General features: G+C 42.5%; 1 protein-coding gene across 1 annotated transcript; it reads left to right on the forward strand.

Moving 5' to 3' along the window:
* The first annotated feature begins 6,271 nt into the window (after positions 1-6,271).
* On the forward strand, positions 6,272-44,025 carry LOC135561536 (carboxypeptidase E-like). The gene is made up of 5 exons (XM_065003232.1): positions 6,272-6,326; positions 15,679-15,818; positions 16,494-16,593; positions 17,208-17,326; positions 43,449-44,025. The coding sequence occupies exons 2-5, from the start codon at positions 15,681-15,683 to the stop codon at positions 43,545-43,547; spliced, it is 456 nt and encodes a 151-aa protein (XP_064859304.1). The 5' UTR covers positions 6,272-6,326; positions 15,679-15,680; the 3' UTR covers positions 43,548-44,025.
* Positions 44,026-72,089: the final 28,064 nt, after the last annotated feature.

The following is a 72,089-nucleotide window of genomic DNA, read 5'->3' on the forward strand; positions in this document are numbered from 1 at the left end:
TGATCCTGTCTGTCTGTGTCTGTTGTCAGCTGGCTCAGAGACCTAGTCAGTGATCTGTTGTCTCCAGCTGGGTGTCTGTGTCTGTTGTCTCAGCTGACTCCAGACCTATTCAGTGATCCTGTCTGTCTGTGTCTATTTGTCTCCAGCCAGCTGGCTCCAGAGACCTAGTCAGTCATCCTGTCTGTCTGTGTCTGTTGTCTCCAGCTGGCTCCAGAGACCTAGTCAGTGATCCTGTCTGTGTGTGTTGTCTCCAGCTGGCTCCAGAGACCAAGTCAGTGATCCTGTCTGTCTGTGTCTGTTGTCTCCAGCTGGCTCCAGAGACCTAGTCAGTGATCCTGTCTGTCTGTGTCTGTGTTGTCTCAGCTGGCTCCAGAGACCTAGTCAGTGATCCTGTCTGTCTGTGTCTGTTGTCTCCAGCTGGCTCCAGAGACCTAGTCAGTGATCCTGTCTGTCTGTATTTGTCTCCAGCTGGCTCAGAGTGACCTAGTCAGTGATCTGTTGTCTCCAGCTGGCTCCTGTGTCTGTTGTCTCCAGCTGGCTCCAGAGACCTAGTCAGTGATCCTGTCTGTCTGTGTCTGTTGTCTCCAGCTGGCTCCAGAGACCTAGTCAGTGATCCTGTCTGTCTGTGTCTGTTGTCTCCAGCTGGCTCCAGAGACCTAGTCAGTGATCCTGTCTGTCTGTGTCTGTTGTCTCCAGCTGGCTCCAGAGACCTAGTCAGTGATCCTGTCTGTCTGTGTCTGATCGGGTCTTGTCTCCAGCTGGCTCCAGAGACCTAGTCAGTGATCCCTGTCTGTCTGTGTCTGTTGTCTCCAGCTGGCTCCAGAGACCTATTCAGTGATCCTGTCTGTCTGTCTCCAGCTGGCTCCAGAGACCAAGTCAGTGATCTCCAGCTGGCTCCAGAGACCTAGTCAGTGATCCTGTCTGTGTCTGTTGTCTCCAGCTGGCTCCAGAGACCTAGTCAGTGATCCTGTCTGTCTGTGTCTGTTGTCTCCAGCTGGCTCAGAGACCTACAGTGATCCTGTCAGTGTCTCCAGCTGGCTCCAGAGACCTAGTGATCTGTCTGTGTCTGTTGTCTCCAGCTGGCTCCAGAGACCTAGTCAGTGATCCTGTCTGTCTGTGTCTGTTGTCTCCAGCTGGCTCCAGAGACCTAGTCAGTGATCCTGTCTGTCTGTGTCTGTGTTGTCTCCAGCTGACCAAGCTCCATCCTGTCTGTGTCTGTTGTCTCCAGCCCAGAGACCTCAGTGATCCTGTCTGTCTGTGTTGTCTCCAGCTGGCTCCAGAGACCTAGTCAGTGATCCTGTCTGTGTCTGTGTCTGTTGTCTCCAGCTGGCTCCAGAGACCTAGTCAGTGATCCTGTCTGTGTCTGTTGTCTCCAGCTGGCTCCAGAGACCTAGTCAGTGATCCTGTCTGTCTGTGTCTGTTGTCTCCAGCTGGCTCCAGAGACCTAGTCAGTGATCCTGTCTGTGTCTGTGTTGTCTCCAGCTGGCTCCAGAGACCTAGTCAGTGATCCTGTCTGTCTGTGTCTGTTGTCTCCAGCTGGCTCCAGAGACCTAGTCAGTGATCCTGTCTGTGTCTATTTGTCTCCAGTGGCTCTAGTCAGTGATCCTGTCTGTCTGTGTCTGTTGTCTCCAGCTGGCTCCAGAGACCTAGTCAGTGATCCTGTCTGTCTGTGTCTGTTGTCTCCAGCTGGCTCCAGAGACCTAGTCAGTGATCCTGTCTGTCTGTGTCTGTGTTGTCTCCAGCTGGCTCCAGAGACCTAGTCAGTGATCCTGTCTGTCTGTGTCTGTTGTCTCCAGCTGGCTCAGGAACCAGTCAGTGACCTAGTCAGTGATCCTGTCTGTGTCTGTTGTTCAGAGACCTAGTCAGTGATCCTGTCTGTGTCTGTCTGTTGTCTCCAGCTGGCTCCAGAGACCTAGTCAGTGATCCTGTCTGTCTGTCTGTTGTCTCCAGCTGGCTCCAGAGACCTAGTCAGTGATCTGTCTGTCTGTGTCTGACCTAGTTGTCTCCAGCTGGCTCCAGAGACCTAGTCAGTGATCCTGTCTGTCTGTGTCTGTCTCCAGCTGGCTCCAGAGACCTAGTCAGCATCCTGTCTGTCTGTGTCTGTTGTCTCCAGCTGGCTCCAGAGACCTAGTCAGTGATCCTGTCTGTGTCTGTTGTCTCCAGCTGGCTCCAGAGACCTAGTCAGTGATCCTGTCTGTCTGTGTCTGTTGTCTCCAGCTGGCTCCAGAGACCTAGTCAGTGATCCTGTCTGTCTGTGTTGTCTCCAGCTCTGTGTCTGTTGTCTGTGTCTGTATTCCAGCTGGCTCCAGAGACCTAGTCAGTGATCCTGTCTGTGTCTGTGTCTGTTGTCTCCAGCTGGCTCCAGAGACCTATTCAGTGATCCTGTCTGTCTGTGTCTGTTGTCTCCAGCTGGCTCAGAGTGACCTAGTCAGTGATCCTGTCTGTCTGTGTCTGTGTTGTCTCCAGCTGGCTCCAGAGACCTAGTCAGTGATCCTGTCTGTGTCTGTTGTCTCCAGCTGGCTCCAGAGACCTAGTCAGTGATCCTGTCTGTCTGTGTCTGTTGTCTCCAGCTGGCTCCAGAGACCTAGTCAGTGATCCTGTCTGTCTGTGTCTGTTGTCTCCAGCTGGCTCCAGAGACCTAGTCAGTGATCCTGTCTGTGTCTATTTGTCTCCAGCTGGCTCCAGAGACCTAGTCAGTGATCAGCTGTCAGTGATCCTGTCTGTGTTGTCTCCAGCTGGCTCCAGAGACCTAGTCAGTGATCCTGTCTGTGTCTGTGTCTGTTGTCTCCAGCTGGCTCCAGAGACCTAGTCAGTGATCCTGTCTGTCTGTGTCTGTTGTCTCCAGCTGGCTCCAGAGACCTAGTCAGTGATCCTATCTGTCTGTGTCTGTTGTCTCCAGCTGGCTCCAGAGACCTCAGTGATCAGTGATCCTGTCTCCAGTCAGAGTGTCTGTCTGTGTCTCCAGCTGGCTCCAGAGACCTAGTCAGTGATCAGCTGGCTCTGTCTGTCTGTGTTGTCTCCAGCTGGCTCCAGAGACCTAGTCAGTGATCCTGTCTGTCTGTGTCTGTTGTCTCCAGCTGGCTCCAGAGACCTAGTCAGTGATCCTGTCTGTCTGTGTCTGTTGTCTCCAGCTGGCTCAGAGACCTAGTCAGTGATCCTGTCTGTCTGTGTCTGTTGTCTCCAGCTGGCTCCAGAGACCTAGTCAGTGATCCTATCTGTCTGTGTCTGTTGTCTCCAGCTGGCTCCAGTGACCTAGTCAGTGATCCTGTCTGTCTGTGTCTGTGTTGTCTCCAGCTGGCTCCAGAGACCTAGTCAGTGATCCTGTCTGTCTGTGTCTGTTGTCTCCAGCTGGCTCCAGAGACCTAGTCAGTGATCCTGTCTGTCTGTGTCTGTTGTCTCCAGCTGGCTCCAGAGACCTAGTCAGTGATCCTGTCTGTCTGTGTCTGTTGTCTCCAGCTGGCTCCAGAGACCTAGTCAGTGATCCTCTCTGTGTCTGTTGTCTCCAGCTGGCTCTAGTCAGTGATCCTGTCTGTCTCTGTTGTCTCCAGCTGGCTCCAGAGACCTAGTCAGTGATCCTGTCTGTCTGTGTCTGTTGTCTCCAGCTGGCTCCAGAGACCTAGTCAGTGATCCTGTCTGTCTGTGTCTGTTGTCTCCAGCTGGCTCCAGAGACCTAGTCAGTGATCCTGTCTGTCTGTGTCTGTTGTCTCCAGCTGGCTCCAGAGACCTAGTCAGTGATCCTATCTGTCTGTGTCTGTTGTCTCCAGCTGGCTCCAGAGACCTAGTCAGTGATCCTGTCTGTCTGTGTCTGTGTTGTCTCCAGCTGGCTCCAGAGACCTAGTCAGTGATCTATCTGTCTGTGTCTGTTGTCTCCAGCTGGCTCCAGAGACCTAGTCAGTGATCCTGTCTGTCTGTGTCTGTTGTCTCCAGCTGGCTCCAGAGACCTAGTCAGTGATCCTGTCTGTGTCTGTTGTCTCCAGCTGGCTCCAGAGACCTAGTCAGTGATCCTGTCTGTCTGTGTCTGTTGTCTCCAGCTGGCTCCAGAGACCTAGTCAGTGATCCTATCTGTCTGTGTCTGTTGTCTCCAGCTGGCTCCAGAGACCTAGTCAGTGATCCTATCTGTCTGTGTCTGTTGTCTCCAGCTGGCTCCAGAGACCTAGTCAGTGATCCTGTCTGTCTGTGTCTGTGTTGTCTCCAGCTGGCTCCAGAGACCTAGTCAGTGATCCTGTCTGTGTCTGTTGTCTCCAGCTGGCTCCAGAGACCTAGTCAGTGATTCTGTCTGTGTCTGTTGTCTCCAGCTGGCTCCAGAGACCTAGTCAGTGATCCTGTCTGTGTCTGTTGTCTCCAGCTAGCTCCAGAGACCAAGGCAGTGATCCCCGATGGATAATGGAGATTCCATTCGTCCTCTCAGCTAATCTACATGGAGGAGATGTGGTGGCCAACTACCCCTACGATGAGACACGAAGTGGTAAACACACACACACACACCTACACACACACCACGCTACACACACACCACGCTACACACACACCACGCTACACACACACCACCCTACACACACCACGCTACACACACACCACGCTACACACACACCACGCTACACACACACACCACGCTACACACATAAACCACTGGTAACTAGACATCTCCTACAGTATAGAGTAGAGCATCATGGGTAATTTAAACCACTGTGAACTAGACATCTCCTACAGTGTAGAGTAGAGCATCATGGGTAATTTAAATCACTGTGAACCAGACATCTCCTACAGTGTAGACTAGAGCATCATGGGTAATTTAAACCACTGTGAACTAGACATCTCCTACAGTGTAGAGTAGAGCATCATGGGTAATTTAAACCACTGGACAACCAGACATCTCCTACAGTGTAGAGTAGAGCATCATGGGTAATTTAAACCACTGTGAACTAGACATCTCCTACAGTGTAGAGTAGAGCATCATGGGTAATTTAAACCACTGTGAACCAGACATCTCCTACAGTGTAGAGTAGAGCATCATGGGTAATTTAAACCACTGTGAACCAGATATCTCCTACAGTGTAGAGTAGAGCATCATGGGTAATTTAAACCACTGTGAACCAGACATGAAGCTGAGTAAATGACACAAAAATTAAACTTAAGAATGGGAAGCATAGAAATAAAACACATATAACAGATCTACCTCTACTTAGACTTCATTTCAATGAGAATTTCAGATCTATAACTCATATTTCTATGTGAATTTGGTCAGGTTAAGCCCAAAAAAGTTACATAATGCCACTGCTAATAAGTGCAAATAAGTTATCCCCCCCATTCCCTCTTTTCTCCCCTCTCCCCCCATTCCCTCTTTTCTTCCCCCCCATTCCCTCCTCTCTCTCTCCCCCTCATTCCCTCTTTTCTCCCTCTCTCCCCCCCCCCCCTCATTCCCTCTTTTCCCTCCCTCTTTTCTCCCTCTCCCCCCCTCATTCCCTCTTTTCCCTCCCTCCCCCTCATTCCCTCTTTTCTCCCTCCCTCCCATCCTCCCTCCCTCTCCCACCCCCCCCCTCTTTTCTCCCTCTTTTCTCTCCCTCCCTCCCATCCTCCCCTCCCTCTCCCACCCCCCCCATTCCCTCTTTTCTCCCTCCCCTCCCTCCCTCCCTCCCCCATCCTCTCTTCCCATCCTCCCTCCCCCCTCCCTCCCTCCCATCCTCCCTCCCTCCCTCCCTCCCTCCCTCCCTCCCTCCCTCCCTCCCTCCCACCTCCCTCCCTCCCTCCCTCCCTCTCCCATCCTCCCTCCCTCCTCCCCTCCCTCTCCCATCCTCCCTCCCTCCCTCCCTCTCCCTCTCCCTCCCTCCCATCCTCCCTCCCCCATCCTCCCTCCTCCCTCTCCCATCCTCCCTCCCTCTCCCATCCTCCCATCCTCCCTCCCTCCTCCCCTCCCTCTCCCATCCTCCCTCCCTCCCTCCCTCTCCCATCCTCCCCTCCCTCTCCCATCCTCCCTCCCCTCCCATCCTCCCTCCCTGCCTCCCTCCCCTCCCTCCCTCCCTCCCTCCCTCCCCTCCCTCTCCCATCCCTCCCCCTCCCTCCCACCTCCCTCTCTTCCCTCCCCCATCCTCTCTTCCCTCCCTCCCACCTCCCTCCCTCTCCCATCCTCTCTCCCTCCCTCCCTCCAGGTTCGACCCATGAGTACAGCGCCAGTCCTGATGACGTCACCTTTAAGTCTCTGGCGAAGTCCTACTCCCAGTTTAATCCTGTGATGTCAGACCCCAACGGGTCCGTGCAGGAAGAACCACGATGATACCAGCTTCACCGACGGCATCACAACGGAGGGGCCTGGTACAGCGTACCCGGAGGTAACACACAGACACTAGCTTCACCTACGGAGGGGCCTGGTACAGCGTACCCGGAGGTAACACACAGACACTAGCTTCACCTACAGAGGGGCCTGGTACAGCGTACCCGGAGGTAAACACACAGACACCAGCTTCACCTACAGAGGGGCCTGGTACAGCGTACCCGGAGGTAACACACAGACACTAGCTTCACCTACAGAGGGGCCTGGTACAGCGTACCCAGAGGTAACACACAGACACTAGCTTCACCTACAGAGGCCTGGTACAGCGTACCCAGACAACACACAGACACTAGCTTCACCTACGGAGGGGCCTGGTACAGCTACCCGGAGGTAACACACAGACACTAGCTTCACCTACAGGGCCTGGTACAGCGTACCGGAGGTAACACACAGACACTAGCTTCACCTACAGAGGGGCCTGGTACAGCGTACCCGGAGGTAACACACAGACACTAGCTTCACCTACAGAGGGGCCTGGTACAGCGTACCCAGAGGTAACACACAGACACTAGCTTCACCTACAGAGGGGCCTGGTACAGCGCACCCAGAGGTAACACACAGACACTAGCTTCACCTACAGAGGGGCCTGGGTACAGCAGGTAACCCTGAGAGGAAAGGTAACCTACTGAGACTACTACAACTACCGGAGGTAACCTGCTGATGCAACCCAGGTAACCTACAGACTACTACACTACACAAGGTAACCTAGGGGTAACCTACCTGTAACCTACTGACAGCGACTACCACACTACACAGGTAACACTACACAGCAGTGTCTGTGTGTTAGGTAACCACAGCAGTCTCAGTAGGTTACCTGTGTAGTCTCAGTACTACCAGTCTCTACAGAGGTAGCCAGTGGTACAGCTGTTACCTGTGTAGTCTCAGTAGGTTACCTGTGTAGGTAGTAGTCTCAGTAGGTTACCTGTGTAGTGTAGTAGTCTCAGAGGTTACCTGTGTAGTGTAGCAGTAGGTTACCTGTGTAGTGTAGTAGTCAGACAGTAGGGGCCTGGTACAGTGCGTAGGTTACCTGTGTAGTGTAGTAGGTAGGTTACCACACAGACACCTGTGTAGTGTAGTAGCTTCACCTACCAGAGGGGCCTGTGTAGTGTAGTAGTCTCAGGTTACCTGTCTGTGTTAGTGTAGTAGTCTCCAGTAGGTTACCTGTGTAGTGTAGTAGTCTCAGTAGGTTACACAGTCTCAGTAGGTTACCTGTGTAGTGTAGTCTCAGTAGGTTACCTGTGTAGTCTCAGTAGGTTACCTGTGTAGTGTAGCAGTCTCAGTAGGTTACCTGTGTAGTGTAGTAGTCTCAGTAGGTTACCTGTGTAGTGTAGTAGTCTCAGTAGGTTACCTGTGTAGTGTAGTAGTCTCAGTAGGTTACCTGTGTAGTCTCAGTAGGTTACCTGTGTAGTGTAGTAGTCTCAGTAGGTTACCTGTGTAGTCTCAGTAGGTTACCTGTGTAGTGTAGCAGTCTCAGTAGGTTACCTGTGTAGTGTAGTAGTCTCAGTAGGTTACCTGTGTAGTCTCAGTAGGTTACCTGTGTAGTGTAGTAGTCTCAGTAGGTTACCTGTGTAGTGTAGTAGTCTCAGTAGGTTACCTGTGTAGTGTAGTGGTCTCAGTAGGTTACCTGTGTAGTGTAGTAGTGTCAGTAGGTTACCTGTGTAGTGTAGTAGTCTCAGTAGGTTACCTGTGTAGTGTAGTAGTCTCAGTAGGTTACCTGTGTAGTGTAGTAGTCTCAGTAGGTTACCTGTGTAGTCTCAGTAGGTTACCTGTGTAGTGTAGTAGTCTCAGTAGGTTACCTGTGTAGTCTCAGTAGGTTACCTGTGTAGTGTAGTAGTCTCAGTAGGTTACCTGTGTAGTGTAGTAGTCTCAGTAGGTTACCTGTAGTCTCAGTGTTACCTGTGTAGTGTAGTAGTCTCAGTAGGTTACCTGTGTAGTCTCAGTAGGTTACCTGTGTAGTGTAGCAGTCTCAGTAGGTTACCTGTGTAGTCCAGTAGGTTACCTGTGTAGTGTAGTAGTCTCAGTAGGTTACCCGTGCACAGTAGTCTCAGTGCAGGTTCACCTGCAGTGTTAGTCCAGTAGGTTACCCGTGTAGTGTAGTAGTCTCAGTAGGTTACCTGTAGTCTCAGCAGGTTACCTGTGCAGTGTAGTAGTCCAGCAGGTTACCTGTGCAGTGTAGTAGTCTCAGTAGGTTACCTGTGCAGTGTAGCAGTCTCAGCAGGTTACCTGTGTAGTGTAGTAGTCTCAGTAGGTTACCTGTGTAGTCTCAGTAGGTTACCTGTGTAGTGTAGCAGTCTCAGTAGGTTACCTGTGTAGTGTAGTAGTCTCAGTAGGTTACCTGTGTAGTGTAGTAGTCTCAGTAGGTTACCTGTGTAGTGTAGTAGTCTCAGTAGGTTACTGTGCAGTGTAGTAGTCCAGTGTAGTAGTCTCAGTAGTCCTCAGTAGGTTACCTGTGTAGTGTAGTAGTCTCAGTAGGTTACCTGTGTAGTGTAGTAGTCAGGTTCAGTCTCAGTAGGTTACCTGTGTAGTGTAGTAGTCCCAGTAGGTTACCTGTGTAGTGTAGTAGTCTCAGTAGGTTACCTGTGTAGTGTAGTAGTCTCAGTAGGTTACCGGTGTGTGTAGCAGTCTCAGTAGGTTACCTGTGTAGTGTAGTAGTCTCAGTAGGTTACCTGTGTAGTCTCAGTAGGTTACCTGTGTAGTTAGCAGTCTCAGTAGGTTACCTGTGTAGTGTAGTAGTCTCAGTAGGTTACCTGTGTAGTGTAGTAGTCTCAGTAGGTTACCTGTGTAGTGTAGTAGCAGTAGGTTACCTGTGTAGTCTCAGTAGGTTACCTGTGTAGTGTAGTAGTCTCAGTAGGTTACCTGTGTAGTCTCAGGTTACCTGTGTAGTGTAGCAGTCTCAGTAGGTTACCTGTGTAGTGTAGTAGTCTCAGTAGGTTACCTGTTAGTCTCAGTAGGTTACCTGTGTAGTGTAGTAGTCTCAGTAGGTTACCTGTGTAGTGTAGTAGTCTCAGTACCCAGTGTAGTGGTCCTGCAGGTTACCTGTGTAGTGTAGTAGTGTCAGTAGGTTACCTGTGTAGTGTAGTAGTCTCAGTAGGTTACTGTGTAGTGTAGCAGTCTGTAGGTACCCAGTGTAGCAGTCTCAGTAGGTTACCTGTGCAGTCTCAGTAGCAGTTACCTGTGTAGTGTAGTAGTCTCAGTAGGTTACCTGTGTAGTCTCAGTAGGTTACCTGTGCAGTGTAGTAGTCTCAGTAGGTTACCTGTGTAGTAGTCTCAGTAGTTACCTGTGTAGTCTCAGTAGGTTACCTGTGTAGTGTAGTAGTCTCAGTAGGTTACCTGTGTAGTCTCAGTAGGTTACCTGTGTAGTGTAGTAGTCTCAGTCTCAGTAGGTTACCTGTGTAGTGTAGTAGTCTCAGTAGGTTACCAAAAGTGTAGTAGTGTAGGTGTAGTCTCAGTAGGTTACCTGTGTGGTGTAGTAGTCTCAGTAGGTTACCTGTGTAGTCTCAGTAGGTTACCTGTGTAGTGTAGTAGTCTCAGTAGGTTACCTGTGTAGTGTAGTGTCTCAGTGTTACCTGTGTAGTGTAGTCTCAGTGCAGGTTACCTGTGTAGTGTAGTAGTAGGTTACCTGTGTAGTCTCAGTAGGTTACCTGTGTAGTTAGCAGTCTCAGTAGGTTACCTGTGTAGTGTAGTAGTCTCAGTAGGTTACCTGTGTAGTGTAGTAGTCTCAGTAGGTTACCTGTGTAGTGTAGTAGTCTCAGTAGGTTACCTGTGTAGTGTAGTAGTCTCCCAGTAGGTTACCTGTGTAGTGTTACCAGGTTACCTGTGTAGTGTAGTAGTCTCAGTAGGTTACCCAGTGTAGTAGTCTCAGTAGGTTACCTGTGTAGTGTAGTAGTCTCAGTAGGTTACCTGTGTAGTGTCAGTAGGTTACCTGTGTAGTGTAGTAGTCTCAGTAGGTTACCTGTGTAGTGTAGTAGTCTCAGTAGGTTACCTGTGTAGTGTAGTAGTCTCAGTAGGTTACCTGTGTAGTGTAGCAGTCTCAGTAGGTTACCTGTGTAGTGTAGTAGTCTCAGTAGGTTACCTGTGTAGTCTCAGTAGGTTACCTGTGTAGTGTAGCAGTCTCAGTAGGTTACCTGTGTAGTGTAGCAGTCTCAGTAGGTTACCTGTGTAGTGTAGTAGTCTCAGTAGGTTACCTGTGTAGTCTCAGTAGGTTACCTGTGTAGTGTAGTAGTCTCAGTAGGTTACCTGTGTAGTGTAGTAGTCTCAGTAGGTTACCTGTGTAGTCTCAGTAGGTTACCTGTGTAGTGTAGCAGTCTCAGTAGGTTACCTGTAGTAGTCTCAGTAGGTTACCTGTGTAGTGTAGTAGTCTCAGTAGGTTACCTGTGTAGTGTAGTAGTGTGTAGGTTACCTGTGTCTCTCAGTAGGTTACATGTGTAGTGTAGTAGTCTCAGTAGGTTACCTGTGTAGTCTCAGTAGGTTACCTGTGTAGGCAGTCTCAGTAGGTTACCTGTGTAGTGTAGTAGTCTCAGTAGGTTACCTGTGTAGTGTAGTAGTCTCAGTAGGTTACCTGTGTAGTGTAGTAGTCTCAGTAGGTAGGTTACCTGTGTAGTGTAGTAGTCTCAGTAGGTTCAGTTACCTGTGTAGTGCTTCAGCAGTCTCAGTAGGTTACCTGTGTAGTGTAGTAGTCTCAGTAGGTTACCTGTGTAGTCTCAGTAGGTTACCTGTGTAGTGTAGTAGTCTCAGTAGGTTACCTGTGTAGTGTAGTAGTCTCAGTAGGTTACCTGTGTAGTGTAGTGGTCTCAGTAGGTTACCTGTGTAGTGTAGTAGTGTCAGTAGGTTACCAGTAGGTTACCTAGTAGTCTCAGTAGGTTACCTGTGTAGTGTAGTAGTCTCAGTAGGTTACCTGTGTAGTCTCAGTAGGTTACCTGTGTAGTGTAGTAGTCTCAGTAGGTTACCTGTGTAGTCTCAGTAGGTTACCTGTGTAGTGTAGTAGTCTCAGTAGGTTACCTGTGTAGTGTAGTAGTCTCAGTAGGTTACCTGTGTAGTCTCAGTAGGTTACCTGTGTAGTGTAGTAGTCTCAGTAGGTTACCTGTGTAGTCTCAGTAGGTTACCTGTGTAGTGTAGTAGTCTCAGTAGGTTACCTGTGTAGTCTCAGTAGGTTACCTGTGTAGTGTAGTAGTCTCAGTAGGTTACCTGTGTAGTGTAGTAGTCCAGTGTTAGTAGTAGTAGTCTCAGTAGGTTACCTGTGTAGTGTAGTAGTCTCAGTAGGTTACCTGTGTAGTCTCAGTAGGTTACCTGTGTAGTGTAGTAGTCTCAGTAGGTTACCTGTGTAGTGTAGTAGTCTCAGTAGGTTACCTGTGTAGTGTAGCAGTCTCAGTAGGTTACCTGTGTAGTGTAGTAGTCTCAGTAGGTTACCTGTGTAGTCTCAGTAGGTTACCTGTGTAGTGTAGCAGTCTCAGTAGGTTACCTGTGTAGTGTAGTAGTCTCAGTAGGTTACCTGTGTAGTGTAGTAGTCTCAGTAGGTTACCTGTGTAGTGTAGTAGTCTCAGTAGGTTACCTGTGTAGTGTAGTAGTCTCAGTAGGTTACCCAGTGTAGTAGTCTCAGTAGGTTACCTGTGTAGTGTAGTAGTCTCAGTAGGTTACCTGTGTAGTGTAGTAGTCTCAGTAGGTTACCTGTGTAGTGTAGTAGTCTCAGTAGGTTACCTGTGTAGTGTCAGTAGGTTACCTGTGTAGTGTAGTAGTCTCAGTAGGTTACCTGTGTAGTGTAGTAGTCTCAGTAGGTTACCTGTGTAGTGTAGTAGTCTCAGTAGGTTACCTGTGTAGTGTAGCAGTCTCAGTAGGTTACCTGTAGTAGTCTCAGTAGGTTACCTGTGTAGTGTAGTAGTCTCTGTGTAGTTAGCAGTCTCAGTAGGTTACCTGTGTAGTGTAGTAGTCTCAGTAGGTTACCTGTGTAGTGTAGTAGTCTCAGTAGGTTACCTGTGTAGTGTAGTAGTCTCAGTAGGTTACCTGTGTAGTGTAGTAGTCTCAGTAGGTTACCTGTGTAGTGTAGTAGTCTCAGTAGGTTACCTGTGTAGTAGTCTCAGTAGGTTACCTGTGTAGTGTAGTAGTCTCAGTAGGTTACCTGTGTAGTGTAGTAGTCTCAGTAGGTTACCTGTGTAGTCTCAGTAGGTTACCTGTGTAGTGTAGTAGTCTCAGTAGGTTACCTGTGTAGTCAGTAGGTTAGTCCTGTGTTAGTGTAGTAGTCTCAGTAGGTTACCAGTGTAGTAGTCTCAGTAGGTTACCTGTGTAGTGTAGTAGTCTCAGTAGGTTACCTGTGTAGTGTAGTAGTCTCAGTAGGTTACCTGTGTAGTGTAGTAGTCTCAGTAGGTTACCTGTGTAGTCTCAGTAGGTTACCTGTGTAGTGTAGTAGTCTCAGTAGGTTACCTGTGTAGTGTCAGTAGGTTACCTGTGTAGTGTAGCAGTCTCCGTAGGTTACCTGTGTAGTGTAGCAGTCTCAGTAGGTTACCTGTGTAGTCTCAGTAGGTTACCTGTGTAGTCTCAGTAGGTTACCTGTGTAGTGTAGTAGGTTACCTGTGTAGTGTAGCAGTCTCAGTAGGTTACCTGTGTAGTCTCAGTAGGTTACCTGTGTAGTGTAGTAGTCTCAGTAGGTTACCTGTGTAGTGTCAGTAGGTTACCTGTGTAGTGTAGCAGTCTCCGTAGGTTACCTGTGTAGTGTAGCAGTCTCAGTAGGTTACCTGTGTAGTCTCAGTAGGTTACCTGTGTAGTCTCAGTAGGTTACCTGTGTAGTGTAGTAGGTTACCTGTGTAGTCTCAGTAGTTACCTGTGTAGTGTTACCTGTGTTAGTGTAGTAGTCTCAGTAGGTTACCTGTGTAGTGTAGTAGTCTCAGTAGGTTACCTGTGTAGTGTAGTAGTCTCAGTAGGTTACCTGTGTAGTCTCAGTAGGTTACCTGTGTAGTGTAGTAGTCTCAGTAGGTTACCTGTGTAGTGTAGTAGTCTCAGTAGGTTACCTGTGTAGTGTAGTAGTCTCAGTAGGTTACCTGTGTAGTGTAGTAGTCTCAGTAGGTTACCTGTGTAGTGTAGTAGTCTCCGTAGGTTACCTGTGTAGTGTCAGTAGGTTACCTGTGTAGTCTCAGTAGGTTACCTGTGTAGTGTAGTAGTCTCAGTAGGTTACCTGTGTAGTGTAGTAGTCTCAGTAGGTTACCTGTGTAGTGTAGTAGTCTCAGTAGGTTACATGTGTAGTGTAGTAGTCTCAGTAGGTTACCTGTGTAGTCTCAGTATGTTACCTGTGTAGTGTAGTAGTCTCAGTAGGTTACCTGTGTAGTGTAGTAGTCTCAGTAGGTTACCTGTGTAGTCTCAGTAGGTTACCTGTGTAGTGTAGTAGTCTCAGTAGGTTACCTGTGTAGTGTCAGTAGGTTACCTGTGTAGTGTAGTAGTCTCAGTAGGTTACCTGTGTAGTGTAGTAGTCTCAGTAGGTTACCTGTGTAGTATCAGTAGGTTACCTGTGTAGTGTAGTAGTCTCAGTAGGTTACCTGTGTAGTGTAGTAGTCTCAGTAGGTTACCTGTGTAGTGTAGTAGTCTCAGTAGGTTACCTGTGTAGTGTAGTAGTCTCAGTAGGTTACCTGTGTAGTGTAGTAGTCTCCGTAGGTTACCTGTGTAGTGTCAGTAGGTTACCTGTGTAGTCTCAGTAGGTTACCTGTGTAGTGTAGTAGTCTCAGTAGGTTACCTGTGTAGTCTCAGTAGGTTACCTGTGTAGTGTAGTAGTCTCAGTAGGTTACCTGTGTAGTGTAGTAGTCTCAGTAGGTTACCTGTGTAGTCTCAGTAGGTTACCTGTGTAGTGTAGTAGTCTCAGTAGGTTACCTGTGTAGTAGTCTCAGTAGGTTACCTGTGTAGTGTAGTAGTCTCAGTAGGTTACCTGTGTAGTGTAGTAGTCTCAGTAGGTTACCTGTGTAGTCTCAGTAGGTTACCTGTGTAGTGTAGTAGTCTCAGTAGGTTACCTGTGTAGTGTAGTAGTCTCAGTAGGTTACCTGTGTAGTCTCAGTAGGTTACCTGTGTAGTGTAGTAGTCTCAGTAGGTTACCTGTGTAGTGTCAGTAGGTTACCTGTGTAGTGTAGTAGTCTCAGTAGGTTACCTGTGTAGTGTAGTAGTCTCAGTAGGTTACCTGTGTAGTATCAGTAGGTTACCTGTGTAGTGTAGTAGTCTCAGTAGGTTACCTGTGTAGTGTAGTAGTCTCAGTAGGTTACCTGTGTAGTGTAGTAGTCTCAGTAGGTTACCTGTGTAGTGTAGTAGTCTCAGTAGGTTACCTGTGTAGTGTAGTAGTCTCCGTAGGTTACCTGTGTAGTGTCAGTAGGTTACCTGTGTAGTCTCAGTAGGTTACCTGTGTAGTGTAGTAGTCTCAGTAGGTTACCTGTGTAGTCTCAGTAGGTTACCTGTGTAGTGTAGTAGTCTCAGTAGGTTACCTGTGTAGTGTAGTAGTCTCAGTAGGTTACCTGTGTAGTAGTCTCAGTAGGTTACCTGTGTAGTCTCAGTAGGTTACCTGTGTAGTCTCCGTAGGTTACCTGTGTAGTGTAGTAGTCTCAGTAGGTTACCTGTGTAGTCTCAGTAGGTTACCTGTGTAGTGTAGTAGTCTCAGTAGGTTACCTGTGTAGTGTAGTAGTCTCAGTAGGTTACCTTTGTAGTCTCAGTAGGTTACCTGTGTAGTGTAGTAGTCTCAGTTGGCTGCAGTACTTAATGCAGCTGGTGGCCACACCATATTATATTGACCTCCCTCCTTTGTTCAGGGACACTTTATTCCATTTCTGTTAGTCACATGTCTGTGGAACTTGTTCAGTTTATGAATCTTGTTGTATACTAATATTTACACATGTTAAGTTTGCTGAATTTATCCCCTCCCTCCCTCCCTCCCTCCCTCCCCTCCCTCCCTCCCTCCCTCCCTCCCTCCCCCCCCTCTCTCTTTCTCCCTCCCTCCCTCCCTCCCTCCCTCCCTCCCTCCCTCCCTCCTCCCTCCCTCCCTCCCTCCCTCCCTCCCTCCCCTCCTCCCTCCCTCCCTCCCCTCCCTCTCTTTCTCCCTCCCTCCCTCCCCTCCCTCCCTCCCTCTCTCTCCTCCTCCTCCCTCCCTCCTCTCTCCCTCCCTCTCTCTTTCTCTTTCTTCTCCCTCCCTCCCTCCCTCCCTCCCTCTCTCTCTCTCTCTCTCCCTCCCTCTCTCTCTCTCCCTCTCCCTCCTCCCTCCCTCCCTCCCCTCCCTCCCTCCCTCCCTCCTCCCTCCCCCCCTCTCTCTCTCTCCCTCCTCCCTCCCTCCCTCCCTCCCCTCCCTCCCTCCCTCCCCTCTCTGCCTCCCTCCCTCCCTCCCTCCCTCCCTCCAGGCATGCAGGATTTTAACTACCTGAGCAGTAACTGTTTTGAGATAACTCTGGAGCTGAGCTGTGACAAGTTTCCTGCTGAAGACACACTGAAGACTTATTGGGAGGAGAACCGCAACTCACTGGTCAACTACATAGAACAGGTACACCTACACACACACACACACACACACACACACACACACACACACACACACACACACACCGCAACTCATTGGTCAACTACATAGAACAGGTACACCTACACACACACACACACACACACACACACACCGCAACTCACTGGTCAACTACATAGAACAGGTACACCACACACACACACACACACACACACACACACACACACACACACACACACACACACACACAGAGACACAGACACACACACACACACACCGCAACTCACTGGTCAACTACATAGAACAGGTACACCTACACACGCACACACACACACACACACACACACACACACACACACACACACACCGCAACTCACTGGTCAACTACATAGAACAGACACACACACACACACACACCGCAACTCACTGGTCAACTACATAGAACAGACACACACACACACACACACACACACACACACACACACACACACACACACACACACACCGCAACTCATTGGTCAACTACATAGAACAGGTACACAGACACACACACACAGACACACACACACACACACACACACACACACACACACACACACACACACACACACAGACACACACACACACGTCATAATTGACATAAATATGTCTTATTTTACCAAAACATAAATTGTGTGTGTGTGTGTGGTGTGTGTGTAGGTGCATCGTGGTGTGAAGGGCTTTGTGCGTGACCTTCAGGGTGGAGCCATCTTTAACGCCTCCATCTCAGTGGAGGGCATCGACCATGACATCACTACAGGTACAACCAATCCCAGCCCTCCTCTCAGCCAACACTAATGGTGATGAGTTGATTGGAGAAAACATGCTGATTATATCATATTGATAATTGGTTATTGATTATTATGATATTGATTAAGTTTATTGATTATTATGATATTGATTAGAGTTGATTGATTATTATTAGAGTTTATTGATTATTATCATATTGATTAGAGTTTATTGATTATTATGATATTGATTAGAGTTGATTGATTATTATCATATTGATTAGAGTTTATTGATTATTATGATATTGATTAGAGTTGATTGATTATTATCATATTGATTAGAGTTTATTGATTATTATGATATTGATTAGAGATTTTATTTGATATTGATTAGAGTTGATTGATTATTATCATATTGATTAGAGTTTATTGATTATTATGATATTGATTAGAGTTGATTGATTATTATCATATTGATTAGAGTTTATTGATTATTATTATATTGATACATTGTTATTATAGTTAAGGACTGTGATAATGTTATTGATAATTGAGTATTGATTATTAATGTGTATTGATTACTAATGTACTTTCTTATTGTAGCTAAGTACAGTGATATTGATTATTGATTGTGTATTGATAACAGCTAAGGACGGAGACTACTGGCGTCTCCTGGCAGCAGGGAACTACAAGGTCTCTGCCTATGCTCCAGGTTACTTGACTGTCATCAAGAAGGTGGCTGTCCCCTACAGTCCTGCTATTAGGGTAAGAACCATGAAACCATGACAACAACAACCCATAATAACATGACAACCATAATACCATGACAACAGTATGTTCAGTAGTAGTTACCATGACAACAGTATGTTCAGTGGTAGTTAACATGACAACAGTATGTTCAGTAGTAGTTACCATGACAACAGCTAGGTTTATTATTAGTTCACATGACAACAATATGCTCAGTAGTAGTTACCATGACAACAGTATGTTCAGTAGTAGTTAACATGACAACAGTATGCTCAGTAGTAGTTACCATGACAACAGTATGTTCAGTAGTAGTTACCATGACAACAGTATGTTCAGTAGTAGTTAACATGACAACAGTATGTTCAGTAGTAGTTACAGCATGTTCAGTAGTAGATACCATGACAACAGAATGTTCAGTAGTAGTTACCATGACAACAGTATGTTCAGTAGTAGTTACCATGACAACAGTATGTTCAGTAGTAGTTAACATGACAACAGTATGTTCAGTAGTAGTTAACATGACAACAGCATGTTCAGTAGTAGATACCATGACAACAGAATGTTCAGTAGTAGTTAACATGACAACAGTATGTTCAGTAGTAGTTACCATGACAACAGATTGTTAGTAGTAGTTAACATGACAACAGTATGTTCAGTAGTAGTTACCATGACAACAGTATGTTCAGTAGTAGTTAACATGACAACAGTATGTTCAGTAGTAGTTAACATACAGTATGTTCAGTAGTAGACAACAGTATGTTCAGTAGTAGTTACCATGACAGCAGTATGTTCAGTAGTACATGACAACAGTATGTTCAGTAGTAGTTAACATGACAACAGTATGTTCAGTAGTAGTTACCATGACAACAGTATGTTCAGTAGTAGTTACCATGACAACAGTATGTTCAGTAGTAGTTACCATGACAACAGTATGTTCAGTAGTAGTTAACATGACAACAGTATGTTCAGTAGTAGTTAACATGACAACAGTATGTTCAGTAGTAGTTACCATGACAACAGTATGTTCAGTAGTAGTTAACATGACAACAGTATGTTCAGTAGTAGTTACCATGACAACAGTATGTTCAGTAGTAGATACCATGACAACAGTATGTTCAGTAGTAGTTACCATGACAACAGTATGTTCAGTAGTAGTTAACATGACAACAGTATGTTCAGTAGTAGTTACCATGACAACAGTATGTTCAGTAGTAGTTAACATGACAACAGTATGTTCAGTAGTAGTTACCATGACAACTGTATGTTCAGTAGTAGTTACCATGACAACAGTATGTTCAGTAGTAGTTACCATGACAACAGTAGTTCAGTAGTAGTTACCATGACAACAGTATGTTCAGTAGTAGTTAACATGACAACAGTATGTTCAGTATGTTAACATGACAACAGTATGTTCAGTAGTAGTTACCATGACAACAGTATGTTCAGTAGTAGATACCATGACAACAGTATGTTCAGTAGTAGTTAACATGACAACAGTATGTTCAGTAGTAGTTAACATGACAACAGTATGTTCAGTAGTAGTTACCATGACAACAGTATGTTCAGTAGTATTTAACATGACAACAGTATGTTCAGTAGTAGTTAACATGACAACAGTATGTTCAGTAGTAGTTAACATGACAACAGTATGTTCAGTAGTAGTTACCATGACAACAGTATTGTTCAGTAGTAGTTAACATGACAACAGTATGTTCAGTAGTAGTTAACATGACAACAGTATGTTCAGTAGTAGTTACCATGACAACATAATGTTCAGTAGTAGTTAACATGACAACAGTATGTTCAGTAGTAGTTACCATGACAACAGTATGTTCAATAGTAGTTACCATGACAGCAGTATGTTCAGTAGTAGTTAACATGACAACAGTATGTTCAGTAGTAGTTACCATGACAACAGTATGTTCAGTGGTAGTTACCATGACAACAGCATGTTCAATAGGAGTTACCATGATAACAGTATGTTCAGTAGTAGATACCATGACAACAGTATGTTCAGTAGTAGTTAACATGACAACAGTATGTTCAGTAGTAGTTAACATGACAACAGTATGTTCAGTACTATTTACCATGACAACAGAATGTTCAGTAGTAGTTAACATGACAACAGTATGTTCAGTAGTAGTTAACATGACAACAGTATGTTCAGTAGTAGTTAACATGACAACAGTATGTTCAGTAGTAGTTACCATGACAACAGTATGTTCAGTAGTAGTTAACATGACAACAGTATGTTCAGTAGTAGTTAACATGACAACAGTATGTTCAGTAGTAGTTATCATGACAACAGTATGTTCAATAGTAGTTACCATGACAACAGTATGTTCAGTAGTAGTTAACATGACAACAGTATGTTCAGTAGTATTTACCATGACAACAGTATGTTCAGTAGTAGATACCATGACAACAGTATGTTCAGTAGTAGATACCATGACAACAGTATGTTCAGTAGTAGTTAACATGACAACAGTATGTTCAGTAGTAGTTACCATGACAACAGTATGTTCAGTAGTAGTTACCATGACAACAGTATGTTCAGTAGTAGTTAACATGACAACAATATGCTCAGTAGTAGTTACCATGACAACATAATGTTCAGTAGTAGTTAACATGACAACAGTATGCTCAGTAGTAGTTACCATGACAACAGTATGTTCAGTAGTAGTTACCATGACAACAGTATGTTCAGTAGTAGTTAACATGACAACAGTATGTTCAGTAGTAGTTACCTTGACAACAGAATGTTCAGTAGTATTTACCATGACAACAGTATGTTCAGTAGTAGTTACCATGACAACAGTAAGTTCAGTAGTAGTTACCATGACAACAGTATGTTCAGTAGTAGTTAACATGACAACAGTATGTTCAGTAGTAGTTAACATGACAACAGTATGTTCAGTAGTAGTTACCATGACAACAGTATGTTCAGTAGTAGATACCATGACAACAGTATGTTCAGTAGTAGTTAACATGACAACAGTATGTTCAGTAGTTAACATGACAACAGTATGTTCAGTAGTAGTTACCATGACAACAGTATGTTCAGTAGTAGTTACCATGACAACAGTATGTTCAGTAGTAGTTAACATGACAACAGTATGTTCAGTAGTAGTTAACATGACAACAGTATGTTCAGTAGTAGTTACCATGACAACAGTATGTTCAGTAGTAGTTAACATGACAACAGTATGTTCAGTAGTAGTTTACCAGTATGACAACAACATAATGTTCAGTAGTAGTTAACATGACAACAGTATGTTCAGTAGTAGTTACCATGACAACAGTATGTTCAGTAGTAGTTACCATGACAACAGTATGTTCAGTAGTAGTTAACATGACAACAGTATGTTCAGTAGTAGTTACCATGACAACAGTATGTTCAGTAGTAGTTACCATGACAACAGTATGTTCAATAGTAGTTACCATGATAACAGTATGTTCAGTAGTAGATACCATGACAACAGTATGTTCAGTAGTAGTTAACATGACAACAGTATGTTCAGTAGTAGTTATCATGACAACAGTATGTTCAATAGTAGTTACCATGTCAACAGTATGTTCAGTAGTAGTTAACATGACAACAGTATGTTCAGTAGTATTTACCATGACAACAGTATGTTCAGTAGTAGATACCATGACAACAGTATGTTCAGTAGTAGATACCATGACAACAGTATGTTCAATAGTAGTTAACATGACAACAGTATGTTCAGTAGTAGTTAACATGACAACAGTATGTTCAGTAGTAGTTACCATGACAACAGTATGTTCAGTAGTAGTTAACATGACAACTGTATGTTCAGTAGTAGTTAACATGACAACAGTATGTTCAGTAGTAGTTACCATGACAACAGTATGTTCAGTAGTAGTTAACATGACAACAGTATGTTCAGTAGTAGTTACCATGACAACAGTATGTTCAGTAGTAGTTACCATGACAACAGTATGTTCAGTAGTAGTTACCATGACAACAGTATGTTCAGTAGTAGTTAACATGACAACAGTATGTTCAGTAGTAGTTAACATGACAACAGTATGTTCAGTAGTAGTACCATGACAACAGTATGTTCAGTAGTATTTAACATGACAACAGTATGTTCAGTAGTAGTTAACATGACAACAGTATGTTCAGTAGTAGTTAACATGACAACAGTAGTGTTCAGTAGTAGTTAACATGACAACAGTATGTTCAGTAGTAGTTAACATGACAACAGTATGTTCAGTAGTAGTTACCATGACAACAGTAATGTTCAGTAGTAGTTAACATGACAACAGTATGTTCAGTAGTAGTTACCATGACAACAGTATGTTCAATAGTAGTTACCATGACAACAGTATGTTCAGTAGTAGTTAACATGACAACAGTATGTTCAGTAGTAGTTACCATGACAACAGTATGTTCAGTAGTAGTTACCATGACAACATGTATGTTCATGTTAGTAGTAGATACCATGACAACAGTATGTTCAGTAGTAGTTAACATGACAACAGTATGTTCAGTAGTAGTTAACATGACAACAGTATGTTCAGTACTATTTACCATGACAACAGAATGTTCAGTAGTAGTTAACATGACAACAGTATGTTCAGTAGTAGTTAACATGACAACAGTATGTTCAGTAGTAGTTAACATGACAACAGTATGTTCAGTAGTAGTTACCATGACAACAGTATGTTCAGTAGTAGTTAACATGACAACAGTATGTTCAGTAGTAGTTAACATGACAACAGTATGTTCAGTAGTAGTTATCATGACAACAGTATGTTCAATAGTAGTTACCATGACAACAGTATGTTCAGTAGTAGTTAACATGACAACAGTATGTTCAGTAGTATTTACCATGACAACAGTATGTTCAGTAGTAGATACCATGACAACAGTATGTTCAGTAGTAGATACCATGACAACAGTATGTTCAGTAGTAGTTAACATGACAACAGTATGTTCAGTAGTAGTTACCATGACAACAGTATGTTCAGTAGTAGTTACCATGACAACAGTATGTTCAGTAGTAGTTAACATGACAACTGTATGTTCAGTAGTAGTTAACATGACAACAGTATGTTCAGTAGTAGTTACCATGACAACAGTATGTTCAGTAGTAGTTACCATGACAACAGTATGTTCAGTAGTAGTTACCATGACAACATAATGTTCAGTAGTAGTTACCATGACAACAGTATGTTCAATAGTAGTTACCATGACAAGAGTATGTTCAGTAGTAGTTAACATGACAACAGTATGTTCAGTAGTATTTACCATGACAACAGTATGTTCAGTAGTAGATACCATGACAACAGTATGTTCAGTAGTAGTTAACATGACAACAGTATGTTCAGTAGTAGTTAACATGACAACAGTATGTTCAGTAGTAGTTACCATGACAACAGTATGTTCAGTAGTAGATACCATGACAACAGTATGTTCAGTAGTAGTTAACATGACAACAGTATGTTCAGTAGTAGTTAACATGACAACAGTATGTTCAGTAGTAGTTACCATGACAACAGTATGTTCAGTAGTATTTAACATGACAACAGTATGTTCAGTAGTAGTTAACATGACAACAGTATGTTCAGTAGTTAACATGACAACAGTATGTTCAGTAGTAGTTACCATGACAACATATGTTCAGTAGTAGTTAACATGACAACAGTATGTTCAGTAGTAGTTAACATGACAACAGTATGTTCAGTAGTAGTTACCATGACAACAGTATGTTCAGTAGTAGTTAACATGACAACAGTATGTTCAGTAGTAGTTACCATGACAGCAGTATGTTCAGTAGTAGTTAACATGACAACAGTATGTTCAGTAGTAGTTACCATGACAACAGTATGTTCAGTAGTAGTTACCATGACAACAGTATGTTCAGTGGTAGTTACCATGACAACAGCATGTTCAATAGGAGTTACCATGATAACAGTATGTTCAGTAGTAGATACCATGACAACAGTATGTTCAGTAGTAGTTAACATGACAACAGTATGTTCAGTAGTAGTTAACATGACAACAGTATGTTCAGTACTATTTACCATGACAACAGAATGTTCAGTAGTAGTTAACATGACAACAGTATGTTCAGTAGTAGTTAACATGACAACAGTGCATGTTCAGTAGTAGTTAACATGACAACAGCATGTCAGTAGTAGTTACCATGACAACAGTATGTTCAGTAGTAGTTAACATGACAACAGTATGTTCAGTAGTAGTTAACATGACAACAGTATGTTCAGTAGTAGTTACCATGACAACAGTATGTTCAATAGTAGTTACCATGACAACAGTATGTTCAGTAGTAGTTAACATGACAACAGTATGTTCAGTAGTATTTACCATGACAACAGTATGTTCAGTAGTAGATACCATGACAACAGTATGTTCAGTAGTAGATAACATGACAACAGTATGTTCAGTAGTAGTTAACATGACAACAGTATGTTCAGTAGTAGTTACCATGACAACAGTATGTTCAGTAGTAGTTACCATGACAACAGTATGTTCAGTAGTAGTTAACATGACAACAATATGTATGTTCAGTAGTAGTTACATGACAACAGTATGTTCAGTAGTAGTTACCATGACAACAGTATGTTCAGTAGTAGTTACCATGACAACAGTATGTTCAGTAGTAGTTAACATGACAACAGTATGTTCAGTAGTAGTTAACATGACAACAGAATGTTCAGTAGTATTTACCATGACAACAGTATGTTCAGTAGTAGTTACCATGACAACAGTATAGTTCATGTAGTAGTTAACATGACAACAGTATGTTCAGTAGTAGTTAACATGACAACAGTATGTTCAGTAGTAGTTACCATGACAACAGTATGTTCAGTAGTAGATACCATGACAACAGTATGTTCAGTAGTAGTTAACATGACAACAGTATGTTCAGTAGTAGTTAACATGACAACAGTATGTTCAGTAGTAGTTACCATGACAACAGTATGTTCAGTAGTATTTACCATGACAACAGTATGTTCAGTAGTAGTTAACATGACAACAGTATGTTCAGTAGTAGTTAACATGACAACAGTATGTTCAGTAGTAGTTACCATGACAACAGATGTTCAGTAGTAGTTAACATGACAACAGTATGTTCAGTAGTAGTTAACATGACAACAGCATGTTCAGTAGTAGTTACCATGACAACATAATGTTCAGTAGTAGTTAACATGACAACAGTATGTTCAGTAGTAGTTACCATGACAACAGTATGTTCAATAGTAGTTACCATGACAGCAGTATGTTCAGTAGTAGTTAACATGACAACAGTATGTTCAGTAGTAGTTACCATGACAACAGTATGTTCAGTAGTAGTTACCATGACAACAGTATGTTCAATAGTAGTTACCATGATAACAGTATGTTCAGTAGTAGATACCATGACAACAGTATGTTCAGTAGTAGTTAACATGACAACAGTATGTTCAGTAGTAGTTGACAACAGTATGTTCAATAGAGTTACCATGTCAACAGTATGTTCAGTAGTAGTTAACATGACAACAGTATGTTCAGTAGTATTTACCATGACAACAGTATGTTCAGTAGTAGATACCATGACAACAGTATGTTCAGTAGTAGATACCATGACAACAGTATGTTCAGCAGTAGTTAACATGACAACAGTATGTTCAGTAGTAGTTACCATGACAACAGTATGTTCAGTAGTAGTTACCATGACAACAGTATGTTCAGTAGTAGTTAACATGACAACTGTATGTTCAGTAGTAGTTAACATGACAACAGTATGTTCAGTAGTAGTTACCATGACAACAGTATGTTCAGTAGTAGTTAACATGACAACAGTATGTTCAGTAGTAGTTACCATGACAACAGTATGTTCAGTAGTAGATACCATGACAACAGTATGTTCAGTAGTAGTTAACATGACAACAGTATGTTCAGTAGTAGTTAACATGACAACAGTATGTTCAGTAGTAGTTACCATGACAACAGTATGTTCAGTAGTATTTAACATGACAACAGTATGTTCAGTAGTAGTTAACATGACAACAGTATGTTCAGTAGTAGTTAACATGACAACAGTATGTTCAGTAGTAGTTACCATGACAACATACAGTAGTTAACATGACAACAGCATGTCCAGTAGTAGTTACCATGACAACAGTATGTTCAGTAGTAGTTAACATGACAACAGTATGTTCAGTAGTAGTTAACATGACAACAGTATGTTCAGTAGTAGTTACCATGACAACAGCATGTTCAATAGTAGTTACCATGACAGCAGTATGTTCAGTAGTAGTTAACATGACAACAGTATGTTCAGTAGTAGTTACCATGACAACAGTATGTTCAGTGGTAGTTACCATGACAACAGCATGTTCAATAGAGTTACCATGATTATGTTCAGTAGAGATACCATGACAACAGTATGTTCAGTAGTAGTTAACATGACAACAGTATGTTCAGTAGTAGTTAACATGACAACAGTATGTTCAGTAGTAGTTACCATGACAACAGAATGTTCAGTAGTAGTTAACATGACAACAGTATGTTCAGTAGTAGTTAACATGACAACAGTATGTTCAGTAGTAGTTAACATGACAACAGTATGTTCAGTAGTAGTTAACATGACAACAGTATGTTCAGTAGTAGTTATCATGACAACAGTATGTTCAATAGTAGTTACCATGACAACAGTATGTTCAGTAGTAGTTAACATGACAACAGTATGTTCAGTAGTATTTACCATGACAACAGTATGTTCAGTAGTAGATACCATGACAACAGTATGTTCAGTAGTAGATACCATGACAACAGTATGTTCAGTAGTAGTTAACATGACAACAGTATGTTCAGTAGTAGTTACCATGACAACAGTATGTTCAGTAGTAGTTACCATGACAACAGTATGTTCAGTAGTAGTTAACATGACAACAGTATGTTCAGTAGTAGTTACCATGACAACAGTACAGTATAGTTACCATGACAACAGTATGTTCAGTAGTAGTTACCATGACAACAGTATGTTCAGTAGTAGTTACCATGACAACATAATGTTCAGTAGTAGTTACCATGACAACAGTATGTTCAATAGTAGTTACCATGACAACAGTATGTTCAGTAGTAGTTAACATGACAACAGTATGTTCAGTAGTATTTACCATGACAACAGTATGTTCAGTAGTAGATACCATGACAACAGTATGTTCAGTAGTAGATACCATGACAACAGTATGCAGTAGTTACCATGACAACAGTATGTTCAGTAGTAGTTACCATAACAACAGTATGTTCAGTAGTAGTTAACATGACAACAGTATGTTCAGTAGTAGTTAACATGACAACAGTATGTTCAGTAGTAGTTAACATGACAACAGTATGTTCAGTAGTAGTTACCATGACAACAGTATGTTCAGTAGTAGTTACCATGACAACAGTATGTTCAGTGGTAGTTACCATGACAACAGTATGTTCAGTAGTAGCTACCATGACAACAGTATGTTCAGTAGTAGTTACCATGACAACAGTATGTTCAGTAGTAGTTACCATGACAACAGTATGTTCAGTAGTAGTTAACATGACAACAGTATGTTCAGTAGTAGTTAACATGACAACAGATTGTTCAGTAGTAGTTAACATGACAACAGTATGTTCAGTAGTAGTTAACATGACAACAGTATGTTCAGTAGTAGTTACCATGACAACATAATGTTCAGTAGTAGTTAACATGACAACAGTATGTTCAGTAGTAGTTACCATGACAACAGTATGTTCAATAGTAGTTACCATGACAACAGTATGTTCAATAGTAGTTACCATGACAACAGTATGTTCAGTAGTAGTTAACATGACAACAGTATGTTCAGTAGTAGATACCATGACAACAGTATGTTCAGTAGTAGTTACCATGACAACAGTATGTTCAGTAGTAGTTACCATAACAACAGTATGTTCAGTAGTAGTTAACATGACAACAGTATGTTCAGTAGTAGTTAACATGACAACAGTATGTTCAGTAGTAGTTACCATGACAACAGTATGTTCAGTAGTAGTTACCATGACAACAGATTGTTCAGTAGTAGTTAACATGACAACAGTATGTTCAGTAGTAGTTAACATAGCATGTTCAGTAGTAGTTACCATGACAACATAATGTTCAGTAGTAGTTAACATGACAACAGTATGTTCAGTAGTAGTTACCATGACAACAGTATGTTCAATTAGTACCATGACAGCAGTATGTTCAGTAGTAGTTAACATGACAACAGTATGTTCAGTAGTAGTTACCATGACAACAGTATGTTCAGTAGTAGTTACCATGACAACAGTATGTTCAATATGTTAACAGTATGTTCAGTAGTAGATACCATGACAACAGTATGTTCAGTAGTAGTTAACATGACAACAGTATGTTCAGTAGTAGTTATCATGACAACAGTATGTTCAATAGTAGTTACCATGTCAACAGTATGTTCAGTAGTAGTTAACATGACAACAGTATGTTCAGTAGTATTTACCATGACAACAGTATGTTCAGTAGTAGATACCATGACAACAGTATGTTCAGTAGTAGATACCATGACAACAGTATGTTCAGCAGTAGTTAACATGACAACAGTATGTTCAGTAGTAGTTACCATGACAACAGTATGTTCAGTAGTAGTTACCATGACAACAGTATGTTCAGTAGTAGTTAACATGACAACTGTATGTTCAGTAGTAGTTAACATGACAACAGTATGTTCAGTAGTAGTTACCATGACAACAGTATGTTCAGTAGTAGTTACCATGACAACAGTATGTTCAGTAGTAGTTAACATGACAACAGTATGTTCAGTAGTAGTTAACATGACAACAGTATGTTCAGTAGTAGTTACCATGACAACAGTATGTTCAGTAGTAGATACCATGACAACAGTATGTTCAGTAGTAGTTAACATGACAACAGTATGTTCAGTAGTAGTTAACATGACAACAGTATGTTCAGTAGTAGTTACCATGACAACAGTATGTTCAGTAGTATTTAACATGACAACAGTATGTTCAGTAGTAGTTAACATGACAACAGTATGTTCAGTAGTAGTTAACATGACAACAGTATGTTCAGTAGTAGTTACCATGACAACATATTGTTCAGTAGTAGTTAACATGACAACAGTATGTTCAGTAGTAGTTAACATGACAACAGTATGTTCAGTAGTAGTTACCATGACAACATAATGTTCAGTAGTAGTTAACATGACAACAGTATGTTCAGTAGTAGTTACCATGACAACAGTATGTTCAATAGTAGTTACCATGACAGCAGTATGTTCAGTAGTAGTTAACATGACAACAGTATGTTCAGTAGTAGTTACCATGACAACAGTATGTTCAGTGGTAGTTACCATGACAACAGCATGTTCAATAGGAGTTACCATGATAACAGTATGTTCAGTAGTAGATACCATGACAACAGTATGTTCAGTAGTAGTTAACATGACAACAGTATGTTCAGTAGTAGTTAACATGACAACAGTATGTTCAGTACTATTTACCATGACAACAGAATGTTCAGTAGTAGTTAACATGACAACAGTATGTTCAGTAGTAGTTAACATGACAACAGTATGTTCAGTAGTAGTTAACATGACAACAGTATGTTCAGTAGTAGTTACCATGACAACAGTATGTTCAGTAGTAGTTAACATGACAACAGTATGTTCAGTAGTAGTTAACATGACAACAGTATGTTCAGTAGTAGTTATCATGACAACAGTATGTTCAATAGTAGTTACCATGACAACAGTATGTTCAGTAGTAGTTAACATGACAACAGTATGTTCAGTAGTATTTACCATGACAACAGTATGTTCAGTAGTAGATACCATGACAACAGTATGTTCAGTAGTAGATACCATGACAACAGTATGTTCAGTAGTAGTTAACATGACAACAGTATGTTCAGTAGTAGTTACCATGACAACAGTATGTTCAGTAGTAGTTACCATGACAACAGTATGTTCAGTAGTAGTTAACATGACAACAATATGCTCAGTAGTAGTTACCATGACAACAGTATGTTCAGTAGTAGTTAACATGACAACAGTATGCTCAGTAGTAGTTACCATGACAACAGTATGTTCAGTAGTAGTTACCATGACAACAGTATGTTCAGTAGTAGTTAACATGACAACAGTATGTTCAGTAGTAGTTACCTTGACAACAGAATGTTCAGTAGTATTTACCATGACAACAGTATGTTCAGTAGTAGTTACCATGACAACAGTAAGTTCAGTAGTAGTTACCATGACAACAGTATGTTCAGTAGTAGTTAACATGACAACAGTATGTTCAGTAGTAGTTAACATGACAACAGTATGTTCAGTAGTAGTTACCATGACAACAGTATGTTCAGTAGTAGATACCATGACAACAGTATGTTCAGTAGTAGTTAACATGACAACAGTATGTTCAGTAGTAGTTAACATGACAACAGTATGTTCAGTAGTAGTTACCATGACAACAGTATGTTCAGTAGTATTTAACATGACAACAGTATGTTCAGTAGTAGTTAACATGACAACAGTATGTTCAGTAGTAGTTAACATGACAACAGTATGTTCAGTAGTAGTTACCATGACAACAGATTGTTCAGTAGTAGTTAACATGACAACAGTATGTTCAGTAGTAGTTAACATGACAACAGCATGTTCAGTAGTAGTTACCATGACAACATAATGTTCAGTAGTAGTTAACATGACAACAGTATGTTCAGTAGTAGTTACCATGACAACAGTATGTTCAATAGTAGTTACCATGACAGCAGTATGTTCAGTAGTAGTTAACATGACAACAGTATGTTCAGTAGTAGTTAACATGACAACAGTATGTTCAGTAGTAGTTATCATGACAACAGTATGTTCAATAGTAGTTACCATGTCAACAGTATGTTCAGTAGTAGTTAACATGACAACAGTATGTTCAGTAGTATTTACCATGACAACAGTATGTTCAGTAGTAGATACCATGACAACAGTATGTTCAGTAGTAGATACCATGACAACAGTATGTTCAATAGTAGTTACCATGATAACAGTATGTTCAGTAGTAGATACCATGACAACAGTATGTTCAGTAGTAGTTAACATGACAACAGTATGTTCAGTAGTAGTTATCATGACAACAGTATGTTCAATAGTAGTTACCATGTCAACAGTATGTTCAGTAGTAGTTAACATGACAACAGTATGTTCAGTAGTATTTACCATGACAACAGTATGTTCAGTAGTAGATACCATGACAACAGTATGTTCAGTAGTAGATACCATGACAACAGTATGTTCAGCAGTAGTTAACATGACAACAGTATGTTCAGTAGTAGTTACCATGACAACAGTATGTTCAGTAGTAGTTACCATGACAACAGTATGTTCAGTAGTAGTTAACATGACAACTGTATGTTCAGTAGTAGTTAACATGACAACAGTATGTTCAGTAGTAGTTACCATGACAACAGTATGTTCAGTAGTAGTTACCATGACAACAGTATGTTCAGTAGTAGTTAACATGACAACAGTATGTTCAGTAGTAGTTACATGACAACAGTATGTTCAGTAGTAGTTACCATGACAACAGTATGTTCAGTAGTAGATACCATGACAACAGTATGTTCAGTAGTAGTTAACATGACAAACAGCATGTTCAGTAGTAGTTAACATGACAACAGTATGTTCAGTAGTAGTTACCATGACAACAGCATGTTCAGTAGCATTTAACATGACAACAGTATGTTCAGTAGTAGTTAACATGACAACAGTATGTTCAGTAGTAGTTAACATGACAACAGTATGTTCAGTAGTAGTTACCATGACAACATATTGTTCAGTAGTAGTTAACATGACAACAGCATGTTCAGTCAGTTAACATGACAACAGTATGTCCAGTAGTAGTTACCATGACAACATAATGTTCAGTAGTAGTTAACATGACAACAGTATGTTCAGTAGTAGTTACCATGACAACAGTATGTTCAATAGTAGTTACCATGACAGCAGTATGTTCAGTAGTAGTTAACATGACAACAGTATGTTCAGTAGTAGTTACCATGACAACAGTATGTTCAGTGGTAGTTACCATGACAACAGCATGTTCAATAGGAGTTACCATGATAACAGTATGTTCAGTAGTAGATACCATGACAACAGTATGTTCAGTAGTAGTTAACATGACAACAGTATGTTCAGTAGTAGGTAACATGACAACAGTATGTTCAGTACTATTTACCATGACAACAGAATGTTCAGTAGTAGTTAACATGACAACAGTATGTTCAGTAGTAGTTAACATGACAACAGTATGTTCAGTAGTAGTTAACATGACAACAGTATGTTCAGTAGTAGTTACCATGACAACAGTATGTTCAGTAGTAGTTAACATGACACCAGTATGTTCAGTAGTAGTTAACATGACAACAGTATGTTCAGTAGTAGTTATCATGACAACAGTATGTTCAATAGTAGTTACCATGACAACAGTATGTTCAGTAGTATTTACCATGACAACAGTATGTTCAGTAGTAGATACCATGACAACAGTATGTTCAGTAGTAGATACCATGACAACAGTATGTTCAGTAGTAGTTAACATGACAACAGTATGTTCAGTAGTAGTTACCATGACAACAGTATGTTCAGTAGTAGTTACCATGACAACAGTATGTTCAGTAGTAGTTAACATGACAACTGTATGTTCAGTAGTAGTTAACATGACAACAGTATGTTCAGTAGTAGTTACCATGACAACAGTATGTTCAGTAGTAGTTACCATGACAACAGTATGTTCAGTAGTAGTTACCATGACAACATAATGTTCAGTAGTAGTTACCATGACAACAGCATGTTCAATAGTAGTTACCATGACAAGAGTATGTTCAGTAGTAGTTAACATGACAACAGTATGTTCAGTAGTATTTACCATGACAACAGTATGTCCAGTAGTAGATACCATGACAACAGTATGTTCAGTAGTAGATACCATGACAACAGTATGTTCAGTAGTAGTTACCATGACAACAGTATGTTCAGTAGTAGTTACCATAACAACAGTATGTTCAGTAGTAGTTAACATGACAACAGTATGTTCAGTAGTAGTTAACATGACAACAGTATGTCCAGTAGTAGTTACCATGACAACAGTATGTTCAGTAGTAGTTACCATGACAACAGTATGTTCAGTAGTACTTACCATGACAACAGTATGTTCAGTGGTAGTTACCATGACAACAGTATGTTCAGTAGTAGCCACCATGACAACAGTATGTTCAGTAGTAGTTACCATGACAACAGTATGTTCAGTAGTAGTTACCATGACAACAGCATGTTCAGTAGTAGTTAACATGACAACAGTATGTTCAGTAGTAGTTAACATGACAACAGATTGTTCAGCAGTGTTAACATGACAACAGTATGTTCAGTAGTAGTTAACATGACAACAGTATGTTCAGTAGTAGTTACCATGACAACATAATGTTCAGTAGTAGTTAACATGACAACAGTATGTTCAGTAGTAGTTACCATGACAACAGTATGTTCAATAGTAGTTACCATGACAACAGTATGTTCAATAGTAGTTATCATGACAACAGTATGTTCAGTAGTAGTTAACATGACAACAGTATGTTCAGTAGTAGATACCATGACAACAGTATGTTCAGTAGTAGTTACCATGACAACAGTATGTTCAGTAGTAGTTACCATAACAACAGTATGTTCAGTAGTAGTTAACATGACAACAGTATGTTCAGTAGTAGTTAACATGACAACAGTATGTTCAGTAGTAGTTACCATGACAACAGTATGTTCAGTAGTAGTTACCATGACAACAGATTGTTCAGTAGTAGTTAACATGACAACAGTATGTTCAGTAGTAGTTAACATGACAACAGCATGTTCAGTAGTAGTTACCATGACAACATAATGTTCAGTAGTAGTTAACATGACAACAGTATGTTCAGTAGTAGTTACCATGACAACAGTATGTTCAATAGTAGTTACCATGACAGCAGTATGTTCAGTAGTAGTTAACATGACAACAGTATGTTCACATAGTTACCATGACAACAGTATGTTCAGTAGTAGTTACCATGACAACAGTATGTTCAGTGGCAGTTACCATGACAACAGCATGTTCAATAGGAGTTACCATGATAACAGTATGTTCAGTAGTAGATACCATGACAACAGTATGTTCAGTAGTAGTTAACATGACAACAGTATGTTCAGTAGTAGTTAACATGACAACAGTATGTTCAGTACTATTTACCATGACAACAGAATGTTCAGTAGTAGTTAACATGACAACAGTATGTTCAGTAGTAGTTAACATGACAACAGTATGTTCAGTAGTAGTTAACATGACAACAGTATGTTCAGTAGTAGTTACCATGACAACAGTATGTTCAGTAGTAGTTAACATGACACCAGTATGTTCAGTAGTAGTAACATGACAACAGTATGTTCAGTAGTAGTTATCATGACAACAGTATGTTCAATAGTAGTTACCATGACAACAGTATGTTCAGTAGTAGTTAACATGACAACAGTATGTTCAGTAGTATTTACCATGACAACAGTATGTTCAGTAGTAGATACCATGACAACAGTATGTTCAGTAGTAGATACCATGACAACAGTATGTTCAGTAGTAGTTAACATGACAACAGTATGTTCAGTAGTAGTTACCATGACAACAGTATGTTCAGTAGTAGTTACCATGACAACAGTATGTTCAGTAGTAGTTAACATGACAACTGTATGTTCAGTAGTAGTTAACATGACAACAGTATGTTCAGTAGTAGTTACCATGACAACAGTATGTTCAGTAGTAGTTACCATGACAACAGTATGTTCAGTAGTAGTTACCATGACAACATAATGTTCAGTAGTAGTTACCATGACAACAGTATGTTCAATAGTAGTTACCATGACAAGAGTATGTTCAGTAGTAGTTAACATGACAACAGTATGTTCAGTAGTATTTACCATGACAACAGTATGTTCAGTAGTAGATACCATGACAACAGTATGTTCAGTAGTAGATACCATGACAACAGTATGTTCAGTAGTAGTTACCATGACAACAGTATGTTCAGTAGTAGTTACCATAACAACAGTATGTTCAGTAGTAGTTAACATGACAACAGTATGTTCAGTAGTAGTTAACATGACAACAGTATGTTCAGTAGTAGTTACCATGACAACAGTATGTTCAGTAGTAGTTACCATGACAACAGTATGTTCAGTAGTACTTACCATGACAACAGTATGTTCAGTGGTAGTTACCATGACAACAGTATGTTCAGTAGTAGCTACCATGACAACAGTATGTTCAGTAGTAGTTACCATGACAACAGTATGTTCAGTAGTAGTTACCATGACAACAGTATGTTCAGTAGTAGTTAACATGACAACAGTATGTTCAGTAGTAGTTAACATGACAACAGATTGTTCAGTAGTAGTTAACATGACAACAGTATGTTCAGTAGTAGTTAACATGACAACAGTATGTTCAGTAGTAGTTACCATGACAACATAATGTTCAGTAGTAGTTAACATGACAACAGTATGTTCAGTAGTAGTTACCATGACAACAGTATGTTCAATAGTAGTTACCATGACAACAGTATGTTCAATAGTAGTTATCATGACAACAGTATGTTCCAGTAGTTAACATGACAACAGTATGTTCAGTAGTAGATACCATGACAACAGTATGTCCAGTAGTAGTTACCATGACAACAGTATGTTCAGTAGTAGTTACCATGACAACAGTATGTTCAGTAGTTAACATTAACAGTAGACAACAGTATGTTCAGTAGTAGTTACCATGACAACAGTATGTTCAGTAGTAGTACCATGACAACAGATTGTTCAGTAGTAGTTAACATGACAACAGTATGTTCAGTAGTAGTTAACATGACAACAGCATGTTCAGTAGTAGTTACCATGACAACATAATGTTCAGTAGTAGTTAACATGACAACAGTATGTTCAGTAGTAGTTACCATGACAACAGCATGTTCAATAGTAGTTACCATGACAACAGTATGTCCAGTAGTAGTTAACATGACAACAGTATGTTCAGTAGTAGTTACCATGACAACAGTATGTTCAGTAGTAGTTACCATGACAACAGTATGTTCAATAGTAGTTACCATGATAACAGTATGTTCAGTAGTAGATACCATGACAACAGTATGTTCAGTAGTAGTTAACATGACAACAGTATGTCCAGTAGTAGTTATCATGACAACAGCATGTTCAATAGTAGTTACCATGTCAACAGTATGTTCAGTAGTAGTTAACATGACAACAGCATGTTCAGTAGTATTTACCATGACAACAGCATGTCCAGTAGCAGCACCATGACAACAGTATGTTCAGTAGTAGATAACATGACAACAGCATGTCCAGCAGTAGTTAACATGACAACAGCATGTCCAGTAGTAGTTACCATGACAACAGCATGTTCAGTAGTAGTTACCATGACAACAGTATGTTCAGTAGTAGTTAACATGACAGTATGTTCAGTAGTAGTTAACATGACAACAGTATGTTCAGTAGTAGTTACCATGACAACAGTATGTTCAGTAGTAGTTACCATGACAACAGCATGTTCAGTAGCAGTTAACATGACAACAGTATGTTCAGTAGTAGTTAACATGACAACAGCATGTCCAGTAGTAGTTACCATGACAACAGTATGTCCAGTAGTAGATACCATGACAACAGTATGTTCAGTAGTAGTTAACATGACAACAGCATGTCCAGTAGTAGTTAACATGACAACAGTATGTCCAGTAGTAGTTACCATGACAACAGTATGTCCAGTAGCATTTAACATGACAACAGTATGTCCAGTAGTAGTTAACATGACAACAGTATGTTCAGTAGTAGTTAACATGACAACAGTATGTTCAGTAGTAGTTACCATGACAACAACAGTTAACATGACAACAGTATGTTCAGTTAACATGACAACAGTATGTTCAGTAGTAGTTACCATGACAACATAATGTCCAGTAGCAGTTAACATGACAACAACAGTAGTAGTTACCATGACAACAGCATGTCCAATAGTAGTTACCATGACAACAGCATGTCCAGTAGTAGTTAACATGACAACAGTATGTTCAGTAGTAGTTACCATGACAACAGTATGTCCAGTAGCAGTTACCATGACAACAGCATGTCAATAGGAGTTACCATGATAACAGCATGTCCAGTAGTAGATACCATGACAACAGTATGTCCAGTAGTAGTTAACATGACAACAGTATGTCCAGTAGTAGTTAACATGACAACAGTATGTTCAGTACTATTTACCATGACAACAGAATGTTCAGTAGTAGTTAACATGACAACAGTATGTTCAGTAGTAGTTAACATGACAACAGTATGTCAGTAGTAGTTAACATGACAACAGTATGTTCAGTAGCAGTTACCATGACAACAGTATGTTCAGTAGTAGTTAACATGACAACAGTATGTTCAGTAGTAGTTAACATGACAACAGCATGTCCAGTAGCAGTTACCATGACAACAGTATGTTCAGTAGCAGTTACCATGACAACAGTATGTTCCAGTAGTTACCATGACAACAGTATGTCCAGTAGTAGCTACCATGACAACAGCATGTCCAGTAGTAGTTACCATGACAACAGTATGTTCAGTAGTAGTTACCATGACAACAGTATGTTCAGTAGTAGTTAACATGACAACAGTATGTTCAGTAGTAGTTAACATGACAACAGATTGTCAGTAGTAGTTAACATGACAACAGTATGTTCAGTAGTAGTTAACATGACAACAGTATGTTCAGTAGTAGTTACCATGACAACATAATGTCCAGTAGTAGTTAACATGACAACAGTATGTCCAGTAGCAGTTACCATGACAACAGTATGTTCAATAGTAGTTACCATGACAACAGCATGTTCAGTAGTAGTTATCATGACAACAGTATGTCCAGTAGTAGTTAACATGACAACAGTATGTTCAGTAGCAGATAACATGACAACAGTATGTTCAGTAGTAGTTACCATGACAACAGTATGTCCAGTAGCAGTTACCATGACAACAGCATGTCCAGTAGCAGTTAACATGACAACAGTATGTCCAGTAGCAGTTAACATGACAACAGCATGTCCAGTAGTAGTTACCATGACAACAGTATGTTCAGTAGTAGTTACCATGACAACAGATTGTTCAGTAGTAGTTAACATGACAACAGTATGTTCAGTAGTAGTTAACATGACAACAGCATGTCCAGTAGTTACCATGACAACATAATGTCCAGTAGTAGTTAACATGACAACAGCATGTCCAGTAGTAGTTACCATGACAACAGCATGTCCAATAGCAGTTACCATGACAACAGTATGTCCAGTAGTAGTTAACATGACAACAGTATGTCCAGTAGTAGTTACCATGACAACAGCATGTCCAGTAGTAGTTACCATGACAACAGCATGTCCAATAGCAGTTACCATGATAACAGCATGTCCAGTAGATACCATGACAACAGCATGTCAGTAGTAGTTAACATGACAACAGTATGTTCAGTATGACATGACAACAGTATGTTCAATAGTCATGTCAACAGTATGTTCAGTAGTAGTTAACATGACAACAGTATGTTCAGTAGTATTTACCATGACAACAGTATGTCCAGTAGTAGATACCATGACAACATGTTCAGTAGTAGATACCATGACAACAGTATGTTCAGCAGTAGTTAACATGACAACAGTATGTCCAGTAGCAGTTACCATGACAACAGCATGTTCAGTAGTAGTTACCATGACAACAGCATGTCCAGTAGTAGTTAACATGACAACAGCATGTTCAGTAGTAGTTAACATGACAACAGTATGTTCAGTAGTAGTTACCATGACAACAGTATGTTCAGTAGTAGTTACCATGACAACAGCATGTCCAGTAGTAGTTAACATGACAACAGCATGTTCAGTAGTAGTTAACATGACAACAGTATGTTCAGTAGTAGTTACCATGACAACAGTATGTCCAGTAGTAGATACCCATGACAACAGTATGTTCAGTAGTAGTTAACATGACAACAGCATGTTCAGTAGCAGTTAACATGACAACAGTATGTTCAGTAGTAGTTACCATGACAACAGTATGTTCAGTAGCATTTAACATGACAACAGTATGTCCAGTAGCAGTTAACATGACAACAGTATGTCCAGTAGTAGTTAACATGACAACAGCATGTTCAGTAGTAGTTACCATGACAACATATTGTTCAGTAGTAACATGACAACAGTATGTTCAGTAGTAGTTAACATGACAACAGCATGTCCAGTAGTAGTTACCATGACAACATAATGTTCAGTAGTAGTTAACATGACAACAGTATGTTCAGTAGTAGTTACCATGACAACAGTATGTCCAATAGCAGTTACCATGACAACAGTATGTCCAGTAGCAGTTAACATGACAACAGTATGTCCAGTAGCAGTTACCATGACAACAGCATGTTCAGCAGTAGTTACCATGACAACAGCATGTCCAATAGGAGTTACCACATACCATGACAACAGTATGTTCAGTAGTAGTTAACATGACAACAGCATGTTCAGTAGTAGTTAACATGACAACAGCATGTTCAGTACATTTACCATGACAACAGCATGTTCAGTAGTAGTTAACATGACAACAGCATGTTCAGTAGTAGCTAACATGACAACAGTATGTTCAGTAGCAGTTAACATGACAACAGCATGTCCAGTAGTAGTTACCATGACAACAGTATGTCCAGTAGTAGTTAACATGACAACAGTATGTTCAGTAGTAGTTAACATGACAACAGTATGTCCAGTAGTAGTTATCATGACAACAGTATGTCCAGTAGTAGTTACCATGACAACAGTATGTTCAGTAGTAGTTAACATGACAACAGCATGTCCAGTAGTATTTACCATGACAACAGTATGTTCAGTAGTAGATACCATGACAACAGCATGTTCAGTAGTAGATACCATGACAACAGTATGTTCAGTAGTAGTTAACATGACAACAGTATGTTCAGTAGTAGTTACCATGACAACAGTATGTTCAGTAGTAGTTACCATGACAACAGTATGTTCAGTAGTAGTTAACATGACAACAATATGTCCAGTAGTAGTTACCATGACAACAGTATGTTCAGTAGTAGTTAACATGACAACAGTATGCTCAGTAGTAGTTACCATGACAACAGTATGTTCAGCAGTTACCATGACAACAGTATGTTCAGTAGTAGTTAACATGACAACAGTATGTTCAGTAGTAGTTACCATGACAACAGAATGTTCAGTAGTATTTACCATGACAACAGTATGTCCAGTAGTAGTTACCATGACAACAGTAAGTTCAGTAGTAGTTACCATGACAACAGTATGTTCAGTAGTAGTTAACATGACAACAGTATGTCAGTAGTAGTTAACATGACAACAGTATGTTCAGTAGTAGTTACCATGACAACAGTATGTTCAGTAGTAGATACCCATGACAACAGTATGTCCAGTAGTAGTTAACATGACAACAGTATGTTCAGTAGTAGTTAACATGACAACAGTATGTTCAGTAGTAGTTACCATGACAACAGTATGTTCAGTAGTATTTAACATGACAACAGTATGTTCAGTAGTAGTTAACATGACAACAGTATGTTCAGTAGTAGTTAACATGACAACAGTATGTTCAGTAGTAGTTACCATGACAACAGATTGTTCAGTAGTAGTTAACATGACAACAGTATGTTCAGTAGTAGTTAACATGACAACAGCATGTTCAGTAGTAGTTACCATGACAACATAATGTTCAGTAGTAGTTAACATGACAACAGTATGTTCAGTAGTAGTTACCATGACAACAGTATGTTCAGTAGTAGTTACCATGACAACAGTATGTTCAGTAGTAGTTAACATGACAACAGTATGTTCAGTAGTAGTTACCATGACAACAGTATGTTCAGTAGTAGTTACCATGACAACAGTATGTTCAATAGTAGTTACCATGATAACAGTATGTTCAGTAGTAGATACCATGACAACAGTATGTTCAGTAGTAGTTAACATGACAACAGTATGTTCAGTAGTAGTTATCATGACAACAGTATGTTCAATAGTAGTTACCATGTCAACAGTATGTTCAGTAGTAGTTAACATGACAACAGTATGTTCAGTAGTATTTACCATGACAACAGTATGTTCAGTAGTAGATACCATGACAACAGTATGTTCAGTAGTAGATACCATGACAACAGTATGTTCAGCAGTAGTTAACATGACAACAGTATGTTCAGTAGTAGTTACCATGACAACATAATGTTCAGTAGTAGTTAACATGACAACAGTATGTTCAGTAGTAGTTAACATGACAACAGTATGTTCAGTAGTAGTTATCATGACAACAGTATGTTCAATAGTAGTTACCATGACAACAGTATGTTCAGTAGTAGTTAACATGACAACAGTATGTTCAGTAGTATTTACCATGACAACAGTATGTTCAGTAGTAGATACCATGACAACAGTATGTTCAGTAGTAGATACCATGACAACAGTATGTTCAGTAGTAGTTAACATGACAACAGTATGTTCAGTAGTAGTTACCATGACAACAGTATGTTCAGTAGTAGTTACCATGACAACAGTTCAGTAGTAGTTAACATGACAACTGTATGTTCAGTAGTAGTTAACATGACAACAGTATGTTCAGTAGTAGTTACCATGACAACAGTATGTTCAGTAGTAGTTACCATGACAACAGTATGTTCAGTAGTAGTTACCATGACAACATCATGTTCAGTAGTAGTTACCATGACAACAGTATGTTCAATAGTAGTTACCATGACAAGAGTATGTTCAGTAGTAGTTAACATGACAACAGTATGTTCAGTAGTTACCATGACAACAGTATGTTCAGTAGTAGATACCATGACAACAGTATGTTCAGTAGTAGATACCATGACAACAGTATGTTCAGTAGTAGTTACCATGACAACAGTATGTTCAGTAGTAGTTACCATAACAACAGTATGTTCAGTTAACATGACAACAGTATGTTCAGTAGTAGTTAACATGACAATGTTCAGTTAACATGACAACAGTATGTTCAGTAGTAGTTACCATGACAACAGTATGTTCAGTACTTACCATAGTATGTTCAGTGGTAGTTACCATGACAACAACAGTAGTAGCTACCATATGTTCAGTAGTAGTTACCATGACAACAGTATGTTCAGTAGTAGTTACCATGACAACACCATGACATGACAACAGTATGTTCAGTAGTAGTTAACATGACAACAGATTGTTCAGTAGTAGTGACAACGGTATGTTCAGTAGTAGTTAACATGACAACAGTATGTTCAGTAGTAGTTACCATGACAACATAATGTTCAGTAGTAGTTAACATGACAACAGTATGTTCAGTTAGTTACCATGACAACAGTATGTTCAATAGTAGTTACCATGACAACAGTATGTTCAATAGTAGTTACCATGACAACAGTATGTTCAGTAGTAGTTAACATGACAACAGTATGTTCAGTAGTAGATACCATGACAACAGTATGTTCAGTAGTAGTTACCATGACAACAGTATGTTCAGTAGTAGTTACCATAACAACAGTATGTTCAGTAGTAGTTAACATGACAACAGTATGTTCAGTAGTAGTTAACATGACAACAGTATGTTCAGTAGTAGTTACCATGACACCAGTATGTTCAGTAGTAGTTAACATGACAACAGTATGTTCAGTAGTAGTTAACATGACAACAGTATGTTCAGTAGTAGTTAACATGACAACAGATTGTTCAGTAGTAGTTAACATGACAACAGCATGTTCAGTAGTAGTTACCATGACAACAGATTGTTCAGTAGTAGTTAACATGACAACAGCATGTTCAGTAGTAGTTAACATGACAACAGTATGTTCAGTAGTAGTTCAGTAGTAGTTACCATGACAACAGTATGTTCAATAGTAGTTACCATGACAACAATATGTTCAATAGTAGTTACCATGACAACAGTAGGTTCAGTAGTAGTTAACATGACAACAGTATGTTCAGTAGTATTTACCATGACAACAGTATGTTCAGTATGATACCATGACAACAGTAGTTCAGTAGATACCATGACAACAGTATGTTCAGTAGTAACATGACAACAGTACCAGTAGACAACATGACAACAGTATGTTCAGTAGTAGTTAACATGACAACAGTATGTTCAGTGGTAGTTAACATGACAACAGTATGTTCAGTAGTAGTTACCATGACAACAGTATGTTCAGTGGTAGTTACCATGACAACAGTATGTTCAGTGGTAGTTACCATGACAACAGTATGTTCAGTAGTAGTTAACATGACAACAGTATGTTCAGTGGTAGTTACCATGACAACAGTATGTTCAGTAGTAGTTACCATGACAACAGTATGTTCAGTAGTAGTTAACATGACAACAGTATGTTCAGTAGTAGTTAACATGACAACATTATGTTCAGTAGTAGTTAACATGACAACAGTATGTTCAGTAGTAGTTACCATGACAACAGTATGTTCAGTAGTAGTTACCATGACAACAGTATGTTCAGTGGTAGTTACCATGACAACAGTATGTTCAGTAGTAGTTACCATGACAACAGTATGTTCAGTAGTAGTTACCATGACAACAGTATGTTCAGTAGTAGTTACCATGACAACAGTATGTTCAGTAGTAGTTACCATGACAACAGTATGTTCAGTAGTAGTTACCATGACAACAGTATGTTCAGTAGTAGTTACCATAACAACAGTATGTTCAGTAGTAGTTACCATGACAACAGTATGTTCAGTAGTAGTTACCATGACAACAGTATGTTCAATAGTAGTTACCATGACAACAGTATGTTCAGTGGTAGTTAACATGACAACAGTATGTTCAGTAGTAGTTACCATGACAACAGTATGTTCAGTAGTAGTTACCATGACAACAGTATGTTCAATCGTAGTTACCATGACAACAGTATGTTCAGTGGTAGTTAACATGCATTATCTACATGTGGAGAGGATTAAGGTTAAACTGTTTGTCTAACCGTCTAACCTGTGTGTGTCTCCAGGTGGACTTTGAGCTGGAGTCCTTGGTAGAGAGGAAGGAAGAGGAAAAGGAGGAGCTGATGGACTGGTGGAAGATGATGTCAGAGACACTCAACTTCTGAACACTCTGATTGGTCCATAGGGCCACTGGCACGTCTGTGATTGGTTGACAGGTTGATTGACGTGTGCGTCTACAAATGGGTGTACTATATTGTGTGTTGTCCCGCCCACTGTACTTCTCTTAATTTAATTTTTCTGTCTTTATTTAATTTGGTTTAATGGTTGATGTTGTTGTCAAGGGTTACCCCATTCCAGGGGGCTCCAACCTTTTCTAGCATGCGATCTACTCATTATTTATCTGGCTTTCCAATTGGCCCTCTTCTCCCCTGCAACTTTTCCTGGTCCTTAGTGAACAACAGGAAGTAGGGCACTATGTTGTCAACTCTTCCCTGGTCCTTAGAGAGGAAGTAGGACACTATGTTGTCAACTCTTCCCCTGGTCCTTAGTGTACTAGAGGAAGTAGGACACTATGTTGTCAACGCTTCCCTGGTCCTTAGAGAGGAAGTAGGACACTATGTTGTCAACTCTTCCCTGGTCCTACTAGAGAGACTATGTTGTCAAAGTAGGGCACTATGTTGTCAACTCTTCCCTGGTCCTTAGAGAGGAAGTAGGACACTATGTTGTCAACTCTTCCCTGGTCCTTAGTGTATTAGAGGAAGTAGGACACTATGTTGTCAACGCTTCCCTGGTCCTTAGAGAGGAAGTAGGACACTATGTTGTCAACTCTTCCCTGGTCCTTAGAGAGGAAGTAGGGCACTATGTTGTCAACTCTTCCCTGGTCCTTAGAGAGGAAGTAGGACACTATGTTGTCAACTCTTCCCTGGTCCTTAGTGAACAACAGGAAGTAGGGCACTATGTTGTCAACTCTTCCCTGGTCCTTAGTGTACTAGAGGGAGTAGGACACTATGTTGTCAACTCTTCCCTGGTCCTTAGTGTACTAGAGGAAGTAGGGCACTATGTTGTCAACTCTTCCCTGGTCCTTAGTGTACTAGAGGAAGTAGTGCACTATGTTGTCAACACTTCTCCTGGTCCTTAGTGTACCCTATGTTGTCTCTTCCCTGGAGAGGAAGTAGGCACTATGTTGTCAACTCTTCCCTGGTCCTTAGTGTACTAGAGGAAGTAGTGCACTATGTTGTCAACACTTCTCCTGGTCCTTAGTGTACTAGAGGAAGTAGTGCACTATGTTGTCAACACTTCTCCTGGTCCTTAGTGTACTAGAGGAAGTAGTGCACTATGTTGTCAACACTTCCCCTGGTCCTTAGTGTACTAGAGGAAGTAGTGCACTATGTTGTCAACTCTTCCCTGGTCCTTAGTGTACTAGAGGAAGTAGGGCACTATGTTGTCAACTCTTCCCTGGTCCTTAGTGTACTAGAGGAAGTAGGGCACTATGTTGTCAACTCTTCCCTGGTCCTTAGTGTACTAGAGGAAGTAGGGCACTATGTTGTCAACTCTTCCCTGGTCCTTAGTGTACTAGAGGAAGTAGTTTACTATGTTGTCAACTCTTCCCTGGTCCTTAGTGTACTAGAGGAAGTAGGACACTATGTTGTCAACTCTTCCCTGGTCCTTAGAGAGGAAGTAGTGCACTATGTTGTCAACTCTTCCCCTGGTCCTTAGTGTACTAGAGGAAGTAGTGCACTATGTTGTCAACTCTTCCCTGGGTAGAGGAAGTAGGGCACTATGTTGTCAACACTTCCCCTGGTCCTTAGTGTACTAGAGGAAGTAGTGCACTATGTTGTCAACTCTTCCCTGGTCCTTAGTGTACTAGAGGAAGTAGGGCACTATGTTGTCAACTCTTCCCTGGTCCTTAGTGTACTAGAGGAAGTAGGGCACTATGTTGTCAACTCTTCCCTGGTCCTTAGTGTACTAGAGGAAGTAGGGCACTATGTTGTCAACTCTTCCCTGGTCCTTAGTGTACTAGAGGAAGTAGTTTACTATGTTGTCAACTCTTCCCTGGTCCTTAGTGTACTAGAGGAAGTAGGACACTATGTTGTCAACTCTTCCCTGGTCCTTAGAGAGGAAGTAGGGCACTATGTTGTCAACTCTTCCCTGGTCCTTAGTGTACTAGAGGAAGTAGGGCACTATGTTGTCAACTCTTCCCTGGTCCTTAGTGTACTAGAGGAAGTAGGGCACTATGTTGTCAACTCTTCCCTGGTCCTTAGTGTACTAGAGGAAGTAGGGCACTATGTTGTCAACTCTTCCCCTGGTCCTTAGTGTACTAGAGGAAGTAGTTTACTATGTTGTCAACTCTTCCCTGGTCCTTAGTGTACTAGAGGAAGTAGTTTACTATGTTGTCAACTCTTCCCCTGGTCCTTAGTATACTAGAGGAAGTAGGGCACTATGTTGTCAACTCGCCCTATAAAATCTGTTATTATGTTTTCTGTCAATATACCTGTATAATAAACAGCTCTAAGGCCCTATAAAATCTGTTATTATGTTTTCTGTCAATATACCTGTATAATAAACAGCTCTAAGGCCCTATAAAATCTGTTATTATGTTTTCTGTCAATATACCTAGTTAATAAAAAGCTCTAAGGCCCTATAAACGAAATTAGATTACATTAGATTAAATTAGATTACATTAGATTAGTTCTGAGTCCATGTCAATGCTTAATGAAATGAAATAATGAAAAATAAAAGTAGGTCGAAGAAAACAAACACATTTAGATTTTGGGGTGTAATTCCCCTTTAATTGTGCGTCTGGCCCTTTATTTATGCGTGTGGCCCTTTAATTGTGCGTCTGGCCCTTTAATTATGCGTGTGGCCCTTTAATTATGCGTCTGGCCCTTTAATTCTGCATCTAGTGAGTGAGGGATGTCCCATCTAATGTACCAGTTTAGTGACGTTTTCAAATAACAAGTATTACATACAGATGATGTACTTCCTCATGAATATACCTCTGCCAGGTCAGACTACTTTACAGTTAACATTTAATTGAGAAGGGTTTTGGGTAAAATATTTCAGTCAACCCACAAGACGGTTATCACGTCAACTTGCTACACACGGTGTGATAGACACACGCACGCAACCACACAGACAGACAGGGGCCATACTGCTGGAAATGAAGTGGGCAGACATTGTGTTAGGATTGGCTTGTTTTTTAAAGGCAGAAGTGGCTAACCAGGGGTGGGATTATATCAACGTTGTGTTGATTAGTGAGTAGCTGGCAGCTTGATTCTGATACCGTGTGAGATTTAGTTTATGACCGTTTGCGGTGGTTGAACACGTGAACATTTCATGTACTATTCAGAATAGTTTGGCGAGCAACTCATAGGTGGGCTGGAAGCTACCGGCAGCTGGAGTTCAACCTGTTGGAGAGGCCTACACCCTAACCTACCTGGGAATACTCTGACTCACACAGACTGATCCCTGGAAATACTCTGACTCACACAGACAGATCCCTGGAAATACTCTGACTCACACAGACTGATCCCTGGAGATACTCTGCCTCACACAGACTGATCCCTGGAAATACTCTGACTCACACAGACTGATCCCTGGAGATACTCTGACTCACACAGCCTGATCCCTGGAAATACTCTGACTCACACAGACTGATCCCCGGAAATACTCTGCCTCACACAGACTGATCCCTGGAAATACTCTGACTCACACAGACTGATCCCTGGAAATACTCTGACTCTGACTCACACAGACTGATCCCTGGAAATACTCTGACTCACACAGACTGATCCCTGGAAATACTCTGCCTCACACAGACTGATCCCTGGAAATACTCTGACTCACACAGACTGATCCCTGGAAATACTCTGACTCTGACTCACACAGACTGATCCCTGGAAATACTCTGACTCACACAGACTGATCCCTGGAAATACTCTGCCTCACACAGACTGATCCCTGGAAATACTCTGACTCACACAGACTGATCCCTGGAAATACTCTGACTCACACAGACTGATCCCTGGAAATACTCTGACTCACGCAGACTGATCCCTGGAAATACTCTGACTCACACAGACTGATCCCTGGAGATACTCTGACTCACACAGACTGATCCCCGGAAATACTCTGACTCACACAGACTGATCCCTGGAAATACTCTGCCTCACACAGACTGATCCCTGGAAATACTCTGCCTCACACAGACTGATCCCTGGAAATACTCTGACTCACACAGACTGATCCCTGGAAATACTCTGACTCACGCAGACTGATCCCTGGAAATACTCTGCCTCACACAGACTGATCCCTGGAAATACTCTGACTCACACAGACTGATCCCTGGAAATACTCTGACTCACACAGACTGATCCCTGGAAATACTCTGACTCACGCAGACTGATCCCTGGAAATACTCTGCCTCACACAGACTGATCCCTGGAAATACTCTGACTCACACAGACTGATCCCTGGAAATACTCTGCCTCACACAGACAGATCCCTGGAAATACTCTGACTCACACAGACTGATCCCTGGAGATACTCTGACTCACACAGACTGATCCCCGGAAATACTCTGCCTCACACAGACAGATCCCTGGAAATACTCTGCCTCACACAGACTGATCTCTGACTCACACAGACTGATCCCTGGAGATACTCTGACTCACACAGACTGATCCCTGGAGATACTCTGACTCACACAGACTGATCTCTGGAAATACTCTGACTCACGCAGACTGATCCCTGGAAATACTCTGCCTCACACAGACTGATCCCTGGAAATACTCTGACTCACACAGACTGATCCCTGGGAATACTCTGACTCACACAGACTGATCCCTGGAAATACTCTGACTCACACAGACTGATCCCTGGAAATACTCTGACTCGGACTCACACAGACTGATCCCCGGAAATACTCTGACTCACACAGCCTGATCCCCGGAAATAGACAACGATTTCGGACATTTGAAAAGGACACCCAGAACGTTGATATATGGCTTCCTCGACGCTCACCACCAAACAAATGAGAAATGATTGGCCGGCAGATTGAACTGGTGATGCTCAGAGCCAGAGGGAGCTGCTCAGACCAGTGCAGTTCAGAATGCTCTAGCCAGCCGTCAGATTACATCCACAATACACACACACACACGTAACAGTACAATTTTAAACCGTCCCCTCGCCCATACCCGGGCTCGAACCAGGGACCCTCTGCACACATCAACAACAGTAACCCCACGAAGCATCATTACCCATCGCTCTACAAAAGCCGCGGCCCTTGCAGAGCAAGGGGAACCACTACTTCAAGGTCTCAGAGCAAGTGAAGTCACCGATTGAAACGCTATTTATCGCGAACCACCGCTAACTAAGCTAGCCGTTTCACATCCGTTACACACACACACACACACACACACACACACACACACACACACACACACACACACGCTCACGCAAACACACACACACACACACACACACACACACACACACACACACACACGCTCATGCAAACACACACACACACACAAACACAGGGGGACGAGCATCTCCAGGTGGTTTTGTGATTGGTGTAGGGCAGCGACATCATCTTTCGTCACTTCCCGTTGTGCAGTGTTCTGTACCGTCATGTGAACAGTAACCACGGTAACACCCATCTCTATAGTCAATGACCAGAGTCGTCAACATGTATCATGTATGTTCTGGATCATCTAACAGAAAAACCTTTATCATGTCAATTCTATATATATAAATATGTTTTTTTAAAAAGTGAATTGATCACAAACATGATTTCAGCACAAGCAGAATGATTCCATGATAATATAACATACTGTTGAACCTCTGTGAATGATACCATGATAATATAACATACTGTAGAACCTCTGTGAATGATACCATGATAATATAACATACTGTAGAACCTATGTGAATGACACCATGATAATATAACATACTGTAGAACCTCTGTGAATGATACCATGATAATATAACATACTGTAGAACCTCTGTGAATGATACCATGATAATATAACATACTGTAGAACCTCTGTGAATGACACCATGATAATATAACATACTGTAGAACCTCTGTGAATGATACCATGATAATATAACATACTGTAGAACCTATGTGAATGACACCATGATAATATAACATACTGTAGAACCTCTGTGAATGATACCATGATAATATAACATACTGTAGAACCTCTGTGAATGACACCATGATAATATAACATACTGTAGAACCTCTGTGAATGATACCATGATAATATAACATACTGTAGAACCTCTGTGAATGATACCATGATAATATAATATACTGTAGAACCTCTGTGAATGATACCATGATAATGTACTATACTGTAGAACCTCTGTGAATGATACCATGATAATATAACATACTGTAGAACCTCTGTGAATGATACCATGATAATATAACATACTGTTGAACCTCTGTGAATGATACCATGATAATATAACATACTGTTGAACCTCTGTGAATGATACCATGATAATATAACATACTGTAGAACCTCTGTGAATGATACCATGATAATATAACATACTGTAGAACCTCTGTGAATGATACCATGATAATATAATATACTGTTGAACCTCTGTGAATGATACCATGATAATGTACTATACTGCTGAACCTCTGTGAATGATACCATGATAATATAACATACCGTAGAACCTCTGTGAATGATACCATGATAATGTACTATACTGCTGAACCTCTGTGAATGATACCATGATAATATAACATACCGTAGAACCTCTGTGAATGATACCATGATAATGTACTATACTGCTGAACCTCTGTGAATGATACCATGATAATATAACATACCGTAGAACCTCTGTGAATGACACCATGATAATATAACATACTGTAGAACCTCTGTGAATGATACCATGATAATATAACATACCGTAGAACCTCTGTGAATGATACCATGATAATATAACATACTGTAGAACCTCTGTGAATGATACCATGATAATATAACATACTGTAGAACCTCTGTGAATGATACCATGATAATATAACATACTGTTGAACCTCTGTGAATGATACCATGATAATATACTGTAGAACCTCTGTGAATGATACCATGATAATATACTATACTGCTGAACCTCTGTGAATGATACCATGATAATATAACATACTGTTGAACCTCTGTGAATGATACCATGATAATATAACATACTGTAGAACCTCTGTCAATGATACCATGATAATATAACATACTGTTGAACCTCTGTGAATGATACCATGATAATATACTATACTGCTGAACCTCTGTGAATGATACCATGATAATATAATATACTGTAGAACCTCTGTGAATGATACCATGATAATATAACATACTGTAGAACCTCTGTGAATGATACCATGATAATATAACATACTGTAGAACCTCTGTGAATGATACCATGATAATATAACATACTGTAGAACCTCTGTGAATGATACCATGATAATATAACATACTGTAGAACCTCTGTGAATGATACCATGATAATATAACATACTGTAGAACCTCTGTGAATGATACCATGATAATATAACATACTGTAGAACCTCTGTGAATGATACCATGATAATATACTATACTGCTGAACCTCTGTGAATGATACCATGATAATATACTTTAGAACCTCTGTGAATGATACCATGATAATATACTATACTGCTGAACCTCTGTGAATGATACCATGATAATATAACATACTGTAGAACCTCTGTGAATTATACCATGATAATATAACATACTGTAGAACCCCTGTGAATGATACCATGATAATATAACATACTGTAGAACCTCTGTGAATGATACCATGTTTATATAACATACTGTTGAACCTCTGTGAATGATACCATGATAATATAACATACTGTAGAACCTCTGTGAATGATACCATGATAATATAACATACTGTAGAACCTCTGTGAATGATACCATGATAATATAACATACTGTAGAACCTCTGTGAATGATACCATGATAATATACTATACTGCTGAACCTCTGTGAATGATACCATGATAATATAACATACTGTTGAACCTCTGTGAATGATACCATGATAATATAACATACTGTAGAACCTCTGTGAATGATACCATGATAATATAATATACTGTAGAACCTCTGTGAATGATACCATGATAATATAACATACTGTTGAACCTCTGTGAATGATACCATGATAATATACTGCTGAACCTCTGTGAATGATACCATGATAATATAACATACTGCTGAACCTCTGTGAATGATACCATGATAATATAACATACTGTAGAACCTCTATGAATGATACTATGATAATATAATATACTGTAGAACCTCTGTGAATGATACCATGATAATATAACATACTGTAGAACCTCTGTGAATGATACCATGATAATATAACATACTGTTGAACCTCTGTGAATGATACCATGATAATATAACATACTGTAGAACCTCTGTGAATGATACCATGATAATATAATATACTGTAGAACCTCTGTGAATGATACCATGATAATATAACATACTGTTGAACCTCTGTGAATGATACCATGATAATATACTGCTGAACCTCTGTGAATGATACCATGATAATAGAACATACTGTAGAACCTCTGTGAATGATACCATGATAATATAATATACTGTTGAACCTCTGTGAATGATACCATGATAATATAACATACTGTAGAACCTCTGTGAATGATACCATGATAATATACTGTAGAACCTCTGTGAATGATACCATGATAATATAACATACTGTAGAACCCCTGTGAATGATACCATGATAATATAACATACTGTAGAACCTCTGTGAATGATACCATGATAATATAATATACTGTAGAACCTCTGTGAATGATACCATGATAATATAACATACTGTTGAACCTCTGTGCATGATACCATGATAATATAACATACTGTAGAACCTCTGTGAATGATACCATGATAATATAACATACTGTAGAACCTATGTGAATGATACCATGATAATATAACATACTGTAGAACCTCTGTGAATGATACCATGATAATATAACATACTGTAGAACCTCTGTGAATGATACCATGATAATATAACATACTGTTGAACCTCTCTGAATGATACCATGATAATATAATATACTGTAGAACCTCTGTGAATGATACCATGATAATATAACATACTGTTGAACCTCTCTGAATGATACCATGATAATATAACATACTGTTGAACCTCTGTGAATGATACCATGATAATATACTGTAGAACCTCTGTGAATGATACCATGATAATATACTATACTGCTGAACCTCTGTGAATGATACCATGATAATATACTGTAGAACCTCTGTGAATGATACCATGATAATGTACTATACTGCTGAACCTCTGTGAATGATACCATGATAATATAACATACTGTAGAACCTCTGTGAATGATACAATGATAATATAACATACTGTAGAACCTCTGTGAATGATACCATGATAATATAACATACTGTAGAACCTCTGTGAATGATACAATGATAATATAACATACTGTAGAACCTCTGTGAATGATTCCATGATAATATACTATACTGCTGAACCTCTGTGAATGATACCATGATAATATACTATACTGCTGAAACTCTGTGAATGATACCATGATAATATAACATACTGTAGAACCTCTGTGAATGATACCATGATAATATAATATACTGTAGAACCTCTGTGAATGATACCATGATAATATAACATACTGTAGAACCTCTGTGAATGATACCATGATAATATAATATACTGTAGAACCTCTGTGAATGATACCATGATAATATAACATACTGTAGAACCTCTGTGAATGATACCATGATAATATAACATACTGTAGAACCTCTGTGAATGATAATATAATATACTGTAGAACCCCTGTGAATGATACCATGATAATGTAATATACTGTAGAACCTCTGTGAATGATACCATGATAATATAATATACTGTTGAACCTCTGTGAATGATACCATGATAATATAATATACTGTAGAACCTCTGTGAATGATACCATGATAATATAACATACTGTTGAACCTCTGTGAATGATACCATGATAATATACTGTAGAACCTCTGTGAATGATACCATGATAATATACTATACTGCTGAACCTCTGTGAATGATACCATGATAATATACTGTAGAACCTCTGTGAATGATACCATGATAATATAACATACTGTAGAACCTCTGTGAATGATACCATGATAATATACTGTAGAACCTCTGTGAATGATACCATGATAATATAACATACTGTAGAACCCCTGTGAATGATACCATGATAATATAACATACTGTAGAACCTCTGTGAATGATACCATGTTTATATAACATACTGCTGAACCTCTGTGAATGATACCATGATAATATAATATACTGTAGAACCTCTGTGAATGATACCATGATAATATAATATACTGTAGAACCTCTGTGAATGATACCATGATAATATAACATACTGTAGAACCTCTGTGAATGATACCATGATAATATAATATACTGTAGAACCTCTGTGAACGATACCATGATAATATACTGTTGAACCTCTGTGAATGATACCATGATAATATAATATACTGTAGAACCTCTGTGAATGATACCATGATAATATAACATACTGTAGAACCTCTGTGAATGATACCATGTTTATATAACATACTGCTGAACCTCTGTGAATGATACCATGATAATATAATATACTGTAGAACCTCTGTGAATGATACCATGATAATATAACATACTGCTGAACCCCTGTGAATGATACCCTGATAATATAACATACTGTTGAACCTCTGTGAATTTTCTTTGAATACACTCTTACAACACATAACTAGTGTCCTAATCATTTATCCCTGACAAGATTGTGCTTCATGCAAGTTTGATATAATATATATATATATATATATATAGTATACTTATGAATAAGACTTAGCAAAGGGTGTGTAGGTTTATAACTAAGACCATATGTCATGGTATCTCTACCTACTAGCTAGGGTTTATAATGGAGACCATATGTCATGGTATCTCTTCCTCCTAGCTAGGGTTTATAATGGAGACAGACCATATGTCATGGTATCTCTACCTCCTAGCTAGGGTTTATAATGGAGACCATATGTCATGGTATCTCTACCTCCTAGCTAGGGTTTATAATGGAGACCATATGTCTTGGTATCTCTACCTCCTAGCTAGGGTTTATAATGGAGACCATATGTCATGGTATCTCTACCTCCTAGCTAGGGTTTATAATGGAGACAGACCATATGTCATGGTATCTCTACCTCCTAGCTAGGGTTTATAATGGAGACCATATGTCATGGTATCTCTACCTACTAGCTAGGGTTTATAATGGAGACCATATGTCATGGTATCTCTACCTCCTAGCTAGGGTTTATAATGGAGACAGACCATATGTCATGGTATCTCTACCTCCTAGCTAGGGTTTATAATGGAGACCATATGTCATGGTATCTCTACCTCCTAGCTAGGGTTAATAATGGAGACCATATGTCATGGTATCTCTACCTCCTAGCTAGGGTTTATAATGGAGACAGACCATATGTCATGGTATCTCTACCTCCTAGCTAGGGTTTATAATGGAGACCATATGTCATGGTATCTCTACCTCCTAGCTAGGGTTTATAATGGAGACCATATGTCTTGGTATCTCTACCTCCTAGCTAGGGTTTATAATGGAGACAGACCATATGTCATGGTATCTCTACCTCCTAGCTAGGGTTTACAATGGAGACCATATGTCTTGGTATCTATACCTCCTAGCTAGGGTTTATAATGGAGACCATATGTCATGGTATCTATACCTCCTAGCTAGGGTTTATAATGGAGACCATATGTCCTGGTATCTCTACCTCCTAGCTAGGGTTTATAATGGAGACCATATGTCTTGGTATCTCTACCTCCTAGCTAGGGTTTATAATGGAGACAGACCATATGTCATGGTATCTCTACCTCCTAGCTAGGGTTTATAATGGAGACCATATGTCATGGTATCTCTACCTCCTAGCTAGGGTTTATAATGGAGACCATATGTCATGGTATCTCTACCTCCTAGCTAGGGTTTATAATGGAGACCATATGTCATGGTATCTATACCTCCTAGCTAGGGTTTATAATGGAGACCATATGTCATGGTATCTCTACCTCCTAGCTAGGGTTTATAATGGAGACAGACCATATGTCATGGTATCTCTACCTCCTAGCTAGGGTTTATAATGGAGACCATATGTCTTGGTATCTATACCTCCTAGCTAGGGTTTATAATGGAGACCATATGTCATGGTATCTCTACCTCCTAGCTAGGGTTTATAATGGAGACCATATGTCATGGTATCTCTACCTCCTAGCTAGGGTTTATAATGGAGACCATATGTCTTGGTATCTCGACCTCCTAGCTAGGGTTTATAATGGAGACCATATGTCATGGTATCTCTACCTCCTAGCTAGGGTTTATAATGGAGACCATATGTCTTGGTATCTCTACCTCCTAGCTAGGGTTTATAATGGAGACCATATGTCATGGTATCTATCTCTACCTCCTAGCTAGGGTTTATAATGGAGACCATATGTCATGGTATCTCTACCTCCTAGCTAGGGTTTATAATGGAGACCATATGTCATGGTATCTCTACCTCCTAGCTAGGGTTTATAATGGAGACCATATGTCATGGTATCTCTTCCTCCTAGCTAGGGTTTATAATGGAGACCATATGTCTTGGTATCTCTACCTCCTAGCTAGGGTTTATAATGGAGACCATATGTCATGGTATCTATACCTCCGAGCTAGGGTTTATAATGGAGACCATATGTCATGGTATCTCTACCTCCTAGCTAGGGTTAATAATGGAGACCATATGTCATGGTATCTCTACCTCCTAGCTAGGGTTTATAATGGAGACCATATGTCATGGTATCTCTACCTCCTAGCTAGGGTTTATAATGGAGACCATATGTCATGGTATCTCTACCTCCTAGCTAGGGTTTATAATGGAGACCATATGTCATGGTATCTCTACCTCCTAGCTAGGGTTTATAATGGAGACCATATGTCTTGGTATCTCGACCTCCTAGCTAGGGTTTATAATGGAGACCATATGTCATGGTATCTCTACCTCCTAGCTAGGGTTTATAATGGAGACCATATGTCTTGGTATCTCTACCTCCTAGCTAGGGTTTATAATGGAGACCATATTTCATGGTATCTCTACCTCCTAGCTAGGGTTTATAATGGAGACCATATGTCATGGTATCTCTACCTCCTAGCTAGGGTTTATAATGGAGACCATATGTCATGGTATCTCTACCTCCTAGCTAGGGTTTATAATGGAGACCATATGTCATGGTATCTCTACCTCCTAGCTAGGGTTTATAATGGAGACCATATGTCATGGTATCTCTACCTCCTAGCTAGGGTTTATAATGGAGACAGACCATATGTCATGGTATCTCTACCTCCTAGCTAGGGTTTATAATGGAGACCATATGTCATGGTATCTCTACCTCCTAGCTAGGGTTTATAATGGAGACCATATGTCTTGGTATCTCTACCTCCTAGCTAAGGTTTATAATGGAGACAGACCATATGTCATGGTATCTCTACCTCCTAGCTAGGGTTTATAATGGAGACCATATGTCATGGTATCTCTACCTCCTAGCTAGGGTTTATAATGGAGACCATATGTCATGGTATCTCTACCTCCTAGCTAGGGTTTATAATGGAGACAGACCATATGTCATGGTATCTCGACCTCCTAGCTAGGGTTTATAATGGAGACCATATGTCATGGTATCTATACCTCCTAGCTAGGGTTTATAATGGAGACCATATGTCATGGTATCTCTACCTCCTAGCTAGGGTTTATAATGGAGACCATATGTCATGGTATCTCTACCTCCTAGCTAGGGTTTATAATGGAGACCATATGTCATGGTATCTCTACCTCCTAGCTAGGGTTTATAATGGAGACAGACCATATGTCATGGTATCTCTACCTCCTAGCTAGGGTTTATAATGGAGACAGACCATATGTCATGGTATATAATAAAACACACCACTACTACTAATCTAACTGTCTCTAGGTCCAACAGAACACATTAAAACACACCACTACTACTAATCTAACTGTCTGTAGGTCCAACAGAACACAACACACCACTACTACTAATCTAACTGTCTGTAGGTCCAACAGAACACATTAAAACACACCACTACTACTAATCTAACTGTCTGTAGGTCCAACAGAACACAACACACCACTACTACTAATCTAACTGTCTGTAGGTCCAACAGAACACATTAAAACACACCACTACTACTAATCTAACTGTCTGTAGGTCCAACAGAACACAACACACCACTACTACTAATCTAACTGTCTGTAGGTCCAACAGAACACATTAAAACACACCACTACTACTAATCTAACTGTCTGTAGGTCCAACAGAAACACAACACACCACTACTACTAATCTAACTGTCTGTAGGTCCAACAGAACACAACACACCACTACTACTAATCTAACTGTCTGTAGGTCCAACAGAACACATTAAAACACACCACTACTACTAATCTAACTGTCTGTAGGTCCAACAGAACACAACACACCACTACTACTAATCTAACTGTCTGTAGGTCCAACAGAACACAACACACCACTACTACTAATCTAACTGTCTGTAGGTCCAACAGAACAAACACACCACTACTACTAATCTAACTGTCTGTAGGTCCAACAGAACACAACACACCACTACTACTAATCTAACTGTCTGTAGGTCCAACAGAACACAACACACCACTACTACTAATCTAACTGTCTGTAGGTCCAACAGAACACAACACACCACTACTACTAATCTAACTGTCTGTAGGTCCAACAGAACACAACACACCACTACTACTAATCTAACTGTCTGTAGGTCCAACAGAACACAACACACCACTACTACTAATCTAACTGTCTGTAGGTCCAACAGAACACATTAAAACACACCACTACTACTAATCTAACTGTCTGTAGGTCCAACAGAACACAACACACCACTACTACTAATCTAACTGTCTGTAGGTCCAACAGAACACATTAAAACACACCACTACTACTAATCTAACTGTCTGTAGGTCCAACAGAACACATTAAAACACACCACTACTACTAATCTAACTGTCTGTAGGTCCAACAGAACACATTAAAACACACCACTACTACTAATCTAACTGTCTGTAGGTCCAACAGAACACAACACACCACTACTACTAATCTAACTGTCTGTAGGTCCAACAGAACACATTAAAACACACCACTACTACTAATCTAACTGTCTGTAGGTCCAACAGAACACATTAAAACACACCACTACTACTAATCTAACTGTCTGTAGGTCCAACAGAACACATTAAAACACACCACTACTACTAATCTAACTGTCTGTAGGTCCAACAGAACACAACACACCACTACTACTAATCTAACTGTCTGTAGGTCCAACAGAACACAACACACCACACCACTACTAATCTAACTGTCTGTAGGTCCAACAGAACACAACACACCACTACTACTAATCTAACTGTCTGTAGGTCCAACAGAACACAACACACCACTACTACTAATCTAACTGTCTGTAGGTCCAACAGAACACATTAAAACACACCACTACTACTAATCTAACTGTCTGTAGGTCCAACAGAACACAACACACCACTACTACTAATCTAACTGTCTGTAGGTCCAACAGAACACAACACACCACTACTACTAATCTAACTGTCTGTAGGTCCAACAGAACACAACACACCACTACTACTAATCTAACTGTCTGTAGGTCCAACAGAACACAACACACCACTACTACTAATCTAACTGTCTGTAGGTCCAACAGAACACAACACACCACTACTACTAATCTAACTGTCTGTAGGTCCAACAGAACACAACACACCACTACTACTAATCTAACTGTCTGTAGGTCCAACAGAACACATTAAAACACACCACTACTACTAATCTAACTGTCTGTAGGTCCAACACTAAACTGTACAACACACCACTACTACTAATCTAACTGTCTGTAGGTCCAACAGAACACATTAAAACACACCACTACTACTAATCTAACTGTCTGTAGGTCCAACAGAACACATTAAAACACACCACTACTACTAATCTAACTGTCTGTAGGTCCAACAGAACACATTAAAACACACCACTACTACTAATCTAACTGTCTGTAGGTCCAACAGAACACAACACACCACTACTACTAATCTAACTGTCTGTAGGTCCAACAGAACACAACACACCACTACTACTAATCTAACTGTCTGTAGGTCCAACAGAACACAACACACCACTACTACTAATCTAACTGTCTGTAGGTCCAACAGAACACAACACACCACTACTACTAATCTAACTGTCTGTAGGTCCAACAGAACACATTAAAACACACCACTACTACTAATCTAACTGTCTGTAGGTCCAACAGAACACAACACACCACTACTACTAATCTAACTGTCTGTAGGTCCAACAGAACACAACACACCACTACTACTAATCTAACTGTCTGTAGGTCCAACAGAACACATTAAAACACACCACTACTACTAATCTAACTGTCTGTAGGTCCAACAGAACACATAAAACACACCACTACTACTAATCTAACTGTCTGTAGGTCCAACAGAACACAACACACCACTACTACTAATCTAACTGTCTGTAGGTCCAACAGAACACATTAAAACACACCACTACTACTAATCTAACTGTCTGTAGGTCCAACAGAACACATTAAAACACACCACTACTACTAATCTAACTGTCTGTAGGTCCAACAGAACACAACACACCACTACTACTAATCTAACTGTCTGTAGGTCCAACAGAACACAACACACCACTACTACTAATCTAACTGTCTGTAGGTCCAACAGAACACAACACACCACTACTACTAATCTAACTGTCTGTAGGTCCAACAGAACACAACACACCACTACTACTAATCTAACTGTCTGTAGGTCCAACAGAACACAACACACCACTACTACTAATCTAACTGTCTGTAGGTCCAACAGAACACAACACACCACTACTACTAATCTAACTGTCTGTAGGTCCAACAGAACACAACACACCACTACTACTAATCTAACTGTCTGTAGGTCCAACAGAACACATTAAAACACACCACTACTACTAATCTAACTGTCTGTAGGTCCAACAGAACACATTAAAACACACCACTACTACTAATCTAACTGTCTGTAGGTCCAACAGAACACAACACACCACTACTACTAATCTAACTGTCTGTAGGTCCAACAGAACACATTAAACACACCACTACTACTAATCTAACTGTCTGTAGGTCCAACAGAACACAACACACTACTACTAATCTAACTGTCTGTAGGTCCAACAGAACACTAATTAAACACACACACCACTACTAATCTAACTGTCTGTAGGTCCAACAGAACACATTAAAACACACCACTACTACTAATCTAACTGTCTGTAGGTCCAACAGAACACAACACACCACTACTACTAATCTAACTGTCTGTAGGTCCAACAGAACACAACACACCACTACTACTAATCTAACTGTCTGTAGGTCCAACAGAACACATTAAAACACACCACTACTACTAATCTAACTGTCTGTAGGTCCAACAGAACACATTAAAACACACCACTACTACTAATCTAACTGTCTGTAGGTCCAACAGAACACAACACACCACTACTACTAATCTAACTGTCTGTAGGTCCAACAGAACACATTAAAACACACCACTACTACTAATCTAACTGTCTGTAGGTCCAACAGAACACAACACACCACTACTACTAATCTAACTGTCTGTAGGTCCAACAGAACACATTAAACTAACTAACTGTCTGTAGGTCCAACAGAACACAACACACCACTACTACTAATCTAACTGTCTGTAGGTCCAACAGAACACATTAAAACACACCACTACTACTAATCTAACTGTCTGTAGGTCCAACAGAACACATTAAAACACACCACTACTACTAATCTAACTGTCTGTAGGTCCAACAGAACACAACACACCACTACTACTAATCTAACTGTCTGTAGGTCCAACAGAACACAACACACCACTACTACTAATCTAACTGTCTGTAGGTCCAACAGAACAAACACACCACTACTACTAATCTAACTGTCTGTAGGTCCAACAGAACACATTAAAACACACCACTACTACTAATCTAACTGTCTGTAGGTCCAACAGAACACAACACACCACTACTACTAATCTAACTGTCTGTAGGTCCAACAGAACACAACACACCACTACTACTAATCTAACTGTCTGTAGGTCCAACAGAACACAACACACCACTACTACTAATCTAACTGTCTGTAGGTCCAACAGAACACATTAAAACTGTCTGTAGGTCCAACAGAACACATTAAAACACAACACCACTACTACTAATCTAACTGTCTGTAGGTCCAACAGAACACATTAAAACACACCACTACTACTAATCTAACTGTCTGTAGGTCCAACAGAACACATTAAAACACACCACTACTAATACTGTAGGTAATACTAATCTGTCTGTAGGTCCAACAGAACACAACACACCACTACTACTAATCTAACTGTCTGTAGGTCCAACAGAACACAAACACACACTACTACTAATCTAACTGTCTCCAACAGAACACAACACACCACCACTACTAATCTAAGGTAGGTCCAACAGAACACATTAAAACACACCACACTCCCACACTGTTCCCCCTCCCACACTTTTCCCTAATCCACCTACACTGTTCCCCCTCACACTAGGTCCAACAGAACACAACACACCACTACTACTACTTTTCTAACTGTCTCCCACACTGTCCCCTCCCACACTAAAAAACACACCACTACTACTAATCTAACTGTCTGTAGGTCCAACAGAACACAACACACCACACTGTTCCCCCTAACTGTCTGTAGGTCCAACAGAACCAACACACCACTACTACTAATCTAACTGTCTTAGGTCCAACAGAACACAACACACCACTACTACCATCTAACTGTCTGTAGGTCCAACAGAACACACTGTTCCAAAACACCACTGTTACTAATCTAACTGTCTGTAGGTCCAACAGAACACAACACCCCTACTACTAATCTAACTGTCTTAGGTCCCACACATTAAAACACACCACTACTACTAATCTAACTGTCTGTAGGTCCACAGAACACAACACACCACTACTACTAATCTAACTGTCTGTAGGTCCAACAGAACACAACACCCTACTCTAACACTGTCTGTCCCCTCCCACACAGAACCCAACACACCACTACCCTAATCACTGTCCCCCCAGAACACATTAAAACACACCACTACTACTAATCTAACTGTCTTAGGTCCAACAGAACACAACACACCCTACTACTAATCTAACTGTCTGTAGGTCCAACAGAACCCCCTCCCACTACTACTCCCCTCCCTAACTGTCCCCCAGAAACATTAAAACACCCACACTACTAAGTTCCAACTCCCACTACTACTCCCCCACACTGTTAGGTCCAACAGAACACTCCCACCACTACTACCTAACACAGGTCCAACAGAACCCAACCCCCACTACTACTAATCCCCCTAACTGTCTGTAGGTCCAACAGAACACAACACACCACTACTACTAATCTAACTGTCTGTAGGTCCAACCACATTAAAACACACCACTACTACTAATCTAACTGTCTGTAGGTCCCAGAACACAACACCCACCTACTAATCTAACTGTCTGTAGGTCCCAGAACACTAACACACCACTACTACTAATCTAACTGTCTGTAGGTCCAACAGAACACAACCACCACTACTACTATTAACTGTCTGTAGGTCCCCCATTAAAACACACCACTACTACTAATCTAACTGTCTGTAGGTCCCAGAACACAACACACCACTACTACTAATCTAACTGTCATTAGGTCCAACAGACACCAACACACCACACTACTAATCTAACTGTCTGTAGGTCCAACAGAACACAACACACCACTACTACTAATCTAACTGTCTCCCCCTCCAACAGAACACAACACACCACTACTACTAATCTAACTGTCTGTAGGTCCAACAGAACACAACACACCACTCTACACACTGTCTGTAGGTCCAACAGAACACTTAAAACACACCACACTACTAATCTCCCACACTGTCTGTAGGTCCACACAGAACACCACCCACTCCCACACTGCCAGGTAACTCCCCACAACACACCACTACTACTAATCTAACTGTCTGTAGGTCCCAGAACACAACACACCACTACTACTAATTAACTGTCTGTAGGTCCAACAGAACACAACACACCACTACTACTAATCTAACTGTCTGTAGGTCCACAGAACACAACACACCACTACTACTAATCTAACTGTCTGTAGGTCCCATACAGAACACAACACACCACTACTACTAATCTAACTGTCTGTAGGTCCAACAGAACACAAAACACACTACTACTAATCTAACTGTCTTTAGGTCCAACTGAACACCACACCACTACTACTCCCTAACTGTCTGTAGGTCCAACAGAACACACACCCTCTCATTAATAATCTAACTGTCTGTAGGTCCCCAGAACACTTTCCCCTACTACTAACTGTCTGTAGGTCCCAGAACACAACACCCCTCCCACACTGTCTCCCCTCCCACAGAACTCCCCACCACTGCTCCCCCTCCTACACTGTCTCCCCCTCCCACACTAAAACACCCACTCCACACTGCTCCCCTCCCCACTGAACCCCTCCACACTACTAATCTAACTGTCTCCCACACTGTTCCCCCTCCCACACTGTTCCCCTCCCACACTACTCCCCCCTACACTGTCTCCCCCTCCCACACTATTCCCCCTCCCACACTGCTCCCCCTCCCACATTGTTCCCCTCCCACACTACCCCTCCCACACTGCTCCCTCTCCCACACATTAAACCCCTCCCACACTGCTCCCCTCCCACACTGTTCCCCTCCCACACACCCTCCCACATTAATTCCCCCTCCCACACTGTTCCCCTCCACACTATTCCCTCTCCCACACTGCCCCCTCCACACTGCTCCCCCTCCCACACTGCTCCCTCTCCCACACTGCTCCAACCTCCCACACTGCTCCCCTCCCACACTGTCTGTAGGTCCCACACTGCTCCCCCTCCCCCACTACTCCCCCCCTCCCACACTGTTCCCCCAACACCACACTCCCCCTCCCACACTGTCTCCCCTCCCACACTGTTCCCCCTCCCACACTGTTCCCCTCCCACACTGTTCCCCACACTCCCACACTGCTCCCCCTCCCACACTGTTCCCTCTCCACACTGCTCCCCTCCCACACTGTCCCCCTCCCACACTGCTCCCCCCACACTGTTCCCTCTCCCACACTGCTCCCCTCCCACACTGTTCCCTCTCCCACACTGTTCCCCTCCCACACTGTTCCCTCTCCCACACTGCTCCCCTCCCACACTGTTCCCCTCCCACACTGCTCCTCCCACACTGCTCCCCCTCCCACACTGTTCCCCTCCCACACTGTTCCCTCTCCCACACTCCCCCCCTACACTGCTCCCCTCCCACACTGCTCCCCCCCACACTGTCCCCTCCCACACTGTTCCCCCTCCCACACTGTTCCTCCCACACTACCCCCTCCCACACAGCTACAACAGCACACTGTTCCCTCTCCCACACTACCCCCTCCCACACTACCCCCCTACACACTGTCTCCCCTCCCACACATTTCCTCCCACACTGCCCCCTACACACAGCTCAACCCACACTGTTCCCTCTCCCACACTACCCCTCCCACACTGCTCCCCCCACACTGTTCCCTCTCCCACACTGTCCCCCACTGCTCCCCCACACTGTTCCCCTCACTGCCCCCCACTGCTCCCCCCACACTGTTCCCTCTCCACACACCCCCTCCCACACTGCTACAACTCCCACACTGTTCCCTCTCCACACTACTCCCCTCCCACACTGTTCCCCTCCCACACTACCCCCTCCCACACTGCTCCCCTCCCACACACTCCCACACTGTTCCCCCTCCCACACTACCCCTCCCACACAGCTACCAGCACACTACCCCCTCCCACACTGCTCCCCCACACCACACTACACCCCCTACTCCCACAGCTACAACTGTTCCCCTCCCACACTACCCCCTACACACAGCTACAACTCCCACACTACCCCCTCCCACACTACCCCCCTCACACACAGCTACAACAGCACACTACCCCCCTCCCACACTGCTCCCCCCACCACTGTTCCTCACACACCCCCCCCCACACTACCCCCTACACACAGCTTCCTCCCCCTCCTACCACCCCCCCACACTGCTCCAACTCCCACACCTCCCCTCCCACACACCCCCTCTCCACACAGCTACAACAGCACACTGTTTCCCCTCCCACACTACCCCCTACACACTGTTCCCCTCCCCACTCCCCACTACCCCCTACACACACTGCTCCCCCTCCCACACTACCCCCTACACACAGCTACAACAGCACACTGCTCCCCCACACTACCCTGTCTACACACACAGCTCAACAGCACACTCCCCCCTCTCCCACTACTCCCCCACACTGTCTCCCCTCCCACACTACCCCCTCCCACACTGCTCCCCTACACACTGCTACAACTCACACTACTGCCCCCTCCCACACTACTCCCCCCACACTGCTACAACAGCACACTACCCCTCCCCACACTACCCCCCCCACACAGCTCTCCCACACTGCCTCCTCCCACACTACCCCCTACACACTGTTCCAACAGCACACTACCCCCCCCACACTCCCCCCCTGTTCCCACAGCTACAACCCACACTACCCCTCCCACACTACCCCCTACACACTGCTACAACAGCACACTACCCCCCCCACACTACCCCCCTACACACAGCAACAACAGCACTGCCCCCACACTACCCCTACCACAACCTCTCCCACACTACCCCCCACACTGTTCCCCTCCCACACTCCCCCCCACACTGCTCCCCTCCCACCCCACTCCCACATGTTCCCCTCCCACACTGCTCCCCCTACACCCACACACTACCCCCCCACACTGTTCCCCCCCCACTGTTCCCCCCTCCCACACTACCCCCCCACACTGCCAACCCTCCCACACTGTTCCCCTCCCCACTCCTCCCACACTGTTCCCCCTCCCACACTGTTCCCCCTCCCACACTAACTCCCCCTACACCCATACTGCTCCCTCCCCACTACTCCCCTCCCCACTGTTCCCCCTCCCACTGTTCCCCCCCCACACTACCCCTAATCACACTGCTCCCCCCCCACACTATTCCCCCTCCCACACTGTTCCCCCTCCCACACTGTTTTCCACCCCACACTGTTCCCTCCCCCCTCCACACTGCTCCCCCCCACTGTCTTCCCTCTCCCACACTGTCCCCCTCCCACACTACCCCTCCACACTGTTCCCTCTCCCCTGCTCCCCCCACACACTGCTCCCTCTCCCACACTACACCCTCCCACTGTTCCCCTCCCCTCCCACACTGTTCCCCTCCCACACTGTTCCTACACCCCCACTGCTCCCCCCACACTGTTCCCCCTCACCCACACTGTTCCCCCTCCCACACTACAGTTTCTCCCCTGAACACTGCTCCCCCTACACCCACACTGTTCCCCCTACACCCACACTGTTCCCCACACCCAGCACTGCTCCCCCTCACCCTAGCAGCCCTCCACACCCTAGCAGCTGTTCCCTCCTCCTACACCCAGCAGCTGTTCCTCTCCACACCCTAGCAGCTGTTCCCTCTCCTACACCCTAGCAGCTGTTCCCTCTCCTACACCCTAGAAGCTGTTCCCTCTCCTACACCCTAGCAGCTGTTCCCTCTCCTACACCCTAGCAGCTGTTCCCTCTCCTACACCCTAGCAGCTGTTCCCTCCTACACCCTAGCAGCTGTTCCTCTCCTACACCCTAGCAGCTGTTCCTCTCCTACACCCTAGCAGCTGTTCCCTCTCCTACACCCTAGCAGCTGTTCCCTCTCCTACACCCTAGCAGCTGTTCCCTCTCCTACACCCTAGCAGCTGTTCCCCTCTCCTACACCCTAGCAGCTGTTCCTCTCCTAACCCTAGCAGCTGTTCCCTCTCCTACACCCTAGCAGCTGTTCCCCTCCTACACCCTAGCAGCTGTTCCCTCCTACACCCTAGCAGCACTGTTCCCCTCCTACACCCTAGCAGCTGTTCCTCTCCTACACCCTAGCAGCACTGTTCCTCTCCTACACCCTAGCAGCTGTTCCTCTCCTACACCTAGCAGCTGTTCCCTCTCCTGAACTCTAGTTTGTTCTGCTGTTCCTCTCCTACACCCTAGCAGCTGTGTCCCTCTCCTACACCCTAGCAGCAGCTGTTCCTCTCCTACACCCTAGCAGCTGTTCCCTCCTACACCCTAGCAGCTGTTCCCTCTCCTACACCCTAGCAGCTGTTCCCTCTCCTACACCCTAGCACACCTGTTCCACTGTCCTACACCCTGAGCAGCTGTTCCCTCCACACCCTAGCAGCTGTTCCTCTCCTACACCCTAGCAGCTGTTCCCCTCCTACACCCTAGCAGCTGTTCCCCTCTCCTACACCCTAGCAGCTGTTCCCTCTCCTACACCCTAGCAGCTGTTCCCTCTCCTACACCCTAGCAGCTGTTCCCTCTCCTACACCCTAGCAGCTGTTCCCTCTCCTACACCCTAGCAGCTGTTCCCTCCTACACACAGCAGCTGTTCCCCAGCCCACACCCACACTGTTCCCTCTCCTACACCCCAGCTTTTCCTCTCTACCCCTAACAGCTGTTCCCTCTCCTACACCCTAGCAGCTGTTCCCTCCTACACCCTAGCAGCTGTTCCTCTCCTACAACTAGCAGCTGTTCCTCTCCTACACCCCTACACCCTAGCAGCTGTTCCCCCTACTCCTAGCAGCTGTCTCCTACACCCTCCCAGCAGCTGTTCCCTCTCCTACACCCTAGCAGCTGTTCCTCTCCTACACCTAGCAGCTGTTCCTCCTCACCCTAGCAGCTGTTCCTCTCCTACACCCTAGCAGCTGTTCCTCTCCCACACCCTAGCAGCTGTTCCTCTCCTACACCCTAGCAGCTGTTCCTCTCCTACACCCTAGCAGCTGTTCCTCTCCTACACCCTAGCAGCTGTTCCCTCTCCTACACCCTAGCAGCTGTTCCTCTCCTACACCCAGCAGCTGTTCCCTCTCCTACACCCTAGCAGCTGTTCCTCTCCTACACCCTAGCAGCTGTTCCCTCTCCTACACTAGCAGCTGTTCCCTCTCCTACACTAATCACAGCAGCTGTTCCTCTCCTACACCCTAGCAGCTGTTCCTCTCCTACACCCTAGCAGCTGTTCCTCTCCTACACCCTAGCAGCTGTTCCTCTCCCTTCCACCTACACCCTAGCAGCTGTTCCTCTCCTACACCCTAGCAGCTGTTCCCTCTCCTACACCCTAGCAGCTGTTCCCTCTCCTACACCCTAGCAGCTGTTCCCTCTCCTACACCCCTAGCAGCTGTTCCTCTCCTACACCCTAGCAGCTGTTCCCTCTCCTACACCCTAGCAGCTGTTCCTCTCCTACACCCTAGCAGCTGTTCCCTCTCCTACACCCTAGCAGCTGTTCCCTCCTCCTGAACTCTAGAGCTGTTCTGAACCTGTTCCTCCACACCCTAGCAGCTGTTCCCTCTCCTACACCCTAGCAGCTGTTCCCTGTCCTCCTACACCCTAGCAGCTGTTCCCTCCTACACCCTAGCAGCTGTTCCCTCCTACACCCTAGCAGCTGTTCCCTCACCCTAGCACACCCTAGCAGCTGTTCAGCCTCCTACACCCTAGCAGCTGTTCCCTCTCCCCACCCTAGCAGCTGTTCCTCTCCTACACCCTAGCAGCTGTTCCTCTCCTACACCCTAGCAGCTGTTCCTCTCCTACACCCTAGCAGCTGTTCCTCTCCTACACCCTAGCAGCTGTTCCCTCTCCTACACCCTAGCAGCTGTTCCTCTCCTACACCCTAGCAGCTGTTCCTCTCCTACACCCTCTGTTCCCTACACCCTAGCAGCTGTTCCTCTCCTACACCCTAGCAGCTGTTCCTCTCCTACACCCTAGCAGCTGTTCCCTCTCCTACACCCTAGCAGCTGTTCCCTCTCCTACACCCTCCTACACCCTAAGCAGCTGTTCCCTCTCCTACACCCTAGCAGCTGTTCCTCTCCTACACCCTAGCAGCTGTTCCCTCTCCTACACCCTAGCAGCTGTTCCCTCTCCTACACCCTAGCAGCTGTTCCCTCTCCTACACCCTAGCAGCTGTTCCTCTCCTACACCCTAGCAGCTGTTCCCTCTCCTACACCCTAGCAGCTGTTCCCTCTCCTACACCCTAGCAGCTGTTCCCTCTCCTACACCCTAGCAGCTGTTCCCTCTAGCAGCTGTTCCTACACCCTAGCAGCTGTTCCCTCTCCTACACCCTAGCAGCTGTTCCTCTCCTAGCTAGTCCTGCAGCTGTTCCTCTCCTACACCCTAGCAGCTGTTCCCTCTCCTACACCCTAGCAGCTGTTCCTCTCCTACACCCTAGCAGCTGTTCCCTCTCCTACACCCTAGCAGCTGTTCCCTCTCCTACACCCTAGCAGCTGTTCCTCTCCTACACCCTAGCAGCTGTCCCTCTCCTACACCCTAGCAGCTGTTCCTCTCTCCTACACCCTAGCAGCTGTTCCCTCTCCTACACCCTAGCAGCTGTTCCTCTCCTACACCCTAGCAGCTGTTCCCTCTCCTACACCCTAGCAGCTGTTCCCTCTCCTACACCCTAGCAGCTGCTGTTCCCCTCCTACACCCTAGCAGCTGTTCTCTCTCCTACACCCTAGCAGCTGTTCCTCTCCTACACCCTAGCAGCTGTTCCCTCTCCTACACCCTAGCAGCTGTTCCTCTCCTACACCCTAGCAGCTGTTCCTCTCCTACACCCTAGCAGCTGTTCCTCTCCTACACCCTAGCAGCTGTTCCCTCTACCTAGCAGCTGTTCCTCTCCTCCACCCTAGCAGCTGTTCCTCTCCTACACCCTAGCAGCTGTTCCCTCTCCTACACCCTAGCAGCTGTTCCCTCTCCTACACCCTAGCAGCTGTTCCCTCTCCTACACCCTAGCAGCTGTTCCTCCCTCTAGCCTACACCCTAGCAGCTGTTCCCTCTCCTACACCCTAGCAGCTGTTCCTCTCCTACACCCTAGCAGCTGTTCCCTCTCCTACACCCTAGCAGCTGTTCCTCTCCTACACCCTAGCAGCTGTTCCCTCCTACACCCTAGCTGTTCCCTCTCCTACACCCTAGCAGCTGTTCCTCTCCTACACCCTAGCAGCTGTTCCCTCTCCTACACCCTAGCAGCTGTTCCCTCTCCTACACCCTAGCAGCTGTTCCCTCCTACACCCTAGCAGCTGTTCCCTCTCCTACACCCTAGCAGCTGTTCCCTCCTACACCCTAGCAGCTGTTCCCTCTCCTACACCCTAGCAGCTGTTCCCTCTCCTACACCCTAGCAGCTGTTCCCTCTAACACCTACACCACCCTAGCAGCTGTTCCCTCTCCTACACCCTAGCAGCTGTTCCTCTCCTACACCCTAGCAGCTGTTCCCTCTCCTACACCCTAGCAGCTGTTCCCTCTCCTACACCCTAGCAGCTGTTCCTCTCCTACACCTAGCAGCTGTTCCTCTCCTGCACCCTAGCAGCTGTTCCCTCTCCTACACCCTAGCAGCTGTTCCTCTCCTACACCCTAGCAGCTGTTCCTCTCCTACACCCTAGCAGCTGTTCCCTCTCCTACACCCTAGCAGCTGTTCCCTCTCCTACACCCTAGCAGCTGTTCCTCCTACACCCTAGCAGCTGTTCCTCTCCTCCACCCTAGCAGCTGTTCCCTCCTACACCCTAGCAGCTGTTCCCTCTCCTACACCCTAGCAGCTGTTCCTCTCCTACACCCTAGCAGCTGTTCCCTCTCCTACACCCTAGCAGCTGTTCCTCTCCTACACCCTAGCAGCTGTTCCTCTCCTACACCCTAGCAGCTGTTCCCTACACCCTACACCCTCCACCCTAGCAGCTGTTCCTCTCCTACACCCTAGCAGCTGTTCCTCTCCTACACCCTAGCAGCTGTTCCCTCCTCCTAGCACCCTAGCAGCTGTTCCTCTCCTACACCCTAGCAGCTGTTCCCTCTCCTACACCCTAGCAGCTGTTCCCTCCTACACCCTAGCAGCTGTTCCTCTCCTACACCCTAGCAGCTGTTCCCTCCTGACACCCTAGCAGCTGTTCCTCTCCTACACCCTAGCAGCTGTTTCCTACACCCTAGCAGCTCCTACACCCTAGCAGCTGTTCCCTCTCCTACACCCTAGCAGCTGTTCCTCTCCTACACCCTAGCAGCTGTTCCTCTCCTACACCCTAGCAGCTGTTCCCTCTCCTACACCCTAGCAGCTGTTCCTCTCCTACACCCTAGCAGCTGTTCCCTCTCCTACACCCTAGCAGCTGTTCCTCTCCTACACCCTAGCAGCTGTTCCTCTCCTACACCCTAGCAGCTGTTCCCTCTCCTACACCCTAGCAGCTGTTCCTCTCCTC

Source organism: Oncorhynchus nerka, linkage group LG18, assembly GCF_034236695.1.
Source record: "Oncorhynchus nerka isolate Pitt River linkage group LG18, Oner_Uvic_2.0, whole genome shotgun sequence".
NCBI lineage: Eukaryota > Metazoa > Chordata > Actinopteri > Salmoniformes > Salmonidae > Oncorhynchus > Oncorhynchus nerka.

Excerpts from the sequence above, each read along its gene's own strand:
- LOC135561536 (XM_065003232.1), top strand. The coding sequence starts at position 15,681 with ATGCAGGATTTTAACTACCTGAGCAGTAACTGTTTTGAGATAACTCTG. Across the intron at positions 15,819-16,493 it reads TGGTCAACTACATAGAACAG|GTGCATCGTGGTGTGAAGGG; the intron begins GTACACCTACAC and ends GTGTGTGTGTAG. Across the intron at positions 16,594-17,207 it reads CGACCATGACATCACTACAG|CTAAGGACGGAGACTACTGG; the intron begins GTACAACCAATC and ends TATTGATAACAG.